Source organism: Adiantum capillus-veneris, chromosome 1, assembly GCF_014529385.1.
Source record: "Adiantum capillus-veneris isolate H3 chromosome 1, ASM1452938v2, whole genome shotgun sequence".
Lineage (NCBI taxonomy): Eukaryota > Viridiplantae > Streptophyta > Polypodiopsida > Polypodiales > Pteridaceae > Adiantum > Adiantum capillus-veneris.
In genome coordinates this window covers 149,214,722-149,286,810 of record NC_140931.1, presented here as the reverse complement: position 1 = coordinate 149,286,810, position 72,089 = coordinate 149,214,722, and the positions used below count along the sequence as shown (strand labels likewise).

Here is a 72,089-nt window from a genome sequence, read left to right as displayed (position 1 = left end):
ATGTTGTAAGAGCAACTCAATTAGTGCATCTTAAGTGATAAGTGACTAGAGTGCTCATAAGTTTTGGGCATTCAGAGCAACCCTAAGTATAAAAGTCATTTTTGTAAAATATAAACTTACCTTCTAGAAAAGAAGTAAACTTTGAGCTTGGATATGGTGTCTATCTCCTTCTTCCTTATCATTAATCTCTTTCCTACATACTAACTATGTTTATATGTGTGTTGCTTGCATTCTATGTTTGAGTGTGTATGTACTACTTGCATTCTATTCTTGAGCATGCTTACTTTCTTGTTATGCATTCTTTGGTCATTCTTTCCAAGTGTATATGTGTGTGTGTGAGCAAGTAGGAGCGTGTGCATTGTGAGACCAAGGCTTTGCTCACTTAACAGTACACATAAATTTAAAGTATTCTCACACAATCTTAACTACGAGCACTTTCCCTTCCATACCATGAAAAACAAATAACAACAAAGTAAGATCTTGTAAATGTAAGTAGAGAAAAGAAACAATGCATATTAGACAATGGTAGGAATAAAAAAATTTGATTACGAACTTGATACAATGTGATGGCATGTTGACTCATACACTCTCAAGGTAGGGCTTAAATGGTGATTTAAAAGGGTCAAGCTAATAGCACATATAAATAGTAGGGGTTCAATATTCACAGCACAAGATTATTTAATTCATGGCAATGAGCTCTTTTTAGAGTGGTAGGTGAGTATATAACATGGACGGTTTGGGCAACATTGATTGTGTCCTGCTCACAGCTATCAATCATGACCTCTAGCCATTGACTTATTAGCCACTAGCCACTGTTCAAATGTTAACCACTAGTAGAGTACATACATGCATATATTATGTCACCAAAGGTATTTCTTTCTTATATCTGGATCCAAAGCAAGGTTGTATCCGAAAGTAGCTCGGTTTCATCAATGATGACAACAACCACTTCGATATTAAAGCAGGTATTCCACTAAAGATATGTGTAATGCTGGCTTCTCGTAACGGAGGCTTGAAAAAAGTGCATATATATACAACAAAGTGAAATATATGCTTAGAGGCAGACACTGAGTATATACTAACAAGGCTCCCATGAGCGAGTAGGTTCCAATGCATGAGAGCACATCTTCATTTGTGGCCTTATTTGCAAGGTTGACTTTGGCTGAATCTGGAAATAGGTTTTCCACAATGCCTTGCTCTTGTAAGGTATCCTTAAAAAAGGATTAAAAAAATAGTTCAATGATGATCTTGACTTTGACACAAACGTTTTGCACAATATCTTCATTACCCATATTTTTCAACTTGCACATCGACAACTTGTTGATCACATCATGAATGTGCTTCCCACTAGGTGAACGCAATATGATATTCACATTATATGTGTCAACACTCTAGTGAAAAGATTGACTCGATCTTCTTGGCTTGAACAACCACACCGACATGGCCTCTAGTATAACCAATGTGTAATTGAAGTACATTCACCAAAGCAAATAATACTCCATTGGTGCATCCACCAACGCAAAGCATCACTTCCACACATTGATAGCAACATGCAATAACCTAGCAAACTCGTCTCTCCTCTGCCTACAAATATCCACCCAAAGGTTGACATTAGTGTCTACGACAGCGCGACATTTTTATTATCATCTTTGCTTCCACACATTCGATCTTCGGTGCAAACTCCATGGGCAAGTGGTTATGCAAGCTTGTGGCATCCAGAGCACATGGTAAAAAGACAAGGTTTATAATGTCGTTGGGCACCATGGATACCACAGACTCATAATCCCAACCAGCCTGAGAAATATCAGCAAGCTACATACATTGCACCATATCTAGGAACCATGTGCACCATATCATGATGTAGGACTTGCCTAGGTTCGTCACTATGGAACAAAACCACATACAACGAGCTTAGAAAGTAGGATAAAATTTTGCAGCTTTCGACCAATAATCCGAAAGCCAACGAGGCAAAAGGCATGTATGCCAAGCAATTCCTCCAGGAGGGGCTACCATGCCATCTCAGTGCCCTTGATTATTTTTGCACATGGCAAATTATCAGTGAACCTTGGCAAAACCAAGGTCATGATCTTTCACACATCCAAAGGAGTCTGACACAGCACAGTTTTCAAAGTAGCTGGAGGGAGAGTGAAGTGGTAAAGTCATATGTATATCTAGAGGTTAACTTTGCTGATCCCCCCATGTGCTTCACCATGGCTCGAGCTACCACATATAGGTTCACCAAAGGATATGCAGCATTGGCTATGCTAGAGATGCCACTGAACACACTTTCAAAAGCCTCGCACCAAACAGGTTCCAAGACTATCAGAGAGACCGCCTTGGTGTTCCTACAAGGGCTTTTTGATTGATTGATATTATGTTTAGCATGAAAATTAACAGAGAAGGTTGTGTTAGGTCATTTGCTCAAAGCCTACAGTGAATGCATATACAATGCATTTGATGGTAAGCTCTTCATGAGCCCCTAAACATTACTAGACATCGAACCCTACAAAGAGTTATGCACTACACTGAAAGATACACATTGGCTATTATGCATAGCCTTTAATCCCCTTGATGCACGAAACTTGGAAGCCACGCTGGCACATTTCATTGTGTCAAAAATGCAGGGCTCCTCTCAACCTGGCCTTAGGCACTACTGTGGCACCCACTTGCAGTACAACACCACACTGCATCTTTTGCCTCAACAGTTACCTCCACATGGACCAATTGGTAATATTGCTGGCAATACTTGCTGCTTTGCAATAGCCATTACTGCCTGAGCTGACGCATGAGCTGTTGTCACTCAAGTGGTGCTTTGATACCAACTCAAAGCAACACACCCAACACAAATCTCACAAGGGTCAAGTCTTTTTCAAAAGCACCATAGGTTGAGACTCTCAGGAACAAACAAGCACATTTCTAAAAAGGCTCCTCAAACCAGAACAAGCACCTTGCCAACGATTCCCAAAACCAAAAAGCACTATGATTTCAAACCCACAATATGTTAAACCTTTGCAGACTCACAAAGGACATGTAAATCACACAAAATTGGCAGAAAAGAAGCTACTGAATTATCATATACATCGAGCAAAACAGAAGTATGCGATAGGAAGCTAGACTCTAGAGATCTCCCAGGTGGTCAATTACCAAGTAACCATTGTTGACTGCCTGTTTTGACATTAAATCGGTCAGAAAAGGTGGCAGCATATAGGGACAGACAAGACGCTCGACTCTAGAGATTTTCCAGGTGGTCAATTACCAAGAAACCAATGTTGAATTCCTGTTTCGGCATCAAATCAGTTGAAAAAAGTGGCAGCATGATAGGGAACTCCTCAAGCCCACAAATAAACATAATCTCTGGTGAGACACTCAATATACTACCACTGCACTATTCCTCCACCTCAAGAAAGCCCAAGGCTGTGGAAACCGATCTTTGCACTCACTCTGCTCATTTCAAAACAGCCTAATTACTTCAAATACCTCCCAGCCCCTAAAATTCAGAAGGATCATAAACAGGACTGCTCCTTACCAAAATGAACAGACTCCATGACCCAATAAGCTCGCAGAATTGTAAAATGGATAATGGCCTCCCCTTCAGTAGAGTAATTGCGATTACCTTTCCATAGCAGTCACATGGAGGTAGCCCACTACTTCGTGAACTCGTCCTCCATAGCAACCAATGACTTCAAGTCTTCAAAGTACACCGACATGGCCTCAAGCCCCATTTCAAGTCTGCTAAGAGTCTGGTTCAGCTGCTGAGCATGCCAAGCTTGCCCTTCACCGCTCTTTAAGACCTCTCTTTTCACTACAGGATGTAAAAGGGGAGCCGGTAAAGCAACCCACCGTCTTTGATTCAGTGTCACCTCATTCAAGCTGCAAGAAAATGTACATCGCATCAAAACGGGTATCACATAAACCGGAAACAGCTTGCCATGCTAATATTCTAGATGCTTTCTACAGCAACTTGTCAGAAGTACTACTATACACAAGCATACCTGTCTAAAATCGCAAACATGTTTGATAACTCTGCCGTCTTATAAAACACATCATAGACTCCATTTCCCCGTTTCCGGACCTGGTCGATGCTGCCAAATTTCTCACACATGGCTTGGACTAGGGTGTCCGTAGTATTTGCACTTACTCTAGTAAGCCTCACCACTGTTGTAATAGGTGAGTCTGCCCTTACGATGCCGAAGGACTTGCTATCAATTTGCAGCCATCTCATTGCTAGTGCCTCGTCCATTGCCTCTGACGTCTGTAGCAGCACAATTTGATTGCATAGTCAGCCCTAATACTATTAGTTCAAACATCGTCACCATACAGTTCCAAACAAAAGAATTAACAATTGTACCTTAAATTCAATGAAAGCACTGCATGATCCATCAGAATTGGGCTTCTTGAACGAACTCACAACCTCACCATGAATTGAGAGAGCCTCCTTTATCAAAGCAAGGTTGCTATGGTTTGGTAAATTGCGGACACAGACAACGTGGCCAGAAGGAAGTGTAGGCATAGTACTGTTCGATTCACGCTTTGGCTCATCAAAGAATGGTGTGCGTGCAGGAATATCAACTGAGCCAGAAGAGGTATTCGATTCACGCTTCTCATTGAGAGAAAACGAGCGTGCAGCACCATTTGACTTTGCTTGGATTCCAAGTGGAGGGCCACTTTTCAAGTCAGGAGACTTCAGAAACTCAAAACTTAGTGGCTTTGTTTCTTTTCTGGTAGGCTGCGCTTGCAGTCCATCGTCCTTCAGCTTACTACTAGAAAATAACCCAACATTTCTATTTGGAAGACTCTTAGCCCCTGAGCTTTGAGGGCTGGCGGTGGAACTGTCACTCTCAAGTGATTTCAGAAAGCTGAAACGGACCTTCTTTGCCTCGTCTTTTGATTCCTGTAGGAACTCCCATTGCGGGGAGACATCGTCTGTAGATGGCTGCTGGTATAATCACAGTTAAGTAAAGGTACCACCATTTCTATGAGTACAAGATGATAAAAAAATCAACAAACACATCTACGCAAACTTACATCGCTTAAGGCTTTGGAGAGGTCTCCCACTGGGCTATCAAGGTCAGCAAAATCATCTTGATCCTCAGTATTTTGAAGTTTGGGCCGGGGGGTTGGCTTTGTAATGCCCTTGCCCATCTGTTCTCTTCTCTTGGCAGCCATGTTGCGCATGGACTCCATAACTTGGTCCCACTTATCACCTCGAACACTCTCATTGGTCTCCTCCGTAGGCTTGGCAGCCTTTGATGATGTGGACCCTGTTTCTGGAGACACTGTACTACTTGAATTATTCCTGCTTCTCATTTTCCCAAGAATTAAACTTGTGAGCTTGTCAGTTGCAGATTCTTCCGAAGCATTCTCTTGCTTCAAGCCAGAGATTGATGTCTCTTTAGCTGGTCTTTGGCCATCAGCATCAATAGACATTTTCAATGAGCTGGATCCATTGATCGACACACCATTCTCTCTGCAGAAAAACCCAAACCATTATTTAAATGAAGCCTACTATCCTCCAAGCAAGAAGCTGCAATATGCTTGTCGTACCCAGCAGAGTCATTGGCTGCTGTAGATGACTCCTCAGCTGTAGCAGTTTTGCCGTACCATCTTGACATCACATACTTCGACTCTGACAATGGACAAGAAGGAAAAATCTACATGAAAACTTGAAAACGACGATGTCATTGGGAAATACACCATTACCGCATGCAATCCTCCAAAACAGAAATCACTACTTATAAAAATCAGAACGGAGTGTATGTGGGGTTTTCCAGGCAAAACACATACAAAACTGCATATTATTACTTCCTCACGCTAGAACTAACAAAGCAGAAAGAAACCCAAAATCGATAATTTGTTCACCTGGGAGCTTGAGAAGACAGCGCTCCCGCTGCGAGCAAAGTGTAGAGCGCACCCCATGTAAGCTTGCTCGGAGAAATGGAGCCATGCCTAAGATGGTGAACGTGCTGATGAGCGCAGCTCACAGCTCACTGCATCTGCGTATTGACTCTCGAAAACCCCTCCAAAACCCTTGCGCCACCTCTACCCTAAGAACTTGACTTTAATGGGATTTTGGGGGGGGGGGGGGGGGGGGGGGGTGTAAAGGAGAGGAGAACCAAACAGCGTCGTGGTCCAAGAGACCTAAAAAAGAGCTCCGACGGGTCTTGAAGTCGAGGGCTTAATACTAGAGAGAGAGAGATATGATGAAGATGGAGCATACAAATTGAATTGATTCTGAGCACAAATGATCCCCACATTGTACCTACTACAAAGCATATGGCCATTTATGGAACAAGTGTGGCATTCGAATTCATCATTTCAAGAAGGGAAAGGATCTATCTCTAGTGGCATTTACCAATGCTGAATCAGCTAAGGTAGAGACGACCAATAAACCTCAAAAGGAAAAATCAGGTACCAGTGGCACTAATACTGGGCGCATTAGATACCAAGAGGGTATTGGCCGAGGCCGAGGTCGTGGTAATTTTCAAAACCGAAGTCTTAAATGCTATACTGTGGAAAATATGGACACTTTGCGACTTAGTGTCCAGAAGCACCCAATACTGCAGCTACTGAGGCGAAAGCCCCAGAACCAGTTCCAGTACATCCAGTCACTCGCAGTAAAGAGGTAGTCATTGAAGAAATCCCAAAAGAGCCTGCGAAACCAGTCAGTCCTGAAACTAGCAAATGGACTTAGAAGGGAGAATTCTGGAAGGCTAAGGGCAAGGAGAAGGTAGTCGATGAATGAAAAGAGCAGCGAGAACTGGCAGCTAAGATCACAGAAGATCTCGTTAAGAAGCTACAGAGCGGCCTGAGAGTTTTGATGCTCAAGTTATTCAGAAGATACCAACCCAGTCTTCTGAGAAAAGGCAGCCAGATTAGTCACGATCTGGAATCTCTGAGACTATGCTTGCTGCAGTGCAAGGATTGGTGGAAGATCTAGGAAACGTTGAATCAGATTTTACTGCAATGGGAGACACTGAATTGGGCAAAGTAGACAACAGGACAGGGGATTGGCACTGTGAAGATAGTCATGATTCCTCGAGTTCTGATAATAATTCTGACCAAGAGAGTGAAGAAATTCATGTCAAAATCTGTGAAAGAATTTAAAAGCTAACAGTTGAATTAGAAGATATCATGAACACTTTGCCTGAAGTAGCAAAATTCATTAGACAGCAAAGAAAGGTTGAATCCGATGCCAGAGCAGTTGATTTGGCGGCTGTCAGAGATGATGAAGTTACATTAATCCAGGTAGACTATAAGGTCAGGAAACAATGGGAGCCGCTATCCGGTGTTATACTGGATGGAGGAGTAGGTATAAATATCCTGGGGACACATCTTCAGCAAAGACTGGGCATCACAGATTTGAAACCAGCACCCTTTAAGGTTCGAATGGCCGATCATAGAGTTGTTCAAGCAATTGATGTAATCAAGAATATGCAGATAAGGGTGGGTAAAGAAAAATTCAAACCCAACTTTTTGGTACTGGATGTTCAAGGAGCATATGGTATGCTACTGGGACCCATGGCTGAGGACGGCGTAAGCTGTTCATGATTATGCTAATCAGACACCTTGACAATACAGGGCACTGGTAGGAGAATTCAGATCCAGACAAATAACACCAGAAGCTGAAAGAAGGTACTGCGATCAGAAGAGCTTTGCGAGAAGTATGGGGTTAGAAGATTGAAAGGATGTTGGCAGCAATGAATATTTTTCCATTGATTGAAATAGACTTAAATGTAGTATTATTTGACAAGGATCAAGCTGAAAAATAGAGGAAGCAATCTTCAGATCAGTTCACTAAACTAAAGCCTGGAGAAAGACCGGTTCAGTTGATTGGATGGCCAAAGAAACCAGCCGGCTCCAAAGAAGAATGTTCAGATTCTAGTACACTATCACACACTGAAGAGTACACTCAGTGAGTTATTGGAGTTCAAAATGAAAGTTCATAACTAACAGGTCTGTCATGGGATTATGTTGAAGAGTCAACCAAAAGGAAGGGAGGTGGACAGAATTGGTTGCTTCTAGATGATCAAAGAAATTGAAGAATGGAATCTGGGTTCTGAATAAAGTCCTCGATTGATCAAAGTAAATAAGCATCTAAACCCAGAAATGAAAGAAAAAACCCGACTTATGTTCCAGAAGTACAAGAGACGTAGTCACATGGGAACATACTGATTTAATGGTGTAGATCCAGAGGTTTACCAACACAGAATACCTTTGAAGCCAAATGCCAGACTAGTGCGTCTACAAAGATACATAATGAATCCAAACTATGCTAAGAAGGTCAAAGAGGAAATTGACAACCTTCTGAAGGCTGGATTCATCACAGAAGTAGCCAGTAGTGACTGGCTATTCTCTTTTGTGGTAGCACCAAAGAAGAATGGAAAACTCAGAGTCTGTGTGGATTATCAAAAGTTGAATGCTTAAACCATCAAAGATCCTTTTCCATTACCTTTTACAGATATGCTTCTCGATGAGGTTGCAGGCCATGATATGTATAGTTTTATGGATGGCTACAGTGGGTATAATTAGTTGACGATTTCTCCTGAAGATTGGGAAAAACCCATTATATTACTGAATGGGGCACATTCATGTATTTAGTCATGCCATTTGGTCTCTGAAATGCTCTAGCAACATTCCGACGTTGTATGATGGATATATTCAATGAATTCTTGCACCGATTTTTAGCTATATTTATGGATGACTTCACTGTATTCTCAACCGAGGAGGAGCATCTACTATTTTTGGAAATGGTTTTCCAGCAATGTAGGAGAAGAGGATCTGTTTGAATTCAAGTCTATTTTTTTGGTTTGAAAGGGACAATTACTGGGCATATAGTGTCCAGGAATGGCATAGAGATGGCCAATGATAAAATCCAATGCGTCCAACAGGCCAAGGCACCCCGTACAGCATCTGAATTAAGTTCATTCTTGGGATATATAAATTTTTATAGAAGATTTGTTCACATGCTTGCTTCCAAGGCATTACCTTTATAAGAGCTTACCAAGAAAACCAGTAAGTTCATCTGGACTTCTGAATGTGAGGAAAGCTTTCAATGTCTTAAAAATGCGATTATCAGTAAGCCAATACTTCGACAACCGAACTAGGATGTTATATTCCATGTGCATGTTGATGCTTCGGGAGTGGCAATGGGGGCAACACTTGCTCAACCAGATGGGAGGACTGATTATCCAGTGTGTTTTGCTAGTCAAAATTCGGTTAAGCTGAACAAAGATATACTACCACGGAGAGAGAAGCCTTAGGAATGGTTTTCAGTGCCACGAAGTTTTGACATTATTTACTGGGCAAATTATTTCATTTCTATGTGGATCATCATGCATTATTATTTTTTATTAACAAAGTTATTATCTAAGGAAGATTGATCAGATGGATGATGTTCCTGATGGAATTTGAATTCCGCATATTCCACAAGCCCGGTAAATCTCATTGTGGTGCTGATTTTCTATCTAGAAGTATTGAAGGCTACTCCAAAATATCCTTGAGAGATGAGCCAGTAGATGCAGAGCTGTTTTAGGTGACAACTGAGGAAAATACAGATCCAGAATGGTATGATATATATCAGTTCCTTTCATAAAGAGGATTCCCAAAAAATTAGACTCAGAATCAGAAGAAAGCTCTGATTATTAAGAGTCTGAAGTTCACCATAATAGAAGGATTGCTCTATAGACTAGGAGTAGATGGTGTTCTTCGAAGGTGTGTGCCAATGGTAGGAAGAATGCAAGTTATCTCTGAAACATAGGATGGGGATTCTTATTCTCACCAAGATTGTTCAGAAGGAGCCACACCAGCGGGATCTTAAGCTCTAGACTGCTCTATGGGCCTACAGAACAGCTTATAAAGTCACCGCTAGAATGACACCTTTCAGAATGGTGTATGGTATTGAAGCTATAGTGCCTATTTAATTTGTGATTCCCAGTCTAAGAATGGAAATTGAGTATGAATTAGACTTTAATCATAATCTTAAACATAGACTATGAGAGCCATGTTGGAACAAGAGATTGTTCAACAACGCAAAAAGCACAGGCATGATAGAAGAATTAAGTTTAGGGAGTTCCAAAAGGAAAACTTAGTTTTGCTTTATCAATCCAAACTGGGCCCTAAGAAACCAAATTTAAAGATAGCTTGGGCTGGTCCATATGAAGTCAATTGGGTATTTTCTAATTGCACAGTAAGGTTGAAGGACTTACCTGGATTACTGTTGCCAAGAGTTTACAATGGGGCCAAGATCAAGCTATATTATTTTAATGAAATAGAGACCTCTAGAGGAGAAGATACTGGTATTTTGGGTACTGATGACCAGGGACTTTCAGACCCAGCCATTCTAAATCTCTTCCATGTACAACCGGTACCAGAACCAGTGACAGTGCCAGAAAAGTCTCAAAGTGACAAAACAGTGTCAGTGATGACAGAGCCAAGCAAGTTTCAGAGTCAGTACCAGTTCTTAAGGGAAAAAGGGCCAATGGGAATGAATGTGATAATCATTAAAGGGATTGTGGGACAAATTGGCCAATGCATGTGTGCCACATCACCGACGGTGCACAAAACTCTAGGAACGGTAAGTTGTGGAGTTTTTATGGCACGTACGCATATAACAGTAAGGCGGGCGGGCATTCTTCCTCACAAGTCTCTTGTGCGACGACTACCTGCTGTTACACACTGGCTGTTGCCAAGCTCTAAAGACTCTTCACTACAACCAAAAACTTCCTCGTCCAAAGACTCTGTTGGTCCCTCTCTGTCCCTACCCGACACACCTTAATGCGGCTTTGAATATACAAGTAAGTTTTCTTCTGCTACATTATTTTTGTCGTCGCAGTGTATGGGTAGAAAAAAAATGTTGGAGAAGATGCAGGATACAATGGCTGAAAATGCAGCAATTATCACTTCTCTTCAAGCCTCTCTACCACTTATCCCACATAGCAAAATACATAGATATGTGTTTACTGAGCAGGCAGAATCGATGTTGCAGCTATGGGATTTGCATGTGGTCGTACAAGCTACAAGGTTGGATTTTGACACATCCACTATCAAACAGGTGTTGGGATTAAAGCCCAAGTGGCCTCTTATACGGATATGGCCGGCCACCCGCCTAACTCACTTATCACTAACTCTTTGTATACACTCACTTATACTTTTGTGAATAATAAGATTTGGGAGATAACCCTTCAACGAATTCTCTGCGTACTGTGTAAGCTCTCTGTCTGTGTATGTGTGTGTGTGTGTGTGTGAGAGCCGATCTAAGCTCCGTTCCACGACTTCAATTGGTATCAGAGCAAGGTTCAGTGTGGTTTTGCATAATCGCGCGTGCGCACTTTTTAGGTAGATTCTGGATCCGGAGCTTGGAAATTCACACTCGGCATTCCGGGAGTATTTTCATCAGGCGACCTTCGGTTTTATCCCCCTTTCGAAGTTGTTTATGCCCTCAGAATTTTGTTCTGAGCACTACATCAGAAGATAGGTTTCAGCCGCAAAGAAACCCGTCTTGTGAGATTGGCAAGTAGGAGGTGGTCGGCATCAACATACATCACTCATTAGTCTTCAAAGCATCATCTATAGACCAAGTACACGTATATATCATCAAATATATATATATTGCAGTCTGCATTGCTACTTCTTGTGCTTGCCAGGTTCCAGGGGAGGTGTGGCCATACGACGGCTTGACACCACTGGCATGTATTGCAGATTGACGTACTGTGATTGTGGGTATGCTAGTTGTGAGTCACGGTAGCAGACAGACCGCCGCAGCGGTCATAGGACATTGATTGGTCTATTGTAGGATGTATGCTAGTTCTAGGCAGTTGCTGAGCCATCTGAGAGGGTCGCGTGTGAGGTTTTTTGAAGCCAAGAACTGGGGGCTGGGTTACCCAGTGTGAGTGGATTAGGTTGCTGGAGTTCCCCTCTACACGCATCCTCTTCGGCGACTTTTATCCCATAGGATGTATGACTTTGTGTAGACACTGTATTGCATCTTATGCGTCAGGCCATTGAGGCATTGTTCAGGGTTCAGTCTTGAGACATATACAGGTTCTGTGGCCCAGACAGGAGACAATGTATGCTTACAGGATAGCATATTACAGAGATTTTTAGATTTGTCATTGGTCAGCTATTTATGGTTGTTTTTTAGCTATCTTTTGGTTTCCAGAGCTCAGTTTACAGGAGAGACTCTTTCAAAAAATTTCAAAATACTGACAGTTCTTGAGGAGAGGTGTTCAACTTGTTGTTTACAGCTTGTTTATTGTGTACAGAGGCCAGTTTACAGGGGAAACTCTGCCAGATTTTCCCCAGAAGTAAACAGTTTGGCAGATATGGCATCTTCTCAAAGTGAGACTCTTTACAACATAAAGAAGTTGGATGGCACAAACTTTCCATTTTGGAAGAAGCAGATTTGGCAAGTTTTGGTGCAGAAAAAACAAGTGAAGCCACTAAAGCTCAAAGGGGAGAGACCAGAAGGTATGGCTGAAGATGAGTGGGAAGAGCTTTTGATGAGTTAGCTTGTTCTACAATCATGCTGACACTGACAGAAAATATTTACTTCAACGTAGCAGAAGAGACTACGGCGTATGGCGTATGGCAAAAGCTATATGGTATGTACCAGAAACAAAGTGCTGCTTCTCAGATTTACTGGCTCAAGAAATTGGTGGATTTGAAGATGAAGGAAGGGACAGCCATGTCAAATCATCTCAATGAATTTCACACAATTTTCAGCCAGTTAACAACACAGGAGATAGTCTTTCCAGATTCAGTGAAGGCTATGTTTCTCTTAATCACTTTGCCAGACAGTTGGGATACTTTTGGCACAGTGTTAAGTAATTTTGTCGCGCCAGAAGGTCTTACAAGTGCCAATGTAGAAGGCAGCTTGCTCATAGAGGAAGTGAATAGGAAGAACATTGACAAAGGCAAAGGCAACAATGCTTTGGTCGTTCGATAGAGACAACAGTCTAAAGAGAAGAAGGGTAAGAAGGCACAAAACCGAAGTAAGTCTCGTGACTCAAAGTCAACAAATGACATAGAATGCTACCATTGTGGCAAGAAGGGTCACATGAAGAGAGACTGTACGAAGTGGAAACAAGAAAAAGGCAAAACAAAGAGTTCTGAGCAAGATGAAAAGAAGAGTTCAGTGAAGATTGAAGAGGTGAATGTCACAGGATCTGGTTCAGACGGTGATTCTGGTATAGCAGCCGGTGACATCTTCCTCACAAGCAATCTTGATTCTGTTTTCTTGACTGCAGAGGATGGACATGGTATGAGTGATTGGATTATTGACTCAGGGGCATCTTTACATGTTTCTCCGCACAAAGAGTGGTTTATATCATATGTGGCTACTAAAGATTATGTCAGACTTGGAAATGAGCAGGTTTGTGACATACTTGGAGTGGGAGATGTGCAGTACAGGGAAGTTGGATGATGCTGCTTATGTAACAGTTTTTTGGAACAGCGCTTGGAAGATCTCCAAAGGTTCGATGACTGTAGCACATGGCAGCAAGTCAGGAACTCTGTACACTTTACATGTTTCAGAGGTTAAAAACCATGTAATTAATGTGATTGAGCAGCCAAATGTGTCACTGTGGCATCATAGGCTGGGACATATGTCAAAAAGAGGAATGGAAATACTTTCTCGTTATGGTTATTTGCCTGGCTTTTCATTTCAAGATTTTGAGTTTTGTGAGCATTGTGTTTATGGTAAGCAAACATAGGAACCGCACAGATCAAAGAGGAATCGTATGGACAAACGATTAGCTCTTGTGCACAATGATCTATGCGGACCAATGCCTATCACTAGGGGGAGTAGCGTACTTTTATACATTCATAGATGACTATTCTCGCAAAGTATGGGTTTACTTCTTGAAGCACAAGGATGAGGTGCTCAAGGTCTTTAAGACATTCTTGCAGCTTGTGGAGAATCAGAGTGGTTAGAAGCTGAAGTGCTTAAGGACAGACAATGGTGGAGAGTATGTTTCCAAGGCTTTCCAAGACTTTTGTGAAGCAAAAGGGATAAAGCGGGAACTTACTGAACCATACAATCCTTCACAAAATGGAGTTGCAAAACGTATGAATAGGACCATGCAAGAGAAGGTCAGAAGCATGTTGTCAAATGATGAATTGCCTGATGGATTGTACAGCAATCCATTTGATCAACAGGTCTCCTAGTAGGGTTCTGGATAAGAGTGAAGTGGCCGAGATGCTATGGACAGGCAAGGCACCTTCGTATAAGCATCTCAAAGTCTTTGGTTGTGAAGCTTATAGCCATATTCCTAAGGAGTTCAGGAATAAGTTAGAACCAAAGAGCAAGAAGTGTATATTTCTTGGCTACGAAGAATCGGGCGAGATGGGTTACCGGCTTTGGGATCCTGAGTCCAGAAAAGTTATTCGTAGCAATGATGTGCATTTCAATGAAGCCAAGTTTCACGCTAAGCCAGAGAAGACAAAGGAGATCAGAAGAGTTGTCTTCAGGGAAGATGGACCTAGTGCTAGCACATTAAGACAGCATGGTCAGGCTAAGGAACAACCTATAGTGGCTAGAGAGGCAGAATCAATTGTGGTGAGACGTTCTTAGCGTGTCTCCAAACCACCTGATCGTTATCTGCCACCTCTAAATTATGTCATGCTCACAGATTGTGGAGAACCATCTTGTTACAAGGAGGCATTACAAGTGGTTGACTCGAAAAAATGGCAGTTGGCCATGCAATCAGAGATGACGGCTCTGCATAAGAATCAAATGTGGGATTTGGTTCAATTGCCAAAGGGCAAGAAAGCTCTACCTTGTAAGTGGGTTTACAGGTATAAGCTTACTCCTCGTGATGGACAACCAAAATACAAAGCACGGTTGGTTGCTAAGGGTTTTAAGCAAGAACACGGAATAGATTTCGATGAAGTCTTTTCACCAGTTGTCAAGATGACAACATTGAGAAGTGTACTTGCTTTGGTTGCCAAACATGATCTGCATTTACATCAAATGGATGTGAAAACGACATTTCTTCATGGAGATTTGCATGAGGAGGTTTATATGCAGCAGCCAGAACGATATGTTGAGAAAGGCAAAGAGAAATTGGTATGTCGTTTGAGAAAGAGTCTCTATGGCTTGAAACAAGCACCAAGAGAATGGTACAAGAAGTTTCACCAATTTATGCTTTCTCAAGGGTACAAGAGAAGTGAGACACATTATTGCCTATATAGCTTGATAATCCTCATCTTGTATGTGGATGACATGTTACTTGCTGCTAGACAAATGGCAGAAATTTCAGCTCTTAAGTAAAAAATGGCAAAGGTTTTTGACATGAAAGACATGGGTGAGGCAAGTCATATACTGGGTATGCGTATCCAACGAGATAGGTCAAAGAAGATGCTTTACTTATCTCAAGAAGAGTATATTGACAAGGTGTTGCAACGTTTCCACATGGACAGGGGAAAGGCATTGATGACACCATTGCCGTCATATGTGAAACTAAGCAACCAAGATTGCCCACAGTCTGAGGTGGAAAAGGTTGAAATGGATACGGTGCCGTATGCGTCTACATGTGGGAGTTTCACGTATGCAATGATTGCTACACGTCCGGATATTGCATTTGCAGTGAGAGTGGTTAGCATATATATGTCAAATCCCGGCAAGAAACATTTGGAGGTAGTGAAAGGTATCATGAGATACTTAAAACATACAAAGAGTATGCACATATGCTATGGTGGTCACGCTTTGAGTGTCAGAGGATACACTGACTCAGATTATGCAGGAAACTTGGATAAGAGGAGATCTACATCAGGCTATGTCTTTACATTGGCTGGAGGTGCCATATCATGGCGATCTCGATTACAAGATTGTATTACGCAGTCTACTACAAAAGCTGAGTATGTTGCAGCAAATGAGGCATGCAAAGAAGCTATTTGGCTTGGTAGATTGGTAGCAGACTTGGGAATCAAAGTAGATATGCCAGAGTTATATTGTGATAGTCAAAGTGCTATACAATTGGCAAAGAATCTAGTGTTCCATTCGAAGACTAAGCATATTGATGTGAAATATCACTTCATTAGGGAAGTGCTCGAAGACAAGCAGATACAACTTCTGAAGATCCACACCAAGGACAATCCTGCTGATCTACTCACAAAGGGACTTCCAGCAGAGGGCTTTGTGCATTGTCGTGAGTTATTGGGCATTGGATAGATGGCAACCATGTAAATCTTTGTACATTTATGTTCATAAATTTACAGTTACTTAAAGTGCCACATTGGACTTTAAGTGGGAGGTTGTTGGGATTAAAGCCCAAGTGGCCTCTTATATGGATATGGCCGGCTGCCTGTCTAACTCACTTATCACTAACTCTTTGTATATACTCACTTATACTTTTGTGAATAATAAGATTTGGGAGATAACCCTTCAACGAATTCTCTGCGTACTGAGTAAGCTCTCTGTCTGTGTATCTTTGTGTGTGTGTGTGTGTGTGTGTGAGTCGAACTAAGCTCTGTTCCGCGACTTCAACAGGTTCTTGATTCTTTGAGTGTTGAGGAAGGCAGTGCCATTGTTAATGGAGTAAAAATCGCAACGACACTTGATGACATTGCCTACGCTTTCAAAATGCCCAACGAGACAAAGCCAACCACAGCGTCTGTAGAGCAGATAAGTCTGGCTCTGAAGGAGGATGAAGCATCCAAAAAGAAAAGGAAGGCTGGTGCAGGAGGGGTTTTAGTAGCAAGACTGGATGTCCCCTCAGCCTATAGGTTTGTTGCTGAGGCTATCAGTTTGAAGAACAATCCCACATATGTGTCAGAGAAGGTGTTTGCCATGCTGCTCGCAAAGAGGCTAAATGCAAAAGCTAAAATCAATTTGCTCTAGATATTGTCTCACAATGTTTTACAGTAGATTACCAAGCTAAAATCTCAGTGTGTATTCAAAACTTGGTATGTCTGGCAATTTCTATACTGGACAACTGCTCCAGAAGCCTCTTTCCAGGTAAAGATGGCTTGGAGTCCGAAGCCCATTCCAGCCACTAACAATGTGGAGCTATCTTCAGACGAAGAGGCTCCAGGCAATCAATTGGCCATAACTGGACAGAAGAGGAAGGCCACACAGGTGGAGGCCGGTCGTTCGAAGAAACCAAGGATTATGTTGACAAAGAGTACTACTCTACTGAAGCAACTAGAGAGTCTGGGTCAAGCCCTTGCCCACTGAAAAATCCTCAGCAGGTCAGACTTCAATAATACCTGAAGAGCAGACTCCAACAGAAATCAGCACTGGAAAAGGCCAACAAGAAACGCCAAGCATTGAACATGTGGTAGTTAATTATGACAAAGGAAAGGGCCTAGCACCTGCCGGCCCGTCCACCAAAATCCTTTTCAGCGAAATGGCTTTATCCGTAACCAAGAAGGATCAATTGCAGCAATTACAACATAACCTTCTCAAAGGCCAATTGATTCTTCAAAAACCAGCTTTGGCAACATTGCCATACATAGCTCCCGTCATGTTTTATGAGCCAGTTCAATCTGACTTAGCTACAGTAGCTGGTGGCTGTTCGACGCTTATCCAAGCATCATGGAACACCATTGTCAATTCCTTGGGATAGATGATGGATGCGTCAGCTTCCAATGAAGAAGTGGCTAAGCTGAAAGAAGAACTGGAAAGTAGCTAGCAACAGATTCATAAACTTCATAAGGATGGGGCTGCACAATCTCTCAGGCATGGTATTGCTGAAAAGCAGTCAGCAAGAACAATTAAGGAGCTGCAAACAAAGTTGTTCAAGCTAGAAACAAAAGATCGGCAATTAAATAAAGACAAGGTAGCAGCATTAAGAGATGCTGACAGATTTCAAACTCTTTTACGATTGAAGCGTGTAGACTTCAACGAGCTGCTGACAACCCACAATGCATTAAAGGCTTCCCTTAGAGAGAGATACATTTATAATAACCTTGCTGACATTTTGAATCCACAAGGCAATGTAACTTTAAATATGGACAATTTGAAGGCACTCATGGAGACTATGCAGAGTGATTTGCAAGAAAAGCTCTTTGAATACAACACAGCCATGGCAAATCAGGCCATCATAGATTATATCAGTAAGCAAAATGATCCTAACAAGGAGTCTGAGAGGGAAGAAGAATAGGATGAGGAAGGGGAGGACAACCCGGTAGACAAACCTGATGGTGATGATAATTTTCCTCCTTCTCCACCCTCAGGCTCTGGAGGTGGTGGATCAGGTGCCACAGGGGGCAATGAACCCAACAAAGACCAGCTAGACCAACACAAAGACCAGCCAGACCAGCAGTCGGATGACCAACAGTCTGATGATAAGCAACAAGGCAAATGACAACACAATAAGGGCAACACTGGAGATTCTCCAGTACACCAATCATGGCACATTCCAGGCAGCAAAGGAAAAGCCAAAGCTGTGACTGCACCCTTTAAGGCTGATGAGCAACACTCCTTACAACTTATCACACTAAACAAGAGATTAAGACATCAGCAAGCTCCTATTACTAGAAAGTATTTGGAAGATGGCACTCTTATCTATGATTTGGAACGCTTCCAAAGGCCTTATGTAGGAGCTAGGGAAATGATTCATCAATGGAAGTCAGTTGCCTTTCATGATCAAGAGTTGTGTCAACTACCTGTGCATCCCATCAAAATACTAGAAAGGGTACTTGAGTGGACACTGACTTCTGATGATATGACAATCAATCCACATTGGCAACGATAGTCCATTGCATATCGACACTCTCTAACTCTTGAACTGGATCTACTGCTAGGAAACAAACCTACATGTAGATGTATGAAGGAGGTCAGGACTCAACTAAAAGTGGAATTACAACTATATGGGCGTCAAGCACTCAACAAGCATGAAGTATGGTATAAAGCTAGCAATACCAAAAGAGTACTATCATGAGGAACATCGGCCAACTCAAGAAACCAGAAGGGTTTAGGGTTCAGGGTTTCGGTGGAATTTTTCCAGTCAGAGGAAATTTTGGATTATACCAAAATTCAAGAAAGGAGGGAAGGATGTAGAAGGCGAGGACAGTCCCAGCAGGCGGGAACTACCCCTTAGAAGGCCGACCAACGAAAAGCGAGAACAACTATCGCAGGCAGTTACTGCAATAACTCCTGAGAGCTATAAATAGGACCCGCTACACTATAACCGGGCTTCTTGGCTTTTTGAATTTTGGCTTTCTAAACACTTTTGCTTACGAGATCTTAGCTTCTAGATTCACCCTTGTAATCATTTACTCCTGTAATCATCTAAGCTTAAGCGTGTTGTACACTGTAATGGTTATCCTTAAGCTAATGATCTGAGCTTAAGGATAACCATTAGCTTCTAGATTCACCCTTGTAATCATTTACTCCTGTAATCATTTACTCCTGTAATCATCTGAGCTTAAGCGTGTTGTACACTGTAATGTTTATCCTCAAGCTAATGGTTCTAGTCTCTCAATTGTGTCTTTCATTTTAGTATAACATTCCAGTTCAGTTCTCTATTTCTAACTGAACTAACGAGATAATCAGTAGCTCTGAACTCTAACACTGGAATAAGCTGTCTAAAGAGACCAACTCCCATTCCACATAACACTTTTGATGGCCCGTAGGATTTTTGCCCATTGTTTGCCTCAATCGAGCCTTGGGAAACTTAAGTAAGACCCAATCGTTTTCTTTAAACGTTAAGGCCCTTCTGTACTTGTCAACAACAACTTTTTGCCTTTGTTGAGAGATGGATATAGCCTCCTTAATCTTTTGAAAAGATTCTTGTAGGTCACGGCTATACTCATTGGCAGTGAAGATCTTCCCATGTACTTTAAGTAGCAAGGGACTTTTAGGTCTTCCCTCAATGATTTCAAAAGGTGCTTTTCCAGTAGAAGTATGGATAGTATTATTGTACGTATACTCTATAAGAGGTAAGTACTTTTCCCATTGTGAGCGTTGATCTACTTCTGTAACATAAGTCTTAGTAGATCGAGTATCGTAAGATTGGCTATCTCACTTTGGCCATTCGTTTGTGGGTGATAGGCCGAAGAGAAATTCAATCTTGTACCTAGATTTTTAAAGAGACCTTTCCAGAAATTACTGGTCATTCTAGGATCTCTATCTGACACGATGGATGTTGGCAATCCATGGTGTTTGAAAATCTGAGATATGAAGAGAGTTGCCATTTGGTGTGCCTTCAAAGTCTTTTTGACAGGAATAAAGTGTGCTTGCTTACTAAACCTGTCGACTATTGTCCATATTCCCATGGATAGACTTGGGTAATCCAAAGATAAAATCCATGGATATACTCTCCCATGGTGAATTAGGGATTAGCAATGGCTGGAGTAATCCAAGTTGCTTCCCTCTATCATACTTGGTCTTTTGGCATACCACACATTTTGAAACATACTCTTGTATGTCCACTTTCATGGTAGGCCAATAGAAGTATGTCTCTACTCCTCGAAGAGTAGGTTGAATGTCCCTATGTGCCGCATAGGGAGGAGCATGGGATTCATACATAACTTTCTCACGAAGGGAGTGGGTAACACATAGCCTATTGCCGTGGAGAAGATAACAAGGTAAATTGTTCCCCAAAGCAACGGCTAACATTATGTCTTAAAAGTCAGGGTCAGTAGCATACTCATCTATCATAGAAGATAGATCATTGTGAGTTGCTATAGAGACCGCATTAACTTTTGGTCATCGTGAAAGTGCACTTTCCACTTGATTGTGCTTACCAACAATGTGAGCAATGTGAAAATAAAATTGCAAAAGAAAATTTGCCCACCTCATTTTTTTGTCAAAAGGCTTGCTTTGCGTCATGAAGTATTTGAGACTTTGATTGTCTGTTTGTAAAATAAATGGAGTCCCCAATAGCTAGTGCTTCCATGTGTCTAGGGTATGTAGAATATCTAAAATCTCTTCTCATAAATGCCTAGGACCTGTTCATCCATATTGAGCCTTCGGCTCTCATATGCTATGGCACGCCCTTCTTGAAGCAAGACTGCTCCAAGGCAATCACCACAAGCATCACATTGGGCCTCAAATGGCTTCGAGAGATCCGGAAGCATGAGGAATGGTTGGGAGGTAAGCTTCTCTTTGAGCTTGTCAAAAGCACTTTTCTCTCTAGCAATCCATGAATACTTCTTCTTTGTTAAGTCATGTAATGGTCCTGCTATTTGAGAGAATTTTGCTATGAAGTGTCTATAGTATGCACACATACCAGTAAAGCTTCTTAGCTCATGTAGATTCCTTGGATTAGGCCATGCTTTTATTACATCCAACTTTGATGGATCCATTTGGATACCATCTTGATAGATAATATGACCTAAGTATTGAATCTCTTGAAGGAAAAATTCACTTTTCTTTTTATTGAGAAAAAGATTGTCTCCCTCAATGCTTGAAAAATCAATTGGAGATGTTGCTTGTGTTCTCCAAGGACTTGGAGTAGATGATGATATCATCAAAGAACACTCTAATGAATTTGTGGTAGGGTCTAAATATTTTTTCCATTGGACGATTGAATGTGGCTAGTGCATTGGTCAAGCCAAAAGGCATGACTAGATATTCATAAAGACCAAATGTTGTACGAAACACTGTCTTTAGGATATCTTCATCCACTATCCTTATTTGATGATAGCCACTTTTAAGGTCAATCCTACTGAAGGAGGTAGAGCCTTCTAGCTTATCAAACAGATCTTCTACCCAAGGCATGGGAAATCTATTTTTTATAGTGATATGGTTTAGTGCTCGATAGTCCACACACATACGGTATGTACCATCTTTCTTTTCCACTAAAAGTACTGGAGAGCAAAAGGGAGAGGAGCTAGGCCTCACCATCCCTTTATCTACCAATTCTCGTACTTGCCTCATGATCTCCTCTTGGTTAGCTTGGGAAACTCGATAAGGATGCTTGTTAGGCAGTGAGCTTCCTGGTAGGAGCTCAATTCGATGGTCATCATCCCCTCGTTTTGGAGGTAAGTCCATAGGGATATCATCGATGAACACATCTTGGAATCCTTTTAGAAAATTAGACAAGTCTAACTCTTCCTGATTCCTACCATTTATATTTGATGAAACATTAGGACTTTTTAGGGACTCCTTGACAAAAATCATGTACGCAAAAACTGAGCTCTTCATTGATTTATCAAAAGTAGGATGATTTACAATTGGTATAATACGACCAGACTCACTAGCATCTATATACATGCCCTTTCCTCTATAAGTGAAGTAGATTCTCCTTTTAAGGAACTTCAAGTTGACAGCCATGCGGTTGAACCATGGTGCCCCTAGGGTAGCATCGTCATGTTGGAGAGGAGAGATGAAAAAGTCTTCTTTGTCGACATAGCTTTGGACATGAAGCCTCAACTTTCCAATCAAGGGAGTAAGGGAGGCTTGTTGTCCCTTGAAAGAAGTATTGGCAATTACAATATCTCCCATTTTGAAAGCTTGAATGCCCAACTTGGTGGCCAACTCCATTGATATGAAGTTGTGAGTAGAGCCAGGTTCAAACAAGATGATGCATCATGTTTCCTTACCTTTCCCCAAGCATAGGACATAGGTGATCCTTTGCAATGAGCATCCTCTTTTGGAGCTTCGATAGTGGAAGCTCTAGGAGTCTCATTGCGGGCATTTCTCTTGGGGCAAGAATAATAGCCATGTCCTTGCTGTTACCATATACTTGTGGTAGTGATGTGTGTGAACACACTAGGACCGTCGTGGCATTTCCCCCCTCTTTAGGAGGTTTTTTCCCGCGTGCATTGTATATACATCCATCACTCTAGGGCTATCTTTCTTTCCATTGCACACTAAGTAATAAACTCTATGTTGTGTGCCTTGATCTTCCTTCAGCTTCTCCAAGTTGTGTGTGTTTCTTGCAACACTAATTTCCAACAATTCGTATCAGAGCAGGTCACATCCTTCTGGGCCTGCGTCGCCAGAACACCCCTGCTTTTTTTCTCATATTTCAATGAGCTAGGTCTGCACAGGCGATTTCGTCATATTGTGCAAAATTTTTGTCAGTGTCAATTATTGCATAGCAGGTCCCATACAGTCCATTGCGGGTTGTGCTATATAGTGCTACTCTCACTCAGTTTCTTCTCATTTTGAGAAATTTTCACATCAGGTGCAAGGATTTTCCATGGTTGACAACAACACAGATGTGTTCAAGATGTTTGCTATTGAGGACAGATTGGACGGGGACAATTACCCTATGTAGGCTTACATGATGCAACATGTACTTGTGTCAAAGGGAGTTTGGAACATTGTGGAGGGCATTGATGTACGTCTTGGTAGGACTGTGGATGGAGGCGATGTTGAGGATGCTCCAAGTTTTGCTGCCAGGGACGTTGCTGATGTCCGAGCTGTTTTGCCTACGGTTGAGCAGGCTCGTTGGGATGTAAGAGATGCATAGGATCATGCATTGATTGCATTGTTTGTGAAGCGCACTATCACTCCTCACATTCGTTTAGCAAAATCTACAAAACAGGCTTGGGATATTTTGGCTGGTCTTTATGCAAGCCGCAATGAGGCTAAAATTGCTTTGCTGCATAAAGAGTTGGAATCAAAGATTATGCATGAGGAAGATGAAATGGACACTTTCCTTGTTGGTGTCAAGGATGTTAATGAGCAACTAATTTTTGCAGGATAAGTCGTTTCTGACAGTTCACTTGTGCGAAGTGTTCTTGATGCTTTGCCAGATCTTACCAGACTTTTGCTAGTACTTAGAGACTTATGACCCAAGGAAATCCTAAAGTTGTCAAGTTTGATGCATTATGCACATTGTTGTTGCAAGAGTCACTTTCCAGAAAAAACAGGACTAGGTAGCATGCAATTGAACATGCTTTTATTGCAGTTCAAAGAAAATGTGGGAATAGTATTGTAACCACTTCTTATGGTTTTGCTGCAAGCGGCAAAACTTTTGTTCCTAATGCTTCTGCTGGAAGCACTTCGTATGGCAATTCTGGTGATAAGGGAAAAAAGAAGACGCGTTGCCATTATTGTGAAGCTAATGATCACTTGATCAAGCAGTGTCCGAAATTAAAGACAAAAGAGGCTAAGAAGAAAGAGGCTGGATCCACTACAGGGTCCACTACAAGTGCAACGATTGTAGATTTGACGCGGATTTTGGAGATGAAGATTCCTCGGAATCTTCAAAGCTCCAAAATGTTTCTATGTTGCTTAGGCAATATCTCTCCCTCATCTTGGAAGACACTCTACCTATTGACAAGATACCATGTAGAGTGGTTCGTGTAGGATTGGAGGCACTAGTATCGTGCCATTTTTTTGGGTTTAGACAAGTTGGTTTGCACATCCCTCTTCTTAGAGGATATTGACAATGTAGACAGCTGAGTATGATTATCCCTCTTTTTAAAGGACAACTTCAACACAGATAGCTCGGTCTAGCCCTCCCTCTTCCTATAGGATGGCCATAGTGGAGACTTCTCAGTCTTGCTTTGATGATGACTACGAGATGGCTACCTAGGCGGTATCTCTCCCTCAGCTTGGAAGACACTCTACCTATTAACAAGACACCATGAGGTGGTGGTTTTGTGTAGGATTGTAGGCTCGAGATGCATGCCATTTTTTTTGGGTTTAGACAAGTTGGTTGCACATCCCTCTGCTTAGAGGATATCGACAATGTAGACTAATGAGTATGTCTACCCCTCTTCCTAGACGACAACTTCAGCACAAACAACTCAATCTGGCCCTCCCTCTTCTTAGAGGAAAACCATATCGAAGACTGTTCAATCTTGCTTTGATGATGACTACAAGATGGTTGCTCATGCGATATCTCTCCATCAGCTTGGAAGACACTCTACCTATTGACAAGACACCATGTAGTGGTGGTTCGTGTAATCTATAGATGACCATTGCTTACTCTTTTCTTTAGATGAGTGACTAGAGATCTTATTTGATTGGATTGGACATTTGCAAGCCTTTTAGCACATCACGTTTATTGAGTGTAGTATAGGATTTGTTGTTTCTACATACAGTTCGAGACATCTTTCTTGGAGCGATACACTTGCTTAGGAGTGGCAGAGTACAACAGTTCACTAGAATACTCATGAAGACATCTACTTGGAGATTTCTTGGCGGTTAGAGTCCCTAGACTGATTCTTTGAAACAAACATCTTTATTCAAGCACATCTTCGGCTTTTGGTGGTTTGTTCCACATCAAGTGTTGAGAGGGTCAATTGAAACAAATATGGGACAAAATCTGGTCACTTGTCCCCTTTTTTATGGTGCCCTATAGATAGGGTCTTTTGTTTCAACAATTTATCTGGATCATGAGAGCTCTCTCCTAGCTAGCAGACCTGGTCTCCTATGGGTGTATAGGTGGCCATGGTGCCCTCTCTCCCAATATGGTGTGTATCCATTACCATGGGGCCCCCACAAAGGGGGGTGGCCTTGCTAGTGGCCCTACTCTAATGCTCTCTCTCTCTCTCTCTCTCTCTCTCTCTCTCTCTCTCTCTCTCTCTCTCTCTCTCTCTCTCTCTCTCTCTCTCTCTCTCTCTCTCTCTCTCTCTCGCTTTTGCTCCACTATGATGCACATTTCCATAACTCAATAGAGAAAGGTTTACATCCAAGAAAGGATAAAGTTTCTTTGTTATGCATCAAAGCTAGTGAGGGTTCTTTGAAAGGGTTCCTATATTGGTAGACTAGGCTAATCCATCTAGACCTGAGAAGAGGGTTCTTCGTGAAGAGGGTTCCCAAACCACTAGACTAGGCTAAACCATCTAGACTTGAGAACTAAAGGTCTTGGAGACCCGTCCATTCTAACCAATTCAAGTCAATCTTACAACTTGGCATCAATATACGATGGAAAAACATAGCATCAAGCCAAAATAGGCCTAGACCACCAAGTAGCATGGCACTCATGCATAAGATGAACTTGAATGAAATTAGAGGATTATACCTAGACTAAAAAATGAATATGCAAGTGTTTGTCTGGACAACCATTAGATGCGACCTAATTTGCACCATCTCATGATGTAACAATCTTCAATACTTTACATGGTCTTACCTAATCCCTTGCTTACCATCTATGCAAAAGCTTGTTCATTCGAGGGGTTTGATTGAAATGTTGCTTAAGAACTGAGAAGGGAGAAGAACAAGGGGGGGGGGGGGGGGGGGGGGGGGGGGTGACGCTTGTACTATTTCAAAGCCAACATATTGTCATTTGCATGCTTTAAGTTTCCAAGTGCAATAAGTTTTTTCATCAAAGCAAGATAGTGAGAGATCATAACAACATCTTTGCATTCAACGCGTAAGAATTTTTGTTGCACAAGTGAAAGTTGTGGTAGCTCAACAAAATTTTATGTGGTATCGACATTATGAACACCATCCAAATGCATGATGAGTAACATTTGCCATGTGACTAGTAATGTAATTTACCACAAGAGAGAGGGAAGAGACCAAAACACAATACAAATTTGAAAGCTACAACGTCAAATTGAAGACCTAGTTAGAGACATAAGTTCTATGTGACTGATGTAAACTACCACAAGAAAGAGGGAGAGGGACTGTGTAGTGCCCAAAATGCAATACATAAAATGCATGATGACTAACAATTGGGGTATTCTACTAGTTTTACAAAAAAAAAAGACTATCTATCCCCTTTTGATTCCTTGCACCTGTATGCTTTGTTTTGGAATTGACTACACTCACATTATAACTATCAAATATCAAGAATGGCACCAAAATGTAGGAGATCCATATTTGAGAAGGAACCCTCTCCCAAGAGAGCTAGAGCAGTTCTTAACCATAAGGCCAGTATAAGTGGAGAAGCTATATCAGGGAACACTCTGATTGAGATATATCAAGCAGCTCGTATCAACTCGTAGAAGGGAAATCAAGTTCTAGTGTACTCTATTTTTTGCAGTGTTGCATTTGGTAGAAAATTAGTTAACCTTCAAAAATTTCCCAAAATGGAGAGTCATCTCTCGTGAGGCTTGTGTGCATGCTTTAACTTAGGAAAGATATGTTTGAAATGTTCCGATTCATGTTATAGCATACTTAGAACAATGTCTCAAGGAACTCCTCTAAAAATGAAGAGTCGTCTCTCATGAGACACGTGCGTATGCTTTAACTTAGAAAAGATGTTTTTTAATTATCCCAATTCATGTTTTACCATACTTAGAACATTGTCTCAGGGAACTCCTCTTATTATTGGCCAAGTGAAGAGTGTGTTTCCATGTATATGGTAGTGATGTGTGTGAACACACTTAGGACCACGGGACACTTTTTTCCTTCATTAAGAGGATTTCTTTCCCCGTGTTTTGAATATACACCCATTACTCTAGGGATATCTTATCTTGTATTTTCACAATTAGTAACACACTCTCCATTGTGTTCCTTGAGCTTCTTCTCCATCTCCAAGCTGATTGTGCATTCTTGCAACCCTAACTCCAACATAGAGCAGGTTGCATCCCCTCACTTTCTCTAATTTAGGTGACCTTTGGTGAGCGCCAACGAGTTGATAAATAGTTTGGGGATGACTATAGAGCTTGTTGTGCTTAGGATTTTGATTTGGGCATGTTTTGGCCTTTGTTTCCACTTCTGCATGTATTGCACATGCAGTTTTGTCCTTTTTGTGCAGAATTTCATCCATTGCAATTTTTGCATAACAGGTCTTCAATAGTCTACTATGTTTTGTGCTATATAGCACAAACATTTTCCCTTTAGTTTTCACTCACTTTGGGCATTTTCTACATTAGGTTCAATCTTTCACTATGGCTAAGAGCAATGATGTTTTCAAGATGTTGTCTACTGATGACAACCAGATGGAGACAACTATTCATCGTGGGCTTACATGATGTAGCTGTACTTGTTTCCAAGGGTGTATGGAACATTGGTGAAGGTTTTTATGTACGCCTAGGTTCTATGGAATCAGGTTTTGTGGAGGATGTTGAAGTATTAGCAAATGTGCTACTACTACTCGTGTTGTTTTGCCTATAACTAAATAGGCTTGTTGGGATAATAGAGATGTGTAGGTCCATGCATTAATTGTCTTGTCAATCAAGTGCACCATTACTCCTCACATTCATTCAACAAGAATAGAAAAATAGGCTTGGGACTTTCTACCTAGAATGTATCCCAATTGTATGCAGGTCACAATGAGGTAAAAATAGCATATCGATGCAAGTAGCTAGAATCAAAGATCATGGACGAGGAAGATGAAATGGAAGATTTTATTACTAAAATCAAAGATGAGCTAATTAATAACAAAACGTGTTTGGTGTTTCTCTTTTGTTTATTTACCCCCCCTCCACCCCTCTTCCGTTTACCTCACCTTTTATGCAATGTTTTTGTGGCTTTCCTTTGTTACGATCTTAATTATAAGCTTTGCTCGCTAAGTAATTCTTGTGTTACATATTGGTTTGTTGCACAAGGCAATGATAATGTTGTTAAGTTGGATGGGTTGGTTAGTTCACAATTTCAAGGGCTATGTCAAGGCAAAACAAGGCTAATCAACATACTGTTGATCGGGATTTTGTTGTTTCACAAAGAAGAGGCACCAAATAACAATGATGCTACTTCCATTATTCCTTCTTCTAGTAGCAAATCATCTGCTACAAATGCCTCTATAACAACAATGCATCTAGTAAATCTAATGAGAAAGGAAAGAAAAAGCTGCACTGTAGGTATTGAAGATCTGTTGATCATTTGATAAAGCAATGTCCTAAGTTAAAGGCTAAAGAGGCATGTAAGAGAAAAAAGTGAATCTTCTTCAAATGCATCCATTGCAAAATTTACAAATCCTGTTGTTGATGCAAAATGGGCTTTTGTGCATAGTGTTAATATGACCCTTTTGTCCATGATGCATGCATCACTGAGGCTGTAGATTCACATGTGTAGTATTTTGACAGTGGTGCTACAAAGCACATTACATCTCGTCATGAATTATTCACTTGTCTTGATGTTGTCCCCAATGGGAATACTATCACTTGTGCCAACAATATCTCTTATCTAATTCAAGGAGTTTGAAAGATTATACTCACTACAATAAATGGCAGTTCCTTCACACTTTTTGATGTACTTTTTGCTCCTAGGATCAAGAAGAATTTTTTGTCTATTTTTGCATTGGCAAGACTTGGTATTGTTGTAAAGTTCGTGGATGATAAATGCATTGTTCACGATCTTAATTGAAGTGATACTATCATGGCATCACATACCTTGTCTCATGGGTTGTACAAGCTCAATTCTTAGGAAAAGTATGTTGAAAACTTTGCAAAGCGGCAATGCCATATTTTAGAGCTATTTTAGATGTTAAACTGTGACATGCATATTTTGGGCATCTAAATTTTTCCAGTTTAATGCGTTTGTAGAAATATGACCAACCTCAAAAAGTTGTCACAAGTGACCAGCTCATTCCATTTTGGCAATCACGGTGGCTTGAGATTCACAAAAGAACTACCTCCCATTTGGTGTTAGAGCTAGTTGAAATTTACCATGCTGCCCAGAAGAATTCCACATGGCAAAAGGCAAGCACGAGATTCATTGATTGTGTCAGAACTATTCTAGAGGAGTCAGAGCGAGGCTCAGATAAAGGCTTTGCACCTTTGCCCAGGGCCGGATATCCGATGTTCGACCGCCCGCCCACCATGTGTACATATCCTTATTCTTTCTATATGAAGAATAAGGAGATCCTTACTCATAGTTCCTGAGGTTGCTCCACCCACACCATCTCGTGCTTCTCCCCTTCCTAGCACACACCACACCGCATCGCACATGCATGCATCCGCGCACACGCGCAATCACAAGTGGTATCAGAGCTATGATAACAAAACACGCGTGCAATTGATTCCTAGCGACAGGCATGGGAGCGATGGAGCTTGGCCATGGTGGCTTGAGCTTGATGGAGGCGGATCCAGTTCGACGACGTTGAATCGGAGATCCTACGGTGAGCACTCAGAGGAGATCGGGCGAGATCTTGGGTTCCCGGCTACCCGGTGTGTGCAATCCCTCTTGGCTTGGAGGGGATCTTGAGGATTCTCATAGAATTGAGTACAAGAAGTAGATCTGCAGGTTTTGAGTAGCAAGAGCTCAAGAGAGCAATGAGCTTGTAATCAAAGGCAAGCTTGGGAAAGTCTTGAAGGCTTGGAGTGCAAGGTGAAGTCAAACAATAAGGAAGTAGAGAGAGAGAGAGAGAGAGAGAGAGAGAGAGAGAGAGAGAGAGAGAGAGAGAGAGAGAGAGAGCTTGTGTGTGTACACAGCGAGCCCTTGGCTTGAGTTGGGAAGACATTAAAGAAGTCAAAAGTAGGATAGAGCTTGCACAAGGAGCTTTTGACATGTTACCATATAGCAATTAGCATTGAATCCTATGTACTTCCTAGATTGAGATAGCAAGTAAGGAGCTTTTTTCTGTATTGAACTAGCAAAGTCATAGTTACTATATGGGAAGTCGATAATTGCTAAATGGAACTAGCAACATCCAAGTATCTTTATATTTACTATATAGTAATTATGTGGAGTTGCTACATAGAAATAATAATTCTTTGGTCCAACGCAATTACTATATAGCATCTATGTGGAGTTGCTTGTTTGAAGTAGCAAATCTTAGGTCTAACATAATTACTATATAGTAACTACGTTGACTTTCTAGTTGGAAGTAGCAAATCATAGGTCCAATGCAATTACTATATAGTAAATATGTAGTTGCTGATTAGAAATAGTAAATGTTAGGTCTAACGTACTTATTTTATAGTTTACATGCTTTTCTTCATCATAATATAGTGACTATTTTGGTACTAGCGTTAACGCTACAAGAGACAAGAGGTTCATGACTTTAAATATAAAATGTGCATATTAAGGTCTATAATGCTGTCTTTACCTAATTATGTTTATAGTATCTATGACACATTATGTTAATTTTGACGTATTATATGCCACACACATAAAAGGATTGAAGAAAAGATGAGGGGAATATTAGACTGGCACTTTGCACTCCATGATGCGATCTAAATGGAAATGCAATACCATACATGGGATCTTATCATACATATATAGGATCGTTGACTAGAAGGTGAGAGAGATCGGCCATAGGTACCCTTTATAACTCGTCCTGCTTGGGTTTACATCTCTTCACCTATTTCTACGCCAGCTGAAATTTTTGTGTCATTGCTCATTATATGGTAGATTGATGTAATGTGACTAAACATCTTTTGTCGAAGAGGATGGTTGGCTACATAATAAATAGAGGCAATAGGATGCTATGATGATGATCATTTATAGGTTAGACAAGGGAGAGGCATGCTATTTAAAAAGGGTGGGAATTCTAAGCCGGTTAAAGAAAAGAGATAATATGGGCATATATGTAATGATATAAAGGCAAAACGAATTTCGACGACGTCTTGGCACATGCTGAAAAATGCTACCTAGGCCAAAACTTCGTCCTTTTTCTGGTCTTACTGTAGCTATAGTAATCACAATATGCATAAAGGCTCTTTGAGCATCCCCGCATAATAGTGCTAAATTGATGGCCCATCTTTTTGAATTTGAATTCTCATCATCTTCTCTTTGTGTGTGTGTGTGTGTGTGTGTGTGTGTGTGTGTGTGTGTTTTGAGGTACAAATGCACAACCCTAATGGTATACGATTAGGTTGCACTAGGTTTGCAAGTATACGTGCACATAGCATAGAGGTGAGGCATGTGCCTACGGAGGGAGAGATATCGTGTTTGAAATGCTTGTCTATTGAACGCGTTAACTTTTTGGTCAACATCTGCTTGTTGGCTACAATTGACTTGCAACCGGCTCGGGCTAGTTTGCCATAGACTCTAGAGACAAGCTAGTCCAAATTAAGATAGAACCAAGATGATCCTAACTCTAGCAACAAGATTTATGAGAAATTAACTAGGATAATGGGTTGGACAATATTGTATGAAGTTTTGGTCTTGAACATAGGGCCAAGCCTTCGATGAAGGTGTGCACCTCAAGCGCAAGCCTAGCTTGCCTAAGGTCTAAAATACCTAAAGGTCCTAGTCTAAGGACATTTAACACTAACCTTTGTAGGTCTTTAATGAAGCTAGCCCACATTAAATAATTAGTTCATTTGAGAAAATCATTTGGGATAGGTAGATAATAGATTTTATGACACTTTACATAAGAGAAGAGCAAAGGCACAACCATCAAGCTCTGTGATGTGGTCGTGCATGGAGAGGCCATTCTCAGAGGTGGTGGATAGTATAATTGCATGGTAAGAGGTGTTTTGTATGTTGCCTAGTTCCTTACAGTGTCCATATTTTGATTGGAGAAATCAGTACAAGAGAACAAATATGTATGTGATTTAACAATGTGTGGCACTCCTTTATTAAGATCTAAGCTCATTATTAATTTAATTACTCTTCCTTGCAGACTTCTGGACACTACATATAAAAGAGATAGATGGACATATAATCACATATAGCTCAAGTGATTATTCGAAACATTGCAGCTTTAATGTTTAAATTTTAGGCCTACTTTGTGAAAATTGGTTGTGCATTGACCATATAATTCTGCATGCTACTCAATTAATGTACATTTATGGGTAAGATAGAATATGTTGGTTATGGTTGCATATGTCAATAAAGGTTTATGCGCTCCTAGTAAGTCTTTACTATCATCATTGTGTGAGTCCTTGTTTAGCAATGCTTGAGGCTCCAAGTGTGCTTCATTGCCATAGGGAGACCTAGTGAAGTAGACATAGAAGACTTAGGTCTAAAAATCTTGGAAAACTTATAGATGGGAAATTTAGAGGTCAATCAACTGTAATCTCCTCCTCATCTTCTTCCTCTCAATTGCATTGCAACTTGTTGCAATAGATTGTGATGCGAAGACAAAAGACTTGCACTATATACCTTGCCTTCGATGAAGGTGTGCACCTTAAGCACAAGCCTAGCTTGCCTAAGGTCTAAAATACCTAAAGGTCCTAAGTCTAAGGACTTTTAACACTAACCTTTGTAGGTCTTTAATGAAGCTAGCCCACATTAAATGATCAGTTCATTTGAGAAAATCATTTGGGTAGGTAGATATTAGATTTTATGACATTTTACATAAGAAAAGAGCAAAGGCACAACCATCATGCTCTGTGATGTGGTCGTGCATACAGAGGCCATTCTCAGAGGTGATGGATAGTCTATTTGCATGGCAAGAGGTGTTTTGTATGCTACCTAGTTCCTTACAGTGCCCATATTTTGATTGGAGAATTCAATACAAGAGAACAAATATATTTATGATTTAACAATGTGTGGCACTCCTTTATTAAGATCTAAGTTCAATATTAGTTTAATTACTATTTCTTGCAGACTTCTAGACACTACATATAAAAGAGATAGATGGACATATAATCACATATAGCTCAATTGATTATTCCAAACATTGCAATTTTAATGCTTAAATTTTAGGCCTACTTTGTGAAAATTGGTCGTGCATTGACCATATAATTCTGCATGTTACTCAATTAATGTACATTTATGGGTAAAATAGAATATGTTGGTTCCATCGTGATGGTCTTCACCTTCCATCGTGATGGTCTTACATCGTGACCCATCAGCTCCCCCTCGACTCTCCCTGATCAGCTGATTCAGCTCCGGCAAGCTCGTCGGCTGAGAGTCGCTTGCTCCTACGTGTGCCACGTGGAGAGCCTGAAAAAGGGTCCCCATAATAGAGTAATATAGATAGCTTCTCTTGGTGGCTGTCTATTAATGACATTGTCAAATTTTTTGATATGATAGAAGAAGTACTCAACAACACATGACTTTTTGTAATTAAGTACCCACGAGCTATGCTACAAATGACTTTTTTAAATTAAGTATCATAAAGCAATAAAACTAATATACTTGGTGTATCTCACTAGATATGACTGTCAAACCCATGAATATGGTATGGCAAAAGAAAGAACACCAACACAATCACCACAAAGATATGAGAAAAATATTCAAGGGAGAGAAACATAGACCCTAGGGTGCAAACATAATGGACATAAAACCTTGGGACACTAGACACAAGTATGTTTGGAAACCAAAATAACAAAGTCCAACTACCATTGATAAATAAACTTCTATCCAAGCACCAAAGAAGAAAAATCTCATGAACAAATTATCTCAAGATCCTTCTTTGGCACAACATATGGATTTAAAATGCATCGGCCATCAACACATGATAGGACCAATGACACTACCTTGCATAGAAACAACTTTCACACCCATGCACATGCACTCTCTCGAGGGTTGTCATGGTAGAGGTCTACTATGTGGGAAGAGATGGGAAAATTGGATCATAGCTTGACACAATGAGAGATAAATAAAGGAAATGTTTTTGATATTTTCAAAGAATAATCTAAAAGTCACTTATAACTTGTTCTTTTGCCAACATTAAGGGGAAGGATATATGGATTATCAAGCCCTAAGCCAAGAAATTGTTTCAAAATCTACTCTTAATAATGTATATAAACAAGCCAAATTTGGAAAAATCAAGTAGGTTTTGGCTATTGAGAGTACAACCAAAACTCACTAATCTCTACCTGTGCTTGCAGGTCCATGTAGCTTGGTTTTTTTCAACCTTTTGTAGCCTTAAAAGTTGCCTTGTCCTTGTGACATGGATGTTGGAAATGGTCGCCCCCCGGTGTCTTTTGCCAATTTAGTACTCTCTTGAATTTCAGTAGGCCAAGAATTGGGACCAAATTATTGGCAAGCGTGAGTGGCTTGATAAGAGGTGCCACTTCAAAGCTTACATGCTGTCGAGGCTCCAAGTTCAATGTTCTTTTTTTAAGCCCATAGTTCATAGAATAATTTAAGCCCATGTTCCTCAATTGGTTATTTAGACTATCGAGGAGATATTAAGTACTAATTTTATAGAGATTTGAGGCATTTGAGGCAACAGTGTATGTCGGCAGATGAATCAAGGTACGATCTTGTCATTGTCACAAATTGTTCTAGATTGAGAGACTGCAGATTAAAAAAATAAAGTTGATATCCATTATCTCCGTGCACATCCAACTTTTCTTTGTTGGCATCTCCTCTTGCATGGCATGCCATCTATCGCTACTCGCACCCTATCCTCCTACCAGTCTTCTACGACAAAACCACCATTTGGTGGCGCTCCCTATTTGTCTTCGAACAACAAGGCAAGATCCGTTGCTAGCAAAAAACCGGAGTGGAAATCTACAAATGTTAAATTACAGATAAAAGCTTCAAAATTTTCCTTAAAAACCAAGAGAAATCCAATTGGACGGTTTTAGGGTATTGATTGATTGGGGGCCACTAAAATGAAAGGTGTACCTACCTCTCTCTTTACCCTATCGCCGTAAATTAATCAAGCGATATGGGCGGGAAACCAGCTCAGCGGGATAGCAGATACTGAGCTAGGTTCTTGCCAAAACGAGATCAAATCCATGGCACCGCGCGCAAGCTCTGCACAACTTTAGTTCTTGTTTTGTTAGCAAGACATGGTGCTATTAGCTCGTTGATTAAGGTGCTGGCCTGATGATATATTCACATATAATGCAGCAAGGTGTAGCTACTGCTGCTCGTCAATGTACACGCAGGAGCTGCGTTTCCTCTGCTGGCGGAGGTGCTCTTCCTCTACAAACGCGCACGTACTGCAGACGGTGCTGCTCTTAAGAGCTTTGAATTCTTGATGTTGCTATTAAGAGCTTCCTCTTATACAGACGGCTAGCTAGCTCCTTGAATTTGCGGTGCTGTTCGATATTCCTTCTCTTTGAATTCGCGGTGCTGCTCGATCTTTACTCATTTACTGCAGACGACAACTTGTATCAAATTCTATCCAGCCCAAGTAAGCTTTGATAATTAAATTAAAGCTTTAATTTAACAGTAGCTTTTAATTTACAGCAGCTCGATCTTCCTCTTTGACAGTTAAATTAAAGTGCAGTAGCCTTTTCAGCTCTCATTGCTAAATTCAGCTTTTTTGAACATTCAGCAATGTTTGGGAAAAATCATTTTTTCAAAACCTACAAAAATCCTTTCCTTGAGTTTGCCAAGAGGAAATTTTAGAAAATTAGGGGTATTTTTTGGATTTTACACTATTTTTCTCTATTTTGGTGTGGAATTTCTCCTTTTCCTCGCCCTCAACCGTAATTTTTGAAATTGGAAACAACACGATATTAAGTTGAGACACATTTTTCCTAAACACCGATTCAACACATTGAAAACTTGGTAATTGAGCAGAGCTCAAAAAAAACTAGATTTATTGAAATCTATTTTATGATATGCATTGAGAGAGAGAGAGAGAGAGAGAGAATAGGCTTGCCAAAACCTTTTTCCTAACCATAGAAAATAAGGAGATCTAACTCTTGGGTGCTCAGACTTGATGTGTAGAGAGAGAGAGAGAGAGAGAGAGAGAGAGAGAGAGAGATTTTCCAATTATTCCACTTCAAAATTATTAGGTATTTGTAATCACATTGTTGTTATGGCAAAAGATCAAGAATTGCCTTGGAATGTTATGAAAGCAAGGGCTTATAAGGTTTCCTTCGACCTCGTGAAAAACATTGTTGATGGCTTGAAGGAAAACGGAGTCAACATCGATCATTGGCCAGAGACCTTCTATTTTTTATTTGGCAAAGATGGGCTTCCCACATGTGTAGTAACCATCTTCATCGACGATTCTATAGGGTGGCATGTAAAATTGGGTGTGCTATCACTGAAAGCATGTCTTGGGCTTATATCCAGTTACAAAATCTCTACCCTAGGATTCCAAAGTATGCCTATTGATGTGATTTACTCTAGGCTAAAGCTTTTACTTAGCCTCATACCCAACAAGGAAATTTGGAGTTGTGTTCTTCCTCCATTGGTTGTAGAAGATGCTCCACGCTATGATTATAATTTGTGATTAAGAAAGTTCTTAGTTAAAGTGTGTCATCTTCTTTCATTAAAAAAAGATCAAAACCTCTATTCTTGCTTTGTTTTCTTTCTTAGTGATGATCTCAAATCTGTATTGAGCTAAGAATTCTTATCTAAAATGTATTTTCTTTATTAGTCATGAGTCAAAGTCTATCTTGGAAGTGCTCGTGCAGTTACCTTTGCAAACACTCATCAAATGGGTGTGCTTTTGTAACAAAGAGGACTTTCTATCATCACGTCAACAAGATGCTCTAAGAAAAATCCACCCATCAATAAGTAAAAGGAGAAGGGTACAACTAGAGTCAGACTGCCCTTCCACGTTAGCTCTGGTTACTCCTCTATCTACACCTCAAACTATGTCAACTCTTCTTGAAGCCCAAGTTTCTCCCTCTATTGGTCCAATTGATAGAGTGGAAAGGGTTAGTAAGGGTGAAAGACATACTATATGCACTTGCTCACTACATTGTGGAGGAGGTTGACAAGTTCATGCTTCGACCTATTATCGCCATCAAGATCTCTTAAAAAAACATGATAGCTTGAAAAATAAGTTTGGCTTAGTTGAACACAGGATATCATGCAAGAACTTGGCTTACGATCTTGTGCAAGACTCAAGTGATCGTGAACACATGTCATTTGAGGCAGTAGCGGATGATCAAAGCCAAAATGAGGTTCCCATGACATCAATGATGTTCTAGAAGACAATTTCTCTATTTTGTACATGAAGCTTATTGAGAGTGTAGTGGAACTACAATCTCTATGGGATGAACATTGATTACCAATAGGTATACAAGATAAAATGCTTCGCTATTTTTTGGACGATTTTGGGATCTCAAGGGTCAGTTGTCCAAGCATCAAGCAAAGTTTAGCGAGATTGCTAATTCAGCTCCCATCTACATGGGAAGGAGACCTTGATGGTATTCAAGTCCCTGCGTGTTGGGACCACCCAACTATAGACAATGCTGAAAGGGCTCGGAATGATTTCTGCCCAACGTTATCGTGTCTACACAGGACATCAAGGGGCAAGGCATCCGCCACAACTCCTTCAACCCATTTCGAAAGATAGTTTTATTGGATAAATGCCAAAATGTTTATGCTCTAGAGAACCTCGCTCTAAAAAGCTAAAGCGAGCTTGTCTTCAGTGTTGTGAAAAATGCTCCATTTGTGAAAAGCCAAGGAAGTGTATGCTATCTTTCGACTATTTACCAATTGGACCTCAATTAAATCTTTTGACTAAATGCAATACATTTTGTCATGAGATGTTGAATGTATGGTGCCATTAGCAAGAATGGCTTCCTGAAAGTGTAAACGAGCACAAAGAAGGATTGTTGATTTCTGGAATGGAAGGAAGTTCCAAGAAGTAAAAGATTTCTGGGATCGAATGGTTTTATATGAGCTACCAATGGTTTGCTCTAATCCAGTGTGCAAGAAGTCCTACGCCACTTTTCCAAGCTCTAAGCAACATGAAGCCTTGTAAAGAGGATTGGATGTAGATAAAGGAGCTTATCAATTCAACTATCTCAAATGCTTGGAAGATATTCAATGCAACAAGAAATTTCAAAGGGTTACTTATACATCTATAATTTTTGTGACATTATTTCACTCATCTTTAATGCTAAGATGTGTGATGATGTGGTCAAGGAGATCCCCGCAATGTAGCATTGTTGCTTCATTGGGATGGTTTTCAAACGTCTCGGACGACTCAAAAAGGCTATGGTGTTGTGGAGATTTTGTTGCTTAATGCAGGTCCCAACTCCTCCATAGAGGTCTTGCCAGCCTTGTTTATCCCGCAAAGTTCTAAAAAGAGCATAAAGAGCTCTGACGATGTTTTTGCAACATGCTTAACTCCTCTAGTGGATGAGCTAGAGAAATTATATCTTCATGGAGTGGATGTGATATATAAGTATCCAGTAGAGAAAGTTTTTGAGGATCTAAAAGGTCATACAAAGTTGTGCACGATACGTGCCATGGTGATGATGCTTACTGGAGACCACCCTGCACAGTGCAAGATAGGCATGCTTAAAAATGGAGGAAGTGACTTTTGTAGGCGTGACAAGGCACAAGCAACTCTTGTGAAAGATGGTACAAAACTGGATGGTCGATATGTTTATAATGAAAATCGCTATCAAAGTAGATTTCCACCATCACATAGAACATTTGGTGAGATGAAAGCTGCATTGGAGGAAGCCAGACAATGTTGAACACAAGTTGAAAAGGAAGCAGCCTTGAAAAAAGCAGGTCTCTCAGGGGTCTCCATTCTTTGGAGACTTACTAGCTTATATGGCAGAAAGTAAGGTTCTCTTTAGAGGGGAAATATACAAAGTTACCATCTGATTTGGTGGTGAAGGTTGATGATATAAATCAACAAGTAGAGGAAAGGGGCCATTGGAAAGCTTCTATAACTTCTTTTTCCTCTATGCAACATCATGAAAAGGCCATGCTTTTCTTTGCAGGGAGATACTATAAGCAATGCATTGTAGGTGATACTCATTCAGAACGGTTACTTATTGATACAGTGACAGGAATGAGTGTCCTTGAAAAGATACCGTTGCCATTCACTTGGGATTGTATTCACCCATCTTATCTTTGCTACATAAGTTTATTCCAATGTCATTATCGCGAGGACATAAGTTCATAGCTAATGAAGTGAAAGACTTAAAGAGAAGGGATAGATTGCTAGAGGAAGGACAAAGTGGAAATGTTCCTTTATGGCTCCAAGAGCATGATATAGTAAAAGTATGCATAAAAGATAGAGGTATGGAACAATTGAAGCATGTCGTGGTTAGGGAAATAAATTGTGAGGAAAAAATGGCAAAGCTTGCTATACTAAAGCCTCTTATGCATCAAAGCAATATTTGGAAAGTTCAAATAGAGGAGAATGAATGGAGAAGTTGGGATAGTTGTTTGTTTCTACTCGAAGATTGGGTTGTGATGAAGAAGAAGAAGATCACTAAGCTAGGGGAGCTTGATTGTTGGGTACCTATTATATGGTGCACTAATGAATGATTTTATTTTGTAATTCACTATTTGAACTTGTAAAAAATGTGTCAAGTCTACATTTAATTTTGTACCCCACTATTTAAGCATGTGTACAATGTGTCAAGTCTATATTTAATTTTGTAGCTCACTATTTGGATATGTCTATATTGACTTAAGTCTCTTTTCTTCAAAGTGATTTAACTTGTTGTTAATTAATTTTATATGTGTGCTTGTTTGACTTTGTTAGGGTAAATAAGAGTTGCTCGCAATCTCTTTTGGTTGCATTGCTTTCTAAACCTCATGATGAAGCTCTCAAAGAATTGAGTGTATGGAGGGCTAATTATGTTGGAAACAAGAGAATATTAGGAAATCCCACTAGCATTACTATATCTGGGGATTCACCTTGTGTAGTTAAATATGATCTAGAGATATATGACCAGGTGTTTAGACCTCCACCTTCCACACATAGAGATGCAGGGAAGCTTTATGGTAGAAATTTTCTTGTGAAGCATCATCCGGATCAATATAGAGTGTTATATTCTAACTACGGGGAGGTGGGAAAATGGTTTGCAAAAGTTAATTCTATTGGTGACCTTGGAGACAAACTTGAACGAAAGAATCAAGTTATGAGCATCATTGGAGACAACATAGGCAAACTCAAAGACATTGTCATAGATGGAGCTTCTTATCCTTGGAAGGAGGAGGATATTTATTTATGGTGTATCAAGTCTTTTGCCGCTAAGCGTAAATAGACCAAATGAAAGGCTCACCAAGCAACGTCTTCCTCGAGTGGATCTACGGTACGGTTATTTAATGTATGAATAAGGTTATGTTTTTTCTGTGTTTTATACTTACAAGATATTTTTAATGCAAATACAGGCCATAAATAAGGATTTACATGATAACGATGTTGGGATGCAACATGCAGAATCCAATGACTTGGATAAAGATGATTCTCCTAACAAAATGGTAAGATAGTTAGCATGAATACTTAGTGGCTTATTTGATGCTTTGTTTCATTTACATTTTATTTTCAATAGGTAGAGAATGCTCACGATGACAATGCTTTGTCAAAGCTTATGGACATGGATACTATTGTGGTAACTAAAAACAAGATGAAAAAGGAGGCACCAGCTATTGTGCATCATTGGTTACTACACACACTACAACAAAAAAGGGGGTTATCGACGCATATAGCGACGCTTAACGTCGCTATACGCGTCGATATATGCGTTCGTGTGAAACTGTCGCAAAGAGCGTCGATATACGCGTGGAAATGCTTTTTTACCGACACGGATAGCGACGCGTATATCGACGCTGGTATAGACGGGTATAGCGACGCGTATATCGACGACCATAACAATAATTTTTTTTTCTTGGGCAGAGGGCAGGTAGCCTGGCCTGTGCCCAATGAAAAGATGGACATAGGCACCACAGCCAGACTTCCTGCCCTCTGCCCAAGAAAGCGAGCAGCACCAAAATCAACCGTGCTTCCGCAGAAATTTCGACAGAGTTCCCTTCGTTTTTACATGAACTTTTCAAAAAAAAAAAATTCATGTATACGCCTCCTACATGCTATCCATGTAGGATCTCACATGAGATTTAAGGCCAATGACCATAACGAACCATAACCATAACTTAAAAGCATAACCATAACTTTAAAGCATAACCATAACGAACCATAACCTTAACTTAAAAGCATAACCATAACTTAAAACCATAATCATAACTTCAAACCATAACCGACCAATATAACCACTTTGATCATAATCAGAAACAAAATTAACAATAACCATAAGCATAACTAGAAAGTTAAACTTAACCATAAACAAAACCTGAACCATAACTATGTCTATACAAGAATAGAAGAAATAACCATGTCTATACAATGACAATGACAATAACCATAACCATAAGAAAAACAATAACTGTCTGAACAATAATCATAACCACATATATATGTCTATATAAAAGGAGACACAGAAGCGTGTCTGTGTCTCACAAAACATATATATGAAATCCAGACCACTGATGACTAGGCGTCACAACCTGCACATAGGACAACTCACAAAATTAGTATTCACATATACTTACTTAATTAAATCAACTCACACATATTAACGTCTCACCTCAAGCGATCAGCGAGACTGTAAGGCCGCCCAGTCTACAGGCTCTCCTGAAGCGTCAAGATCATTCAATACTTCATAGATACCTTTGCGATATCCATCTGACTCCTCCTAACGTGTCGGTGCTCGATGCATCGCAAGATTGTGCGTTTATAAAAAAATCAGAGTAATAAGAATATATGATTCATCGCGTTTTAAAAAACGCCATAGTTAAGATTGGATTAGAAACTCACAAACTCATAGCGAAAGGTGTCGAAGCCTCCGCTGCCAAGATGAGATGTCCCCCTGGTTATCTGTCGTATCTGCGCAGTCTCACGCTGCTGTCTGAACCGCGTGGCCGCTGTCCGCTCATCCTCCCTGATCTGAAGCCACGTCTCGTGTGGGATGACTGAAGGCTTCGGCGAGCCAATCCTGAAAGCCTTCCGAGCTGCATCTCGTCGATGTTTCACGGTGTCCCGTGCAACACCCTTGATCCAGCTCCTCGGAATAATGTCAGAACCCGAAGCAGGCTGGTACTCTCTCAAGATGGTCTCCACTATGTCATTGACTTTGTCCTTTTCTTGCTGATCCCAAGACGTCAGAAGGCTGGTCGAAAGCTGTAGCTCCGCGAGTTGGCAAATCCGCTCTCATCTTAGTCCCGACTCTATCCATGTCAACAGAACATCTGGTCGTACAGTATAGAGCTCGGAGGCACTAGGATTGTGTGCCCCCCAAGGTGTCCGAGGTGTGCCAAGAGGTGTGTCGAGAGGTGTGCCTGGGTAGGACGGGGGTCGTGAGCGAGGAGTCGAAGCATTTGTGGACCCTCCTCCACAGCAACCACCACCTCCACCTGATAATCGCCGAGATCGGCGAGTGCGCCTGTGCTGCGGAGATGAGGACGTACCCGCCTCTGTCTCACCCCTAGGTGTCGAAGCGTCCGTGATGGGAGAAGCAGGCGTCGTACCCATAGGCGTCCTCCCCATAGGCGTCCCCCTCCCCCCCCCACATAGGTGTCCCCCCCCTAGGCGTCGGACCCTCGGGTGTGAAGCGCGGAGGCGTAGTACCCGTGCCTCTGGCTACCTAGTACTGAGAAGCCTCTGCCATCTGAGCAGGCGTCATCCGTGTTAATGAAGCCCATGAATGCATCTGCACTTATAGAAGCGGGATCTGGAAACTGGTCTGCCATACTAAAGTCCTGCACAAAGAAAGTAAAATAAAGCGTCAGAACACAGTTGTTTAAATTAACTTTAAGCTTTATTTAAATCAATGTCTTCACACAAACACTTCCAGTCCTAGGCCTCGACGAGTGAGGCATCATCGATAAGATCTTGCACCGTTTCATTGTCTATCTCTAATTGCAAACATAACTCTGCTCCAACTCGTTCTGGCAGATTGTCTTCATCCATTGCATCTTCATCGATTAGTGTCAATTCTGGCTCTTCTGTGTCATCCCTGGCATAGAAGCCATTTTCCTCTGCCATACCTTCGTCCATCTCATCTAATGTCACAGTAGTATGGACGTCGTCTGACTGACTTTCCTCCAGGAGATCTTGCCCTTCAAATACTTGTTTATTTCTTGGAGCAACCTGAACCACAAACCACCACCGTTGCTCTCGAGGGTCCGGTACAAAGACCACTTGCTCGCAATGTTCGGGGAGAGCAAATGTGTTGCTCGCATCTGTCCAAACCTTTGTAGAATCTATTTGCACAAGTTTGTTTCCATCTCTGCGTACCGTTGTATTGCGACCAGAAGTAATCACCTTGAACCACTTCACATCCAACAAAAACATCTCAAACTGGCTAAAGCTTACTTTCAGGATATCTGACACCAGACCACAGTAATCTAGGTTGCTAGTGCTCTCATTCGTGTCTCTGGCACTAGCCCTGCTCTTTTGCATGAAACTAACCATTACCCCACTGTCAAAAGTGTTTCTTCTGCTGTCAATTTGTTGTGTTCTGAAATGCTTTCCATGCGACCACAGTGCCATGTATGTATGATACTTCCAGTCACATCCAATAGCCAGCTCTTCCTCTTCTAGAGATATGGGTTCTCCGATCTGTCGAGCTGCTCTCATTGTCTTGTCCAACCATGCCATTGTAGGGAATTCAGATAGAGGAGCGAGATAGTCTGGCAAGGGTAAACCTCTAGTCGTTCGGCTTCGCCTGAAATCCTGTCTATTGCGTCTCTCTTTCTCTTCTTCGTACCTTTCAAGCCATTTTTGCATCGGCGCTGAATTTAGTATACAGAACTTCATGATCTTTTCACACATGGTGTCGTTCATTTTCTTCGGCACCCCTTGTTCTTGTGGCTCCTCTCCCACCAGTCTTGCATCCTCCTCATCGCTCCACAGTCGAGGCATTTCTTGGTCAGAAATGGATAAAAATTCGGTCGTCAATACAAGATACTTTTGCACCAGCCATCCTTCTGCCATGCTCCCCTCTGGACGCGCTTTTTGGCGAACAAAACCCTTAAGTGTTTTCATGAACCGCTCTAGAAAGAACATCCAACGGCTGTGGACTGTACCTGCCACTGCAACCTCATCTACTCCATGGATGAGCAAGTGCATTTGGATAGTTAGACAGCTCGTGGGTAGATACTTCTCAATCATGCAAACCGCCTCAATGGAGTTAGCCCTTGTGACAGCAATAGATTCCTCCTATATCTCCTTGGAAGAGATCCATCGCACTAGCTTTGAAATCTTGTATATGTAGGTCCGCACTTTCTCCGTTAAACACCCCTTGATCGCAATTGGAAGAATGAATTGCAAGAACTTATGCCAGTCGTGCGATTTCAGTTCTGACAGTTGATCGTCACGAGTGAATGCTGTCTTGAGACATCGCATATATCCTGTTGGCGTCCTGAACTTTGAAATCACCCTTTTAACTTGTCGCTCTTCGTTTTTTAGCAATACCCATGGCGCTCTTGGAAGTTTTATTTGGGCAGCTGCATTGGTGAAAGGCCATAGCTCTGGCATCTTTTCAACTGACTGCAAATCATCTCGTGAAGCTCGATTGTCTTTCATTCCCATGATTGTCTTCCAGAGGAGCTCTCCCACATTCTTGAATATATGCATTGGATCCAGCAAATGGTTAATTAGTAGATCACCCTAGTACGGCAACGTATGGAGAAGAGACAAACGTTTCATTCCTGGAACAGGTTGCCCCTCATGTTGCTCCCATCGTACATGTTGCTCCCAGTGCATCTGACCACCCGTACACTGGACTGAAGATTCAAAAACGCCAGACAAGTACGAAGCGTCGATATTTTGGCGTCTTCATAAATTGGTTGACGTGCCAACTTCCTCAACATGTCTTCAGGAGATAGGCGCACGGCTTCTGGTGCTACTTCGTTAGCGTTCTCCTCGCTTGTTTGGAAGAAGGCATCGAGCATCTCCTCCATGCCGTCGGCTTTTGTTTGTAAGTCTTTTTTTGCTTCTATCCTTGGCTCTATATTGGTCGGACCTTCACGCATAATCCTTTTTCTCTCTCTCTCAGATGTAGGTGCTGTCGCGAAAATCAATGCCCGTTCCATAAGAGTCGTATCGTAGATTTTGTACGGTTTCTTCAGCAAACTCTCCGTACTTGTGCACATGCTCATTACATATCCTACGCTTGCGCAGGATTTAATACTTGCAGAGCGTGCACGAGCATGCAATCTTTTCCTCCATGTTAGTTGATGACGTCGCCATCTACAATGATTATGAATGTTGTTTTAATATATATACTTCTCACAATGTAAACTACCTTGCATTCTCTAGTCTTGTCCAATCTCCGTACACTTCGGTCCAGAGGTGTACGGAGATCAGGACCACCGGGTCAAAATCTCGTCTTTATTGGTCAAATCCTATATGGGTAGACACATACGTGCACTCCCAGGTGTACATGGCAATCTATGTAGCGGGCAAAACCCCTTTGCTTCTTTTAGTTCCATAGTTTCTTCAACATCCTACGGCTACCTACGGCTTGTGTAGTTGACTTTAATTCAAACCCATTGACCTACGGCTTGCCATACACGCTCTTGACATTGCTTTAAGACATAGAAGCCATTTTCGAAGTCCGTTTGCATTTTTCCGTAAAAAAACGCAACCGGATTTGAACTACGGCTTGTGTATTTGACGTTTCTTCTATCCGTTTGACCTATGGGTTGCCATACGAGCTCTTGACATTGCCTAAAGACTACCTAATCGTCTACGGACGGTTTCAGAAGGCATAGAAGCCATTTACGAAGTCCGTTTACGTTTTTTCGTAGAAAAACGCAACCGGATTTGACCTACGGCTTGTGTATTCGGCGTTTCTTCTATCCGTTTGACCTACGGCTTGCCATACGCGCTCTTGACATTGTCTAAAGACTACCTAATAATCTACGGATGGTTTCAGAAGGCATAGAAACCATTTCCGAAGTCCGTTTGCGTTCTTTCGTAGAAAAACGCAACCGGATTTGACGTACGGCTTGTGTATTTGGCGTTTCTTCTCTCCGTTTCACCTACGGCTTGCCATACGCGCTCTTGACATTGTCTAAAGACTACCTAATCATCTACGGACAATGTAGTAGTCCGTTTGCATTTTTCCGTAGAAAAACGCAACCGGATTTGACCTACGGCTTGTGTATTTGGCGTTTCTTCTATCCGTTTGACCTACGGGTTGCCATACGCGCTCTTGACATTTCTTAAAGACTACCTAATCGTCTACGGATGGTTTCAGAAGGCATAGAAGCCATTCCCGAAGTCGGTTTGCGTTTTTTCGTAGAAAAACGCAATCTGATTTGACCTACGGCTTGTGTATTTGGCGTTTCTTCTATCCGTTTGACCTACGGGTTGCCATACGCGCTCTTGACATTGCCTAAAGACTACTTAATCGTCTACGGATGGTTTCAGAAGGCATAGAAGCCATTCACGAAGTTCGTTTGCGTTTTTTCGTAGAAAAACGCAACCGGAGTTGACCCACGGCTTGTGTATTTGGTGTTTCTTCTATCCGTTTGACCTACGGCTTGCCATACGCGCTCTTGACATTGCCTAAAGACTACCTAATCGTCTACGGATGGTTTCAAAAGGCATAGAAGCCATTTCCGAAGTCCGTTTGCGTTTTTCCGTAGAAAAGCGTAACCGGATTTGACCTACGGCTTGTGTATTTGGCGTTTCTTCTATCCGTTTGACCTACGGGTTGCCATACGCGCACTTGACATTGCCTAAAGACTACCTAATCATCTACGGATGGTTTCAGTAGGCATAGAAGCCATTTCCGAAGTCCGTTTGTGTTTTTCCGTAGAAAAACGCAATCGGATTTGACTGACGGCTTGTGTATTTGGCGTTTCTTCTATCCGTTTGACCTACGGCTTGCCATACGCACTTTTGACATTGCCTAAAGACTACCTAATCGTCTACGGATCGTTTCAGTAGGCAAAGAAGCCATATCCGAAGTTCGTTTGCGTTTTTCCGTAGAAAAACGCAATCGGATTTGACCTACGGCTTGTGTATTTGGCGTTTCTTCTATCCGTTTGACCTACGGCTTGCCATACGCGCTCTTGACATTGTCTAAAGACTACCTAATAATCTACGGATGGTTTCAGAAGGCATAGAAGCCATTTCCGAAGTCCGTTTGCGTTCTTCCGTAGAAAAACGCAACCGGATTTGACGTACGGCTTGTGTATTTGGCGTTTCGTCTATCCGTTTGACCTACGGCTTGCCATACGCGCTCTTGACATTGTCTAAAGACTACCTAATCATCTACGGATGGTTTCAGAAGGCATAGAAGCTATTTCGATAGTCCATTTGCATTTTTCTGTAGAAAAGCGCAACCGGATTTGACCTACGGCTTGTGTGTTTGATGTTTCTTCTATCCGTTTGACCTACGGGTTGCCATACGCGCTCTTGACATTGCCTAAAGACTACCTAATCATCTACGGATGGTTTCAGAAGGCATAGAAGCCATTTCCGAAGTCCGTTTGCGTTTTTTCGTAGAAAAAAGCAACCGGATTTGACCTACGGCTTGTGTATTTGGCGTTTCTTCTATCCGTTTGACCTACGGGTTGCCATACGCGCTCTTGACATTGCCTAAAGACTACCTAGTCGTCTACGGATGGTTTCAGAAGGCATAGAAGCCATTTCTGAAGTCTGTTTGCATTTCTCCGTAGAAAAACGCAACCGGATTTAATCTACGGCTTGTGTATTTGGCGTTTCTTCTATCCGTTTGACCTACGGCTTTCCATACGCGCTCTTGACATTGCCTAAAGACTACCTAATCGTCTACGGATTGTTTCAGTAAGTATAGAAGACATTTCCGAAGTCCGTTTGCGTTTTTCCGTAGAAAAACGCAACCGGATTTGACCTACGGCTTGTGTATTTGGTGTTTCTTCTATCCGTTTGACCTACGGCTTGTCATACGCGCTCTTAACATTGCCTAAAGACTATCTAATCGTCTACGGATGGTTTCAGTAGGCAAAGAAGCCATATCCGAAGTCCGTTTGCGTTTTTCCGTAGAAAAACGCAACCGGATTTGACCTACGGCTTGTGTATTTGGCGTTTCTTCTATTCGTTTGACCTACGGCTTGCCATACGTGCTCTTGACATTGTCTAAAGACTACCTAATCATCTACGGATGGTTTCAGAAGGCATAGAAGCCATTTCCGAAGTCCGTTTGCATTTTTCTGTAGAAAAGCGCAACCGGATTTGACCTACGGCTTGTGTATTTGACGTTTCTTCTATCCGTTTGACCTACGGGTTGTCATACGCGCTCTTGACGTTGCCTAAATACTACCTAATCATCTACGGATGGTTTCAGAAGGCATAAAAGCCATTTCCGAAGTCCGTTTGCGTTTTTCCGTAGAAAAACGCAATCGGATTTGACCTACGGCTTGTGTATTTGGCGTTTCTTCTATCCGTTTGACCTATGGCTTGCCATACGTGCTCTTGACATTGCCTAAAGACTACCTAATCGTCTACGGATGGTTTCAGTAGGCATAGAAGCCATTTCCGAAGTCCGTTTGCGTTTTTTCGTAGAAAAACGTAACCGAATTTGACCTACGGCTTGTGTATTTGGTGTTTCTTCTATCCGTTCGACCTACGGCTTGCCATACGCGCTCTTGACATTGCCTAGAGACTACCTAATCGTCTACGGATGGTTTCAAAAGGCATAAAAGTCATTTCCGAAGTCCGTTTGCGTTTTTTCGTAAAAAAACGCAACCGGATTTGACCTACGGCTTGTGTATTTGGTGTTTCTTCTATCCGTTTGACCTACGGGTTGCCATACGCGCTCTTGACATTGCCTAAAGACTACCTAATCGTCTACGGATGGTTTCAGTAGGCATAGAAGCCATTTCCGAAGTCCGTTTGCTTTTTTTTTTTTCCGTAGAAAAACGCAATCGGATTTGACCTACCGCTTGTGTATTTGGCGTTTCTTCTATCCGTTTGACCTATTTCTTGCTATACGCGCTCTTGACATTGCCTAAAGACTTCCTAATCGTCTACGGATGGTTTCAGAAGGCATAGAGGCCTCCGAAGTCCATTTGCGTTTTTCTGTAGAAAAACGCAACCGGATTTGACCTACGGATTGTGTATTTGACGTTAATTCAAACCCATTGACCTACGGCTTGCCATACGCGCTATTGACATTGCTTTAAGACTACCTAATGAACTACGGACGGTTTTAGCTAGCTGTTTTAGCTGCTTAGTCCACACCCAGCAGTTTAGGATTCCATAATATGTTATTTTGTCATTTTGTTATTCTAACCTAGTATTAGTCTACCACATTGTAACTTTCTGGTCTCATAGGTCACTTTGGCCTTTTGAAGAGTTAACATAACATTTCATTTCATTTCTTTCTTTAATTTTAATTTTTTACGCAAATCATAACTCTCTTTCTCTCTCTCTCTCTAGTTTTCATTTCCTACGCACATTTTTCTCTCTATTTAATTTCCTACACACACACACACTTCTCTCTTTTTCTCTTTAATTCCCTACATGCACACACACTTCTCTCTTTCTCTCTCTTTCCTACACACACACTTCTCTCTCTCTTTCTTACACACACACCGCTCTCTATCTCTCTTTAATTTCCTACACGCACACACCTCTCTCTCTCTCTCTCTCTCTCTCTCTCTCTCTCTCTTTTTCCTACACACACACCTCTCTCTCTCTCTCTGTCTCTCTCTCTCTCTCTCTCTTTCCTACACACACACACCGCGCTCTCTCTCTCTCTCTCTCTTTCCTACACACATACACACACCGCTCTCTCTCTCTCTCTCTCTCTCTCTCTCTCACTCTCTCTTTCTTACACAAACACACACACACACCGCTCTCTCTCTCTCTCTCTCTCTCTTTTCTACATATACACACACACACCGCTCTCTCTCTCTCTCTCTCTCTCTCTCTCTCTCTCTTTCCTACACACGCACACATAGGATGTGGGGAGAGAGAGAGAGAGAGAGAGAGAGAGAGAGGGGTTAGGGGGGGGAAGAGTGCCATAATACCTCGCAGTAGGTTTTGGCCAAGATCTGAGAACGCGCGCGTTGAGGGCGTAAATGGCTCCTCGCACGGGTTCGGCTTTTTTTTCCCAAATTACTTTCGTCGATACCTGCGTCGATATATGCGTGGGAAAATTAGCCTTTCGACGCGTATATCCATTGGTATATCGACGCAGATATCGACGGACGATAAGTACGTCGATATTAATGTGGAAAGGCACAGGCGTCGATATATAAAGCGTCGATAACTTTGGGTTATGTTGTAGTGACACCATTCATCTTGAGTTTCTTAATGTGTGTTCTTAAAGTTAAATTTGTTTATGGTTTATTTATGAAAACTTAGGAAGATCTAGAAGTATATATTCCAGAAATTCCTTGGCAAAATAATGATGAAGAAATGATGCTTATGAGGTATGTTCAAAAGTAGACATTTATATTTCACTTAAATTATGATTGTTTTTTATTTAGGAGTATCAAAGATTTATAACAGATGAGAGCTTTGGGATTGCTTTGGAAGAAAAAAAAATCTTATGAGAGTTCACATGGTTTTGATCATAACCATGTAGAGAACAAGGTTTGAAGTTATGTTGTTTGATGCATAAAACACGTTTTTTGTGTTGCTTGATTATTGTGATTTTTTGTATATAGAAAATGAAAGATGCCACTTCAAGTGAATTTTGTGATTCAAACGTAAATCTGATCTCTAGAAAAAGTGTGCGAAAAAGAAAGGTATGCTAATAATATATTTGTGTTGAGTAGCTTGATCGGTATTGGATTTTACTTTCTTTTGTAAGTTGTTGTGTGTCGTGTTTTTAGGCTACGAGTAAGCTTCAAGAGCTTCTTAAAAAAAATGAGAAAGCTTTAAAGGTTTCTAATAACAAAAAGAAAAAGATAAGTTGGTTAATTTAAGCTATATAAATGAAATCTTTGATAACTAGGATTAAAACTATATTGTTTTCATGTTTAGGAACTATCAAGAGGATCAAGAGAAGAGAGTATTATTGATGAAAGCTTAGTGGTAGTATCATTTGCCATATACTAACAAACTTACTAGATTGACCAACTAGAAAGTGTCTCACAATTGTTAGTTTGCAATTTCACTAGTTGTGTGTATTCAAATTAGTGAATCATCTAGCAAATTTATATTTTTTTCTATATGGTAACATGTCAAAATCTCTTTATGAATTTCTTTTTTATAGAAACATAACCAAGCCAATGTAAAAGCCTATGCTTGTTTCCGCGCCCTGCGTTAAGTACACACAACCGTAATTGTGTATTTGGTTATAATTGTTGGGGCCAAGTCTATGCAGAGCTGGCGCGTGATTCATTTTTGTCATTCGCAGATCCGCCAAGGGCAATGCGATTTTGTCTCAAAAGATGCTATAAAGTCAGCTCCGTGGAGAGACAATTACCTATAATAAATTGAGTCTACTCTCAGAGCACGGGAGCTTCAAGGCAGCAAGTCGAGAGAATTGACCAAGGCTTGCAAGCTTGAGACATTGAGCATTGAACTCGAGCAGGTGCAATCGGGCAGGGCAGCGTGAGCTTCAAATCAGGTGAGAACCGAGCACTAGAAGTCGCGCAAGAAGGCAAGCACTTGGAGTACAGCCAGAAGGTTGAGCAAAGGGAGAACCACGCAGGCAAAATCGGGCTTGAGCAAGTGAAAGCAAAGCTTGGAGTTTGCAACCCAAAGTCGGGAAGCCACAGAAGCTGCAGCGCTCTTGAGAGGTTCAAACACACACACACACACACACACGCACACACTTACACAATGAGTGAGGTTGCGAGCACAGCAGGGAATCCAGCTGCTGCAGAGGGAAAGCCAGCAGTAGCGAGTATGACGAGTCTGTCGAGATGAGAGAGAATGGCTGTGGGTGATTGGCTTTGAGCTTGGCCTGCTTCACGCTAGCCTTGCTCAGTGCTGCAAGCCTCCCCGGCTCAGTTCTCAGCAAACTGCCGTCGTTCGCCAGTTTCTGCCATTTTCGATAGTTTGCAATAAAAAGGAATTCGAATTTCTTTAAATTCACTTACATTGTGTGTGCAAGAACCCACTCTCACGGGCCCTCAACACCCCGACCCTTCGGCTCTCACACCCCGGCTCACACACATGCCACAGAGAGAGAGAGAGAGAGAGAGAGAGAGAGAGAGAGAGAGAGAGAGAGAGAGAGAGAGAGAGAGAGAGATCTTCTCAGCAAGGGAATGAGAGAGTGCGAGTGAAAGAGAGACCGAGCGAGTGAGAGAGAGAGATTGAGAGATAGAGAGAACTGACAAGCTCTCTTGATTGTGGAGAGCAGACACAATGTGTTCGGCCACATGGGCGAATAAGCCCGAGTACCCATTGGCATTCGCCCGACCCCTTGCGATGGCTCAGCGTCGGCTTCAAGCATAGGCAACTTCTTCTCGGCATCAATTTTCGACACTGATTCGGTGTTTCGGCTTCCCAATGGCTTGATATCAGCTCTTGACATTAGCTTGGCATCTATTTTGACACCGATCAGGCGGCTATTTGGCTAGCATGTTTTCGCTCGACAATGAAAGATGACATCGATGACGCACATCTTTGGCACCCCAACTTCCCGACCTCGACATAACAGGAGACGATAGAGCGAGAGCAGACTCTCCTCTAGCCCCAATCCGGAGTGGCCTGCCTCCAACGTAGTCTCCACAGTGTTCCAACTTTGACAGTTTTCAAGGTTCCGGCTTCGACGACACATACCAATGCATACGGCTCTCTGACGACCCATTTCGGAGCAGGTTTTTCCCTTGAGCGCGCTTAGCTCTTGGCATGTGTTTTTGATCGACGTGTTTACCGATCGATGAGGTAGTGCGTGCCAGGTTTCAAGTAGTTTTTCTCACACGCTACACGATGTTTGCAGTACAGCTTATGCGGCACATGTAGTGCTCATGTACGATTGTGTGGAGCATTCAAGAGAGATTTTGGCACGATCTTGGTCAGTTTCATGCTATGTATGCATTATGCGGATATAGTTTGAGCTTGCTATAGCCCGCACATAGTAGTTTGCAGGTTTATAGGTGTTTTTGGACATGTATACGTCCATAGAGCCACTCCATAAGGAGTGATCTATTTTGCCAAGGTTTTGGCAGTGCTATGCATGTCATTTGTGGATTTTGCTACTGAGACAGTGAGTGTCTATTTTCATGTGTATTTGGTGAGATTTTGAAATTTTGCTCAATTTTTAGGGGAAACTCTGCTGTTTTCCCAAATTCTCGCCATGGTTTATGCCTATTTGCAATTTACTCTCTAATGGTTTAGTGGTCAATTTTACTCCCACTCTGGTAGTTATCTGCAGTTTTTTGGCTTGTGGTTTGTGTTGAGTTTTGACTCATTTTGCAAAGGAAATTATGTTCGTTTTTCTTCGTCTTCTCGCCATAAAAATTTGCAGTATTATGTCATCTTGTACAGTGGTCGATATATTTTCATTTTGACAGTGATCGAGTGTTTACTCTCACTTTGACAGGTTTTGTCAGTTTGGACACAGTTTTGTGTTCTTGTACCCACTCTCGCAGGAGTGAGGATTGCGAATGCTTATGTCACCACTTTGCTAGCCATAGGTTTCACAAGTTTTTTTGCAGATTTTTGCATACCATTTCTCTTGTGGGATGCATTTTAAGCTAGTTTGCTCTCTACTTGCGTATATGGTTATGCGCTTTACGTTTGATTGAGCAGTTTGTCCCAGATTATGTGATTGCAATTTGCAGATTGTGGAGCTGTTTTATGCATATGCAAGCATTGGTTTTGATGCAATTAGTCATGGTTTTCATGATTGTGTAGTGGTCGAGTGATCTCCCACTTTGTTGCCATTTTGCCATTCACTTATGGGCATCAGACATGTGTCACATTGAGAGACGGCAGTTTTGTTCTTGCCGACACTTGCATTGTTGGAATTATGGTCACACAACGCACATTAGGCGTCGTTGTTTCAGGCGTATGAGACAACAACGGAGATCTATGCATGGTGCACATGAGGTTTTGACACATGCTAAAGCAGTGGCTTCATATGCCAGTGACGATGATGTCACATTTGCCTTTAGTGTTCCTCCTGATTACATGTCTTTGAGCAGTGACACTTCTCCATGTTGGTTGACACTTCTCCATGTTGGTTGCTAGATGAGGATGCAATTTTCCATGTCACACCGCATTGTGATTGGTTTAGCACCTTCTCTAGTGGGAGTTTTGGTTGTCTACACTTGAATGATGGTTCGACGTCTGACATTGCAAGTGCAAGAGATGTTTGCTTGTCTTTACCCACTGGTGTGTCATACACGGTACAAATGGCCGACCACAAGGTAGTCCAAGCCACATGATTAATTGAGAATATGCATATCAGAGTGGGAGAAAAATTCAAAATGTGCAGGGAGCATATGGAATGCTTTTGGACAGACCATGGCTCAGAACTACTAGGGCTATCCATAATTATGCTATTTAGACATAAACTATTCAGGAGTCCAACAAGAGAATCTAGATCAAGATAGACAATACAAGAAGCTAGAAAAAAGCATTAAGATCAGAGGAGCTTTGTAAGAAATATGGCACAAAGAAAATCGAGAGAATGTTAGCCTCAATGAATACCTTTTCACTTGTCGAGATAGATTTGAGTGATGTTCTGATGGATAAGGAACAAGCTAAAAGGTAGAGAAGGTAGTACCCATATCAGTTAATTGAGTCAAACATTGGGGAAAGGACAGTTCAACTGGATGTGCATGCACCAAAACAGTCAGATAAGGAGAAGCTTAATTTTAGATCGTCAACAAAGCCTAGTCAAACAAATACGAGAGTTCATATCAAGTTGCTAAAAGGATAGAGATGAAAATTGGACTTGGGAGCTAGGAGATCTATTTAATGAGTATGCGGCAGGTATTCGTACCGAGAAGGAAGCAGAGTCATTGGCCAAACAAAAAGGAGGAGGTCCAAATTGGTTACTTCTAGATGATCAAGAGATCAAAGAGTGGAATCTTGACACATATGAGAAATCCAGAATGGTGAAGATCAACAAACATATGAAGCCAGAGATTAAATAGAAGGGTAGGGCTTTGTTAGAGAAATACAAGGATGTACATAGGAACACAATGATTTGAAAGGAGTCAATTTGGAAGTGTCTCAATATTGGATACTGCTCAAACCAAGTGCCATACCAATAAGACTATAGAGGTATACAAAGAACCCCAACAATGCTAAGAAGGTCAATGGTTATATCCGATTATAGAGGTTCCGAAGAAGAATGGGAAAAGGGCATGTGTGGATTACAAGACGCTTAATGATCTGAATGTCAAAGATCCCTTCCCACTTCCATTTACTGATATGCTGCTAGACGAGATTTTTGGCCATGAGATGTAGTTTTATGCATGGTTAGAGTGGCTACAATCAGCTCAAGATTGCACAAGAAGATCAAGTCAAAACAACGTTTGTCACTAAATGAGGAGCATTCATGTACTTAGTCATGCCATTTGGAATTTGCAATGCTCCAACAACTTTCCAAACGTGCATGATGAAAGTATTCAGTGAGTTTTTGCACAAATTTTTGGCATTATTTATGGATGATTTCATTGTCTTCTCTAATGTGGAAATGCATCTACTCTTTTTGGAAATGGCTTTTGGAAGATGCAAAGAGAAGAGAATCTTCTTGAATCCATTTAAATCAAGATTCATGGTATGGAAAGGCAAGGTTCTAGAACATATTGTCTCTAGGAATGGTATTGAGATGGCTAATGATAAGGGTAAGTGTGGTCGGCAAGCCAAAGCATCGACAAATGTATTTGAACTGAGTTTTTTTTGGATATGTTAATTTCTATCAAAAATTTATTCATATGTTCGCAGCTAAGGCACTTCCTGTGTATGAGTGGACTCAAAAGGGAAAGAAGTTCATTTGGACCCAGGAATGTGAACAGAGTTTCTAGTGCTTGAAGGAGATGATCAGGAGAAATCCAGCCCTTTGTCAACCAAACTAGGATGTGATTTTCCATGTGCATGTGGATGCGTTCAGAATGTCGAGGAGGGATATAATGGCCCAACCTAATGGGAAGATAGACTATCCAGTCTACCTCGCCAGTTGTGCTGGTTCAATTCAGCTGAACAAGGGTATTCCTACAAGGAGCGAGAAGCACTAGGAATGGTTTTTCAGTGCCACAAAGTTTAGACACCACTTGTTGGGCAAGCATTTCACTTCCTCATAGATGATTAGGCACTTCTCTTTCTGATCAAGAAAGTGATCACTGAGGGAAGATTGATAAGATAAATGATGTTTCTGATGGAGTTTGAGTTTAGAATCTTTCGTAAGCCAAGAAAAACATACTGTGGTGCAGATTTTTGTTCAAGAAGTACATGTTGGAATTAGGGTTGCACGAAAACACACACAGCTTGGAGAAGACGAACTTATTTAAAAACAAGAAAAAGAAAATCAGAGCGAGCGAGTCTTGCGAAGATAGAGAAAAGAAGGGGTGGGGGGTTGGGTTGGGGGGGGGGGGGGGGGGGGGGGGGGGGGGAGAATCAAAAACAACACAAGTTTTACACCAAACGTGTTTCGCTTGAATTAGCTCATCAGTGGTGTAAAACTTAGGTAGCAGGGGGGAGTATAACTAGGGGGGGCATGGTTCAAAAATCTGTACAAAGCCCTGTAGTTAAAGTAGGATGGTGCCAATTGAAGGAGAGTTACTCCCTAATTCCTTTAGCAGGTACTCAATAAAGAGGGGGAGCTTGCAGGGGATGTACAAAAAAGAGAGGCTAATAAAGAGTGTACCAAAAAAGTAATGGAGGGTTTAGGGGGTGTAATGGAGTTTAGAAGGAGGAGGCTAGAAAAGGTGGCAAGGATCATGGATTTTTAAGAGGAGGAATATATGGGGTGTAAGGTTTTAAAAGAGAACAACCTTCGCACCGGGGGGAGGGGGGGGTGGGGAAGAAAGGGAAAGGGAAGGAAAAGGAAATTATGTGGGATTGGGTTTTTCTGAGAGGAGAGAGCCGAGATTTGGTGCATTGAGCCGACATACGATTGGTTTTGGAAGGTGTGCCAGCTCAGGATTGGCTTTGAGAAGATTAGAGAGAAGTTTGTTTATGGAGAGGGAGGGGTTAAGAGTGCGGGTGAGGGGTGAGAAAGGAATTTTTACAATGGTGGGTGGTGGTTTGGTTTTGTGGTTTTTTTGAAGGAGGGAGGGTTTGGAGTGGTAAGAGATAAACCGAAAGCATGCTTCCAAGAGAGGGGGAGGGTAACCTTTAGCCCTAAGTCTGGAAAAGAAGAGGTTTCGAACAGTGATAAAACCCTCCAGGGAGCTCTCTCGAATGATGTACCTTTTGATTTCTTGGAGAATGAAGGAAATATTTTGGTGCGTTGGATGCCAGGACTGCCAAGGGATATAATTGTAGGAGTTTAGACTTTTTTGATGACATTTGAAATCGAGAATCCCATGGGTGGCAAAGGAGGTTCCTTTGAAGAAGTGGATATCTAAAATAACTGCCTCTTGCAGGGAGATGAGGGAAGAGATCTTTATATGCTTTTGGAGAGGGTGTCCATAGTTTTGCAGCATTTTCCTCAAGCTAGAAGCAGAGCCACCCCAAACCCCAAAAGCATCATCCACGAATCTTTTAAAGTAGAGAAGGGAGGGAGAGGCAAGGAGGTTCATGCCTTCTTCTAGGGAGCAAAGAAAGAGGCATGCATAGACTACGGCAAAGTTCGAGCCCATTGCCGTTCCTTTGATTTGGTGCCAACACTTTCCTTTAAAAAGATAATGATGGTTGAGGATAAGGGAGGCTAGGGATAGGATAAAGTGGGTTTTGGGAAGGGGGAAAAAATTCCGGATGGTGTTTCTGAGAGCATAAAGACCCTCTTGTATTGGAATGCTTGGATATAGGGATTCTACGTCAAAAGTGAAAAGAAATATGTGGGGAGGAAAAGAAATGGTGGCTAGGTCCAAGATAAGGGAGTGGGAGTCTTGGAGGTGTTGGGTTTTAGATAAGAGGATGGGGTAGAGTTGAGCATGGAGCCATTTGGAAGCATTTTCCAAGATATACCCTTCGTAGGAACATATAGGGCGACCAACAAGGGTGGGTTTGTGGATTTTGGGTAGGAGAAAGAAAGGGCATGGTTTAGGTAAGAGTTTGCCAAGAGAGGAAGAGAGGATAAACATTCGTTCGTTGTATGGGAGAAGGGGGAAGCTAGATACAATGGAAGCGAGGAGGGAAGAGACAAAAGGTAAGGGGGGAGAAGAAATAAGGGAGTAGGTGAGTGGATCTAAAAGTTTGCGAAGAGCCTCATTATCATACCAAGCCCTTGAGAGGATTACCGGCCCAAGATTCTTATCCGCCGGTTTGATTATGATGCTGACGTCATTTTTTAAGGAGGATATGGCTTCAAACAAAAAGGGTTTGAAGTGGAAGGTAGGGGTAAGAGAGAGAAGAGATTTAAGGAAAGAAAAAATGTGCCTGAAGGTAAGGTTAAGAGATAAAGAAGGAGAGGGGGGATTCCAAGAGGGATTGGGGATAGATAAAGAGAGGGGAGAGGAGGGAGGGTTGTTTTTAAAGAAGAGTTTAAGTTGAAGTGATCTATTAAGGTTAGAGTATGCTTCTAGGATTAGATTTGGCGGAGGTGGAGGGGAGGGGGGAATGTAGTTGAGACCAAGCCCAAGAAGCTTTCTTTTGGAAGAGGAGAGGGAGCATTGGGAGAGATTGTGTGAAGAGAGGTTGGTGACTTTGTGTTCAAGAGAAAAGGTAGATAGTTTTTTTAAGACTAGAATTTTGAAGAGGTAAGGGTTTGTGAGAGGAAGCCAATACTTGGAACGCTTTTTACCAAAAGGGGAGGGGAGGGTGAGGAGAGGGAAAGTACAAGGAGGAGGGGTCCAAAGATGGGAAAAGAGAGGAGGTGTGGAGAAGAGCAAGTGGACCCAATTTGTAGGGTGCTTTTTTCCTAATTCAACCTCCTCCACTGCAAGTTTTTTGAGCTCTTGGGTAGGCTAAACTTGGGGTGAATTGGATTGTTTTGAGGTGTGCGGGAGGAGCTAGGGGAAGGAGATACAAGAGGATAGTTGGGTGTTTTGAGAAGGGAGGGTAAACGGGAAGGGTTAATAGAGAAGGGAGGGAGAGAGGTTTTTTTGGGAGGGGGAGAGTGGAGTGGTGAAAGAAGGGTGTTTTGGAGGGGGGGAGGGATGAGAGGAAAAAGAGGGAGAGATACAAGAGGGGGAGTTTGTGTGAGGGTAGGATAAAGAGTGAGTTTTTTGGTTTTTTGAAAGGTTAATAAGAAAAGCCTTCATGGGGGAATTTGGACAAAGCGAGGGGAGTTTGTGTGAGGGTAGGATAAAGAGTGAGTTTTTTGGTTTTTTGAAAGGTTAATAAGAAAAGCCTTCATGGGGGAATTTGGACAAAGCGAGGGGAATTATGGAAGCCATGTTTAGAGTTCTTTATAGGAGGAGGGACTTTTTTCTGGGAAAAGGGATGAGGAGCCTTGTTAACATGCTTCTTTGGTGGAGGTTTATTTGATGGTGAGAGAAGATTGTTAATTTGGGTTGTGACTTCATGGTATACCAATTCTCCCACGGTTTCTTCCTTAGGTAGGGATTCTATCTCCTCTAGGAGAGAGACTTGGGACCTCTTTCTAGCATTATGAGCCGCTATGTTCAAGGAAGAGGCTAAATGGGTTTGAAGGATCTCATTTTGCAAGAGGGCATCAAACTCATTAAGAGAAGCTTGCTTCCATAAGAGTAGTTGGCTAGCCCAAGCCGAAGGTGGTACTCTAGGAAAGGAAATGGGAGTAAGCTTTTTGGTGAGTTCTAAAAGCCGCTCTTCCACAATGTCATGGTAGTCATCAAAGCTTTTTTGAGGTTCTTTGCAAGTAGGGTTTGTGCTTGGATATACACTTTGGTGTAATCGAGTTGGAATTGGATATTGAGGGTTTCTAGCTTAGCGCTTGTGCATGTGAGTCTTCCAAGGTAAGACGTGGAGGTTTCATGCAAAGACTATGTGGACCTTTTTGGTTGGCAAGAAGGTTTTGAAGGTGGGAGAGGTGAGATTTTGCCTTATTGAGCTTAAGGTTAAGGGCTTTGAACTCTTCCAAAGAGAGGGATACAATTTTATGGAATTCCAAAGGCTTGTTAATGGCGGGAAGAGTGGGAAGAGACATAGTAGAAGACGAAGGGGTCAAATTTGAGGCGCTCGCGGAGAGAGATCCGAAGGAGAAGGGGAAAGTAAGGGAGGGATTGGCTAGGATACCACTTTGGAGGGAATTGGGGAGGATGCCGCCAAAATTAGAGCATAAGGAGTATGCCATGTTATATCGAGGTGAAGTGGTGGGGAAGGTAGAGGGGATGGAGAGTTGGTCTAAATCTTCAATAGGTAGGTTTGCTGTAAGCCCCAAAATTTCTTCCGGACTAAACAAGGTTTTTTCTGAGGGTGTAAAGGGAAGGGTAGAGGCTTGCAAAGGCGTGTTTAAAGTTGACGATGGTGGGTTGATGAGACTAGCTGCCGATACAAAATCGGGAAACATACAAGCGCCGCCGGGAGAGGTATTACAAGCTTGGGTATCCATAGGGGTAGGGAAAGAGGAAGAGGATTGGTTGTTGGGAGGGTTGGCAGGGGAAATTGCCGGCGAGGTATCGGGAGCTCCCACTATCCCCATGGTGGTGGGAATAGGGATTACATTAGTGGGAGAGGGTGGGGGAGGGGGAGAGGTATCCATCCGGTTGAATAAAGGCTCCGAGTGGGAACCGGAGTAAATAGTGCTTTTACCGATTGCGGGGCTGCCGTGTGAATATCGCTAATGCTCAGTAATTACACGCGTCTAAGGGGAGCAGTGTAAGACCTCAGCAGAGTCGTGGGAGAAGACAACGGCCTCGTGGGAGAAGATAGCGGCCGATTGCAGCTGTGTAAGACCTCATCAGAGTCGTGGGAGAAGACGATGGCCTCGTGGGAGAAGACAACGGCCGGTTGCAGCTGCGCCGTGCGGGACGATAGCGGCCGCAAACTATAACAATTGTCCGTTACTGCGACAGGTTGCAGCCCGTGCGAGAAGAACCACGGCAGGTTGCAGTCTGTGCGAGAAGAACCGCGGCAGGTTGCAGTCCGTGTGAGAAGACCCACGCCAGCTATTGCATCAGTCGGTAGCTCGTGTGAGAACGACAGCTACTGCATGAAACCAACGGTCAGTTGCTGTAGCAGTTGTGTCGTTTGAGGGCTTGCTTTGTCACCGTGGAGCAACTTGGTGACTCGTAGTATGATCCACGCTGCTGTAGAACACAAGAGATCGTCTGCAGCTATAGTGCGCGTACAGCTTATGAGGGCCCGCAACTCTAGATACTGTAGAAGTGACAAGAGATAGCCCGGTTGTGGTAGTATATGGGTGCCACTGTAGCTGCATCAAGAGTCAAACTAGCTGTGGTAGGAGGTGGGCTATACCCTGGCATGGAAGTCGAGATAATGAGGGACGTTGAGGAGACGACCTTTGTCTAGAGGGGCCGGTTCATGAAATCCGAGCGTTACTTCTGCTGTGAAGTCGAGGCAGTGTCGGAGAATATGCAACCGAAGATGATGTGGCCTCCTATGTTGCAGTGTCGAGGCGTTGCAGAACAGGATACAAAGTAAGTGTTGTGATGCCGAGACGGTGTCGAAGAGGATGTAACCCCCGATTGCAAGGCGCGGTATCACTGAATACTGTGTGCTTTCCTACTGCCTGCGGGGAGGTTGAATCCGAAGACGGCTGAAGGCGAAGAGCGGGCAATGGGCTCGAACTTTGCCGTAGTCTATGTATGCCTCTTTCTTTGCTCCCTAGAAGAAGGCATGAACCTCCTTGCCTCTCCCTCCCTTCTCTACTTTAAAAGATTCGTGGATGATGCTTTTGGGGTTTGGGGTGGCTCTGCTTCTAGCTTGGGGAAAATGCTGCAAAACTATGGACACCCTCTCCAAAAGCATATAAAGATCTCTTCCCTCATCTCCCTGCAAGAGGCAGTTATTTTAGATATTCACTTCTTCAAAGGAACCTCCTTTGCCACCCATGGGATTCTCGATTTCAAATGTCATAAAAAAAGTCTAAACTCCAAGAATTATATCCCTTGGTAGTCCTGGCATCCAACGCACCAAAAGATTTCCTTCATTCTCCAAGAAATCAAAAGGTACATCATTCGAGAGAGCTCCCTGGAGGGTTTTATCACTATTCGAAACCTCTTCTTTTCCAGGCTTAGGGCTAAAGGTTACCCTCCCCTCTCTTGGAAGCATGCTTTTGGTTTATCTCTTACCACTCCAGACCCTCCCTCTTCAAAAAAACCACAAAACCAAACCACCACCCACCATTGTAAAAATTCCTTTCTCACCCCTCAGGCGCACTCTTAACCCCTCCCTCTCCATAAACAAACTTCTCTCTAATCTTCTCAAAGCCAATCCTGAGCTGGCACACCTTCCAAAACCAATCGTATGTTGGCTCAATGCACCAAATCTCGGCTCTCTCCTCTCAGAAAAACCCAATCCCACATAATTTCCTTTTCCTTCCCTTTCCCTTTCTCCCCCTCCCCCCCGCGCGAAGGTCGTTCTCTTTTAAAACCTTACACCCCATATATTCCTCCTCTTAAAAATCCATGATCCTTGCCACCTTTTCTAGCCTCCTCCTTCTAAACTCCATTACACCCCCTAAACCCTCCATTACTTTTTTGGTACACTCTTTATTAGCCTCCCTTTTATGTACATCCCCTGCAAGCTCCTCCTCTTTATTGAGTACTTGCTAAAGGAATTAGGGAGTAACTCTCCTTCAATTGGCACCATCCTACTTTAACTACAGGGCTTTGTACAGATTTTTGCACCATGCCCCCCCTATTTATACTCCCCCCTGCTACCTAAGTTTTACACCACTGATGAGCTAATTCAAGCGAAACGCGTTTGGTGTAAAACTTGTGTTGTTTTGATTCTCCCCCCCCCCCCCCCCCCCCCCAACCCAACCCAACCCTCCCCACCCTTCTTTTCTCTATCTTCGCAAGACTCGCTCGCTATGATTTTCTTTTTCTTGTTTTTAAGTAAGTGTGTTCGGCAAGCCAAAGCATCGACAAATGTATTTGAACTGAGTTGTTTTCTGGATATGTTAATTTCTATCAAAAATTTATTCATATGTTCGCAGCTAAGGCACTTCCTGTGTATGAGTGGACTCAAAAGGGAAAGAAGTTCATTTGGACCCAGGAATGTGAACAGAGTTTCTAGTGCTTGAAGGAGATGATCATGAGAAATCCAGCCCTTTGTCAACCAAACTAGGATGTGATTTTCCATGTACATATGCATGCGTTCAGAATGTCGATGAGGGATATAATGGCCCAACCTAATGGGAAGATAGACTATCCAGTCTATCTCGCCAGTTGCTGGTTCAATTCAGCTGAACAAGGGTATTCCTACAAGGAGCGAGAAGCACTAGGAATGGTTTTCAATGCCACAAAGTTTAGATACCACTTGTTGGGCAAGCATTTCACTTCCTCATAGATGATTAGGCACTTCGCTTTATGATCAAGAAAGTGATCATTGAGAGAAGATTGATCAGATAAATGATGTTTCTAATGGAGTTTGAGTTTAGAATCTTTCGTAAGCCAAGAAAAACATATTGTGGTGCAGATTTTTGTTCAAGAAGTACATGTTGGAATTAGGGTTGCACGAAAACACACACAGCTTGGAGAAGACAAAGGAAGCTCAAGGCACACAACAAAGAGTGTTTTACTTAGTATGCAATGGAAAGATAGATATCCCTAGAGTAATGGGCGTATATACAATGCATGGGGAAAAAACGTCCTAGTGAGGGAAAAAATGCCTCGACAGTCCTAAGCGTGTTCACACACATCACTACCACATGTATATGGTAACAAATCCCCCCTGGGAGTGACACAGTGAACGAGAGTTGGCACATAGAGTATAGGGAAGTGTCATGCCCTGAGGACATGATCAGTCCACAAAGGGGAGTAAGTCCAAAGCTTTGCGGAAATCTTCGAACTTCTTACGAGACAATGCCTTTGTGAAAAGATCTGCAAGGTTGTCCCGTGTTGGTACATAAGCCAATTTGATCTCTCCTGCTGAGAGTCTCTCCCTGACATAGTGGTAATGCATCTCAATGTGCTTTGTGCGAGCATTAAAAATTGGGTTCCTCGCAACTACCAATGCGCTTTGACTGTCAGTGTAGATAGTGTTGGCAGTGTCCTGTCTAACACCCAAATCAGCCATACGACATCTGAGCCATACACACTCAACCGTAGCTGTGAAGACTGCTCTGTACTCAGCCTCACAACTGGAACTAGCCACATTAGGTTTCTTCTTGCTCAAGCATGATGTGCATGAGTTACCAAGCATGAAACAAAATCCACTTGTGGACACTCGTGTGTCAAAACAACCAGCCCAATTTTAGTTCGAAAAAGCATGCAAATCTGGCGGCAATGATCCCCCCTTGCGATAAAACAAGCCAAGATGTAAAATGCCACTCAAGTAGAGAAAAATCCTCCTAGCCCCTTGCCAATGCTTAGACCTTGGGCTATGCATAAAGCTGTTGACTTGTGAGATCTGAATATTTGGCCTCGTGTTGCATACATAATTGAGGCATCGAACAGCAGTTTGGTAAAGAGTGACATTTGCAGGATCACCAGCATCATGAAGACTCAATTTCAAACCTGTTTCCATGGGAGTGGCAATAGGTTTGTAATCCTCAAGTCCAGACTTACATAGCAATGTCTCTATGTAACTTTTATGACACAAGGCAATACCACCATCACACTGCTCAAACTGTATACCCAAGTAATGCTGCAACATTCTCAACTCTTTCATCTTGAAAGTAGCATCCAAATCAGGCTCAAATTCAACAATATTTCTCTCATTGGTCTAGTGATCAGCAAATCATCCACGTAGAGAACCACAATGAGAAGTACATCACCCTCATGCTTTACATACAATATGCTTACTGTTGGACTGTTACGAAAGCTTCGTTTGACCAAATGAGTGTGAGCCTTCTTATACCATGCACGAGGAGATTGCATCAACCCATACAAAGCTTTGTTACATTTGCACACTTTATCCTCTTGTCCTTTCTTGACAAAACCGTGAGGCTGCGTTACATAAACTTACTCAAATATGTCACCATTAAAGAAAGTAGTAACAATGTCCGACATCCCAACCAAAATGAGCTACCAATACACATAGAAAACGCACAGTAGTTATACGACAAGTGGGAGCAAAAGTCTCTTCATATCTATGCCTTTTTGCTGTGCATAACCCTTTGCAACAATCGAGCCTTATAGCAATCAATCTCACCATCCGACTTGCATTTCAACTTGTAAACCCACTTCGTACCAATGGCCTTTTTTCCAGGAGGAAAATCACATAACGTCCATGAGTCATTTTCTATAAGTGTATCATATTCTGATTGCATGGCAGCCATCGAATTTTTTGAATTATGTGCTTCATCAAAAGAGAGAGGTTCCTCAACATCATTAAGCTAGACACAGCCAGAGTATAACAATTTGATGCATAAGATGCATGGCGAGAGCTTAAACGAGTGCGACTAGACAAAGGTGCATCCAATTTACTGTCACGCAATGTATGCACCAACCATTTTGGCATACCAGCCTTTTCCTCATCATGTACATCTGCATGAGCAATAGGCTGATCTGTAACATTTTCAAAAACCCCCATAGGCTGTACATTTGCCTCATTATAATTTACATTCGAAATTCCACCAATGAAAAGAGGCAACAAAGTGTCATAAATGTCCTATGAGCTTACATTACTGTCTCTAGTAGATGACATCAAGGGCTGAATAGAATCTTCTACAAACATAACATCCCGTGAAACCAGAATACGCTTTGTTTGTGGATGATACGACCTATAACCTTTGCTTTCAGCACTATAACCAACAAAAATATGTTTGACAACCTTATCACTTAATTTTATGCGTTGTGTTTGTGGCACGAAAGCATATGCCAAACAACCAAAAACACGCATGTGCTCAATAGAAGGCTTTCTATCATGCCATGCTTCATATGGAGTCATAGACTACAAAGCTTTTGTAGGACACCTGTTAAGTATATAAGTGGTACACATAATGACCTCAAGCCAAAACGAATGCGATAAAGCTTGACTTTTGACCATACATCATGCCATTTCTGTACGTGACGTGTTTTTACTTTCAGCAACACCATTTTGCTGAGGCATATAAGGCACTGTACATTGGTGTTTTATCCCACGACTAGCCAGAAATGCAGTAAATTCATGAGACATAGTCTCCCTCCCTCGATCAGAACGGAGGGTGTCCATAGTACATTTCGAGACATTTTTAGCCATATCCAAAAATCGTTTGAAGCACATAAATACTTCGGACTTCTCTTCAAGTGGATATACCCATGCATGCTTAGAGTAATCATCAATAAAAGTCAGGAAGTAAAGGTAATTGTCCAAGGACGGAGTTTGCATGGGCCCACAAACATCACTATGCACAAGTTGCAAAATCCATGTGGCCTAACTAAACCATCCTTTGGAAACTTAGAACGCTGCATCTTACATAAAATATAGCCTTCAGAGACATGTTTTATAGGTGCTCTAAGAGGTGGCAAAGAAGCAATCATATCAAATTTTTGCAAACGCGGCAAACTGGCAAAATTCACATGACCAAAATATCCATGCCAAAGTTTTGCATATGAAATAATCTTTGAATCCACAACTGCATTTGCAAAATTATGCCCACATTTGTCATACAAAGTGAGCTTATACAGCCTATGGTATAAAATGCCAGATGAAACAATTTCATCACAAAAATTGAGATCATGTATTGTACATCTGTCATCCACAAATTTGACTACAAGACCAAGTCTAGCAAGTGCGAATACAGACAAAAGATTATTCTTGATCCCAGGTACATAAAGTGCATCAACAAGTGTGAAAGAACTGCCATTTGTAGTAGTAAGCACAATCTTTCCAACTCCCTGAACCGGATAAGAGGCATTGTTGGCACAAGTAACTACATTCCCATGAGAGGGACAGACTCAAGAGAGGTGAACAAATCACGATGTGAGGTAATGTGCTTTGTAGCACCACTGTCAAAATACCACACATGCGAATCTGCAGCAACTGACATGCATGCATCATGGACAACAAGATTATAAGTGCACTGTGTACTAAAAACCCATTTTGCATCAATATCAGCATCATAGTCTCCTTTCACACAGAAGACTCAACAATAGTTGCATTTGTAGTGGAACCAATCTCTTTCTTCGTAGCCTCTTTGGCCTTCAACTTAGGACACTACTTTACAATAATGGCAACGCATCTTCTTTTGCCCTCATCACCAAAATTTCTAGATGAATTGATGTCAACAGAAGCATTAGGAACATGTGATTTTCCACTTGCAGAAGAACCATGAGAAGTGGTTGCATTACTGTTACCACCTTTTCTTTGAGCAGCAATAAAGGCTTGCTCAACTGCACGTTGTCTAGTTCTGCTTTTTCAAGAAAGCGACTCTTGCAACAGCAATGTGCATAATGCATCAAACTTGTCAACTTCAGGATTTCCTTGGGTCATAAGTCTCCAAGTACTAACAAAAGTCTGGTAAGAATCTTGTGATATTTGTCAGCGGATGAGAAGACCAATAACACTTGACATGACACCTCTGACTCTGATACAACCATTGGGAGTGTTCATGAAGTGGGGAGTGGACTTCATGGGTCCATTCAAGAAGATCACTCTCAGGAAAAATAGGTAATGGCTACTTGCTATGTGAGCAACTGGGATAAAGCCAAGGCGTTTCTAAATAACATTGTAAAATGGACAACATTATTTTTGTATGAAAACATCATTTGCAGATATGGATGTCCCATCAAAACAGTCTTAGATCAGGGTAAACACTTTATGAATGCGGCGATTTAGATATTGATTGAGATGTTTTCAGTTAAGCATTGAAAATCCACTCCATACTTTCCTTGATGCAATGGACGGACAAAAAGTGGTAACAAAATAAAAAAAATGATATTGACAAAGATAGTTGAGAAGGAGCCACATCAGGGGAATGCAAAGCTTCATACAACATTATAGGCATATATAACTGCTTACAAGGTCACCATTGGAATGACGCCTTTCAGAATGGTCTATGGCACAATGGTAGTGGTACAAATGGAGTTTGCAATCCCAAGTCTTATGTTAGCAATTGAGCATGGCATGGACTTCAACACAAATCTTAAGCAACGATTAGATAAAGTATTGCATCTAGATGAGATCAGGCAACCCGCCATGCTGGAACATGATGTGGTTTCGCAACAATGAAAGCAGTGGCATGACAACAAGATCAATGTCAGGGAGTTCAAAAAGGGGTTTTATCAGTCAAAGCTAGGGCCCAAGAAGCCTAATTTGAGCATTGCATGGGCACGACCTTATAAAGTAGATTGGGTGTTTTCTAATGGCAATAATTAGATGTAAAGGTTTATCCGAACCACTGCTGCCAGGCGTTTACAATGGAGCCAAGAACAAGTTATACTATGCTAGATCAGATGAAGTACCAACAACACCAGTTCAGGAAGGGATCCGTGCTTTTTAGAAACTAGTAGATTGCTTAGTTCTAGTTCTAGTTCAGGTCCAGACACCTGAACAACCAGTAGAGTCTAAGATTGCAATGGTCACTAGCATAAAATGAAGGACACAATCATGGATAGAATCTCAAAGGAAATGATTTATGGGACCAACCAATGTATGAGCGCCATGTCACAGGTGGTATCCATAAACCCAAGGCAACAAGAGAGTGAAGCATTCATGGCATGGATATGTATAACTATGCAAAGAGTGCGCAACCCAGCACTTTACCTCAACGACCCGCACGACTTTCTACTTTCTACTTTATGTGTGAGCGTCTGTACCTTAACCTTCCACACATCATCCTGAGCGTGCAACATCATCGCCATCTCCTTCGGCTTCAATTGCGTTCTTGACATAGCCGAGAACTCCACTGCAGGTGAGTGTTCTTCTACTTCATAGGACTGCTCACAGGACTCAGAGATGGGCAAATCCAAGCCAGTATAAACAAAGATGCAGACATTGCTCAATTAAACTAAACAAGAATGCTCAGTACCCCATAATAAGATAGAAAAATACGTTTTTCATCAAGCAGAACGAAGTCTTCTGAAACTTTGGAATCCAGAAGTGGTGCTAGAGGCTACCATGCTGAATTGATGCTGGGATAATTTAGCAGGTCATAGACACCTCTGACCCAAAAAGTGGCACTGCTGGAATAATGGGAGATGTCTACAAGCCACAACAACAGCCCTATCCCATGTACTACAATTGCCATTTGATCCCAAAGCCAAATCCTATTTAGCTGACGAAGTTAGCAATTTCTTGGAGAGAGATGAACATGCCAAGAAGAGAAGGAAAAAGGGCGGGCAAGGAGTCCCAGTAGCAACGCTAGAGTACAAGCCAGCATATAGATTTGTAGCAGAGGCCATCAAATTGAAGAACAAATCAACATATGTATCTAAAACGTTGTTCGATATGCTACTAGTCAAGATTAAAAACCCTAGTGCTGATATCAACTTAAGTACATTCTTGCACAATAGTCAACATTTGTTTAAAGCATGGTATGCCTGACAGTTTTTGTACTGGGCAACATGCATCCCAACTCATGTTAACACAGACAAATTTTGGAAGAAGGCTGTGGGAGAAGGGAATGTGAAAGCTCAAACCAGTGAACAAGAAACACGAGAGCCAAGAAACACAACAAGAGACTGTCGAGAAAGAAAATGAAGCAATAGTGACAACAAGATCAAAGAGGACAGCATCACAGTCTGAACTGGTGTGGTGAGATATTTGATGGTACAAAAGAGTTGTGCACTTACTTGCATTAGAGGCAAAAACATGTGTGTAGTTGGTAATACACATGTAAATTATGTCGGAAATGCGGACAATAGAACGGCTATGTCAGGCTTTGCCTTTACATACACCGGTGGTGCAATGTCATGATGATCTTGTTTGGAAGATTGTGTGTTATAGTTTACTTCAACAACATAGTATTTTTCTTTGTCAGATTCCCAAGAAGGAAGCTATATGACTTACTTGTTTATGCCCTTTTCTGTAAAGAGTGGATCCCCCGCGTCTTCTGCATAGAGGCTGAGATTTCTTCGAGTCAAATGATTTTTCTTGTTGGTGTTAATGCTTTCAATTGAGAAGTGCAAAAATTTTGCTTGCTAATCTCTTTGTGTGTGCATGTGTATACTCGTTGATGTTAACAAATATATTGTGTGTAGGTAGGTTAAGGATGCATTAGTATGTTGAGCAACACATTGAAAGATCTCTTCATCAAAGGAGTGCATAGATACATTCCACCATTTCTAAAGAAGGCATTGAGAGGAGGCAATGCTTGATTAAGAAAGGGAAGATAAGAATTCATATAACTAGGAGTGTTAGTGAAGGAATGAGATTGAACGCATGGACTCTTATCATTCTCATGAGTTCACCGATGTATTGGATGTGTGTGTTAGCCTTCAATATTCTACGCTAAGTTCTTACTAGCTCCACTCCTTTGAATTGACAATTTAGAGGGGTTGTTTTTATTGGGCTCAAGGCCACATTGGTTGGACATTTACCTGTAACATACTATCTTTATATTATCTAAAGAATAAGGAGCACAACACATTCTTGTTGTACAAGCTCTATCCATCCTGTGTCTCTTCTACTTCTGCTTCCTCGCATGCACGCACATGCACTCCTCCTGCACTTCCGATCCTTTCAACCGACATTAGAGTTGGAGTGAAGGCCTTGCACCATTGCGACGTCGTGATGGAGAATGCGATGAGGCTGCAAGAGTTAGGTCAATTTTGTAGCAATGATAGCTCAATGTAAAAATGCAAATTTCAGCTTAATTCTTGCCATTGTCAGTGGAATCGTCGTCTGCTAAAACTTTCTAGTTGGATGTTTTTTCCAGATTCTACACCGATTTTGTTTTGCATTCTGCAGATCGATTTTACAAGTCATCTATATACAGACCCAATTTTTGCAACGTGATAATCTCCTGGTGTAACTAGGTTTTGGGCAAACCGTTAGCGAGTGTTATGCGTTTTGATGTGTACATTTTTGCAAAACAAAGCTTTCTCAAATTCTTGACGGTTTGAGAGCTATTGCGGACAGACTACAAACTGTTTTAGAACTTGCAAATGCTTTTTGAACAGTCCATGTATTCCATGTGTAGTTGAAAGTTGAGTCTCGAGAGAGTGTATGCATAGTTACAGGCTTGATTCACTGGCGATTGGATCTCGGATTTGTACGCTTTTGTAGAGATTTACAAATTACAGTTTTCTTTGTTGGTAGTTCTCAAAAGCAAGCATTTTGGATCTCTACAGTACGTGTTTGGGAATTGTGTTTGCTCGGGGTTAATGCTATTGACTGTTTGTGCTCTTTTGAGAGTTAGTGATCCCCACAAGGAGTTCACTTCAATCTATAGATATTGTTGATGCTTGCATATTGTTATAAGCTTGTTTATGTGCAGATCTTGCTATGATTTATGTAAGTTGAGTTACGGCAGATACTTCTTTGTGTGCCGTTGTGGATCCTTATTGGCATTTATAACAGTTTGATCATTGTTTAGCCTTGATCAGAGTCTTTGAAGCAGTTATGAGTTGTTTTTTTTGTATGCGACATGAGGCACCTCTTCAATTGCAATCACTTTTCTTAGTGTGCCTAGTCACTCAGCCTTCTTGTTTGAGGGCTAGATGCTTTTTGATAGGATTAGGGAAAAATATGGCGCTTTAATAAATGCCGAGCATGGTTGTGGTGAGGAAGCCCCGG

General features: G+C 41.7%; 1 protein-coding gene and 1 long non-coding RNA gene across 5 annotated transcripts; one reads left to right on the top strand and one right to left on the bottom strand.

Annotated features, from left to right (window-relative positions):
• Positions 1–3,045: 3,045 nt before the first annotated feature.
• LOC147465783 (uncharacterized) lies at positions 3,046–6,080 on the bottom strand. Of its 3 annotated transcripts, XM_086521814.1 has the most exons (8): positions 5,860–6,080; positions 5,545–5,626; positions 5,026–5,467; positions 4,349–4,933; positions 3,993–4,252; positions 3,702–3,870; positions 3,527–3,589; positions 3,046–3,441 (listed from the first exon to the last, which is right to left on the bottom strand). In XM_086521814.1, the coding sequence occupies exons 1-8, from the start codon at positions 5,942–5,944 to the stop codon at positions 3,367–3,369; spliced, it is 1,761 nt and encodes a 586-aa protein (XP_086377940.1). In that variant the 5' UTR covers positions 5,945–6,080; the 3' UTR covers positions 3,046–3,366. The 3 variants fall into 3 exon arrangements, 2 of the variants coding, with proteins under 2 accessions (XP_086377940.1, XP_086377931.1); XR_015189429.1 differs by having other exon boundaries at positions 3,527–3,870; positions 4,349–4,936; positions 5,860–6,079; XM_086521805.1 differs by having other exon boundaries at positions 3,046–3,870; positions 4,349–4,936; positions 5,860–6,079.
• Positions 6,081–35,201: 29,121 nt separating this feature from the next.
• LOC147465782 (uncharacterized) lies at positions 35,202–71,659 on the top strand. 2 transcript variants are annotated; one of them, XR_015189426.1, is made up of 4 exons: positions 35,202–35,723; positions 40,011–40,563; positions 40,643–40,732; positions 71,230–71,659. It is a non-coding gene; the product is annotated as an uncharacterized LOC147465782 (long non-coding RNA). The 2 variants fall into 2 exon arrangements; XR_015189425.1 differs by lacking the exon at positions 71,230–71,659 and adding an exon at positions 70,553–71,219.
• Positions 71,660–72,089: the final 430 nt, after the last annotated feature.

Coding starts and splice junctions, on each gene's coding strand:
- LOC147465783 (XM_086521814.1), bottom strand. CDS start 5,944: ATGGCTCCATTTCTCCGAGCAAGCTTACATGGGGTGCGCTCTACACTT. Junction 3,871..3,992: donor ATGTTTGCGATTTTAGACAG/GTATGCTTGTGT, acceptor ATTTTCTTGCAG/CTTGAATGAGGTGACACTGA. Junction 3,590..3,701: donor TGGGGCTTGAGGCCATGTCG/GTGTACTTTGAA, acceptor ACTCTACTGAAG/GGGAGGCCATTATCCATTTT.